We start from the raw sequence: 72,089 nt of genomic DNA on the forward strand, positions 1-72,089 counted from the left end.
CTATATGATATGCTAACTTAATGATTTAAAACCTGGAAACACGAAAAACACCGTAAAACCGGATTTACGCCGTCGTAGTAACACCGCGGGCTGTTTTGGGTTAGTTAATTAAAAACTATGATAAACTTTGATTTAAAAGTTGTTATTCTGAGAAAATGATTTTTATTATGAACATGAAACTATATCCAAAAATTATGGTTAAACTCAAAGTGGAAGTATGCTTTCTAAAATGGTCATCTAGACGTCGTTCTTTCGACTGAAATGACTACCTTTACAAAAACGACTTGTAACTTATTTTTCCGACTAGAAACCTATACTTTTTTTGTTTATATTCATAAAATAGAGTTCAATATGAAACCATAGCAATTTGATTCACTCAAAACGGATTTAAAATGAAGAAGTTATGGGTAAAACAAGATTGGATAATTTTTCTCATTTTAGCTACGTGAAAATTGGTAACAAATCTATTCCAACCATAACTTAATCAACTTGTATTATATATTATGTAATCTTGAGATACCATAGACACGTATACAATGTTTCGACCTATCATGTCGACACATCTATATATATTTCGGAACAACCATAGACACTCTATATGTGAATGTTGGAGTTAGCTATACAGGGTTGAGGTTGATTCCAAAATATATATAGTTTGAGTTGTGATCAATACTGAGATACGTATACACTGGGTCGTGGATTGATTCAAGATAATATTTATCGATTTATTTCTGTACATCTAACTGTGGACAACTAGTTGTAGGTTACTAACGAGGACAGCTGACTTAATAAACTTAAAACATCAAAATATATTAAAAGTGTTGTAAATATATTTTGAACATACTTTGATATATATGTATATATTGTTATAGGTTCGTGAATCAACCAGTGGCCAAGTCTTACTTCCCGACGAAGTAAAAATCTGTGAAAGTGAGTTATAGTCCCACTTTTAAAATCTAATATTTTTGGGATGAGAATACATGCAGGTTTTATAAATGATTTACAAAATAGACACAAGTACGTGAAACTACATTCTATGGTTGAATTATCGAAATCGAATATGCCCCTTTTTATTAAGTCTGGTAATCTAAGAATTAGGGAACAGACACCCTAATTGACGCGAATCCTAAAGATAGATCTATTGGGCCTAACAAACCCCATCCAAAGTACCGGATGCTTTAGTACTTCGAAATTTATATCATATCCGAAGGGTGTCCCGGAATGATGGGGATATTCTTATATATGCATCTTGTTATTGTCGGTTACCAGGTGTTCACCATATGAATGATTTTTATCTCTATGTATGGGATGTGTATTGAAATATGAAATCTTGTGGTCTATTGTTACGATTTGATATATATAGGTTAAACCTATAACTCACCAACATTTTTGTTGACGTTTTAAGCATGTTTATTCTCAGGTGATTATTAAGAGCTTTCGCTGTCGCATACTTAAATAAGGACAAGATTTGGAGTCCATGCTTGTATGATATTGTGTAAAAACTGCATTCAAGAAACTTATTTTGTTGTAACATATTTGTATTGTAAACCATTATGTAATGGTCGTGTGTAAACAGGATATTTTAGATTATCATTATTTGATAATCTACGTAAAGCTTTTTAAACCTTTATTGATGAAATAAAGGTTATGGTTTGTTTAAAAATGAATGCAGTCTTTGAAAAACGTCTCATATAGAGGTCAAAACCTCGCAACGAAATCAATTAATATGGAACGTTTTTAATCAATAAGAACGGGACATTTCAGTTGGTATCCGAGCGTTGGTCTTAGAGAACCAGAAAATTTGCATTAGTGTGTCTTATTGAGTTTGTTAGGATGCATTAGTGAGGCTGGACTTCGACCGTGTTTTCTTTAAAAATGATTGCTTAACATTTTTGTTGGAAACTATATATTTTTAACATATGAATATTATGTGATATATTAATCTCTTAACGTGTTTGATATTATGTGATAGATGTCTACCTCTAGAACAAGTCCCATTGACTCACCTAATAAGAATGAAGAGTCAAATGTAAATTGGAATGATTTGTGGACTGATTCACAAGTTCCCGAAGAGGAACCGGAAGAAGAGTCGGAACCGGAAGAAGAATCGGAACCGGAAGAAGAATCGGAACCGGATGAAGAAATAGAACCGGTGGGGGAAATAATAAAACGGTTAAGTAAAAGAAAATCCTCAACCAACCGACCAAAGTTAATTATGGTCAATGGTGTTTCCGCCAAGGAAGCAAAATATTGGGAGGATTACCAATTCTCCGATGAATCGGATTCCGACGAGAATTCCGATGATGTTATAGAAATTACCCCAACTGAATTTAAAAAGGCAAAAGAAAATAATAAGGGAAAGGGCATAAAAATAGAGAAATCTAATTCCAACCCCGATGAACTTTATATGTATCGTCAACCCCCGAAGTCCTTAAGTTGTAACAATGACCCGGGAACCTCTAAACCACCAGGTTTTTCTAAACCAATGTGGACAACGACGGCTCGTATTAGGGGAACATCATATATCCCTAGAAACTTGGCAAAACGAACCAAAACCGAAGAAGAAGAAACGAGCGAGTCGGAATAAGATAGTTGTATTCGCGTGGTGTAATATATGTAATATAGTGTTCTTATGCTTTATGATATATGTAAAAATTGCTTGTATTAATAAGTATTTTTTTATGAATCTAACTCTTGTCTATTTTACAGTTTAAAAACACAAAATGGATAGACAACCCAATATTTTAAGAGACCTACCCGGAGACATGATTGATGAAATCTTGTCTAGAGTCGGCCAGAATTCTTCGGCACAACTATTTAAGGCGAGATCAGTTTGTAAGACATTCGAAGAACGTTCCAAGAATGTCTTGGTTTATAAGAGACTTTCGTTTGAAAGATGGGGGATATCACATTGGGAAACCCATAAGTTACGATGTGTTTACTTTGACGCATATATTGCGGGGAACCCAAATGCTATTTTACGCAATGGGTTAAGAAATTATTTTGACTCAATATATCCGAATATTGGACTTCGTGATTTAGAAAAAGCGACTAACATGCAACATAAAGAAGCATGTTATGCTTACGGATTAGTAATGTTCGCTTCTCACCAAAGTGAGAACAAGAACATCGGGCTACAACTATTAAACAAAACGTTTCCACAAGTGACGGAGTCGGTAATTGGGGTAAGAAATGAGGTTTTTAGATTATTACGGGACTGTTGGACATTACGTAACCCTCGTCCCTTTGATGACGTTACAACACGCTGTCTTATCAACGGCCATAACGGTTATGTTGCACAAGACCAAGGATGGGAAGTAGTCCTAGTAAAACCAGAATGCATGACTTGTTTCTGGACGTATGAATTACGTGTCTTTATTGCCTTTGCTGAACGACTTGTGTACTAGCTAGAATTGTCTTCACAACTATCTTGTATCAAAGTTATTGTGTGCTATATTTCATGCTTTATGTAAAATAAGCGGTATTGTAAGTTTGTAAAATATTGTATAAAAGTTTGAACGCGAAATATTATTATAATCAGTTTTTCATATAGAATTGTAGTAGTTGAATTGTATATTAGCTACTAAGTATGAACTTAACGGGTAGGTACTACCCGAATTTAAACTTATAAAACGCTAATATGAAGAAAAAGCTTTTATAAATGAGTTCATATTATGCTACGAAATACTATTAACTACTCTTAATATTCTGTATGATTAACTTGTTCCATTTAACTATTTTGAAGGAAATGGCACCGACTACTCGACACACCGTGAATATGAATGAAGAGGAATTCCGTACTTTTCTAGCTTCAAACATAGCCGCAGTACAGGCTGCGCTACATACCAACAATAACCTTGGATCTAGCAGTACAGGAAATCGTGTAGGATGCACCTACAAAGAATTCACTGCCTGCAAACCTTTGGAATTTGATGGAACCGAAGGACCGATCGGATTGAAACGGTGGACAGAGAAGGTTGAATCGGTGTTTGCCATAAGTAAGTGTACTGAAGAGGACAAAGTGAAGTACGCTACGCATACCTTCACAGGTTCTGCGTTAACATGGTGGAATACCTATCTAGAGCAAGTGGGACAAGATGATGTGTACACACTACCGTGGTCAGCATTCAAGCACTTGATGAACGAGAAGTACCGTCCCAGAACCGAGGTCAATAAGCTCAAGACAGAACTTAGAGGGTTACGAACCCAAGGATTTGATATTACCACATATGAAAGACGATTCACAGAATTGAGCCTATTGTGTCCGGGAGCATTCGAAGATGAGGAAGAGAAGATCGACGCGTTTGTGAAAGGATTACCGGAAAGAATCCAAGAAGATATAAGTTCACACGAGCCCGCCTCCATACAACAGGCATGTAGAATGGCTCACAAACTAGTGAACCAGATTGAAGAAAGAATTAAAGAACATACTGCTGAAGAGGCCAATGTGAAGCAAGTCAAAAGAAAGTGGGAGGAAAACGGTGATAAGAATCACCAATACAACAACAACAGCAATTACAACAATAATCGCAACAATTATCCCAACAATCGCAACATCAATCGCAACTACAACAAACGGCCCAACAACAACAACAACAACAACAACAGCAACTACAACAATCATCCCAACAACAATAATAACCGCAACAACAACAACAATCAGAAGCAGCTATGCCAAAGGTGTGAAAAGAATCACTCGGGGTTCTGCACCAAATTTTGCAACAAGTGTAAAAGAAATGGTCATAGCGCGGCGAAGTGTGAGGTCTACGGACCAGGGGTTAATAGAACGAAAGGAACAAATGGTGTCGGAACGAGTAATGGCGGAGCAAGTAGTGTCGGAGCAAGTTATGCCAATGTAGTTTGTTATAAATGTGGAAAACCAGGCCACATTATTAGAAATTGCCCGAACCAGGAGAACACGAATGGACAAGGCCGTGGAAGAGTTTTCAATATTAATGCGGTAGAGGCACAGGAAGACCCGGAGCTTGTTACGGGTACGTTTCTTATTGACAATAAATCTGCTTACGTTTTATTTGATTCGGGTGCGGATAGAAGCTATATGAGTAGAGATTTTTGTGCTAAATTAAGTTGTCCATTGACGCCTTTGGATAGTAAATTTTTACTCGAATTAGCAAATGGTAAATTAATTTCAGCAGATAATATATGTCGGAATCGAGAAATTAAACTGGTTAGCGAAACATTTAAGATTGATTTGATACCAGTAGAGTTAGGGAGTTTTGATGTGATAATCGGTATGGACTGGTTGAAAGAAGTGAAAGCAGAGATCGTTTGTTACAAAAATGCAATTCGCATTATACGAGAAAAAGGAAAACCCTTAATGGTGTACGGAGAAAAGGGCAACACGAAACTACATCTTATTAGTAATTTGAAGGCACAAAAACTAATAAGAAAAGGTTGCTATGCTGTTCTAGCACACGTCGAGAAAGTACAAACTGAAGAAAAGAGCATCAATGATGTTCCCATTGCAAAAGAATTTCCCGATGTATTTCCGAAAGAATTACCGGGATTACCCCCACATCGATCCGTTGAATTTCAAATAGATCTTGTACCAGGAGCTGCACCAATAGCTCGTGCTCCTTACAGACTCGCACCCAGCGAGATGAAAGAACTGCAAAGCCAATTACAAGAACTTTTAGAGCGTGGTTTCATTCGACCAAGCACATCACCGTGGGGAGCTCCTGTTTTGTTTGTCAAGAAGAAAGATGGTACATTCAGGTTGTGTATCGACTACCGAGAGTTGAACAAACTTACCATCAAGAACCGCTACCCACTACCGAGAATCGACGACTTATTTGATCAACTACAAGGCTCGTCTGTTTATTCAAAGATTGACTTACGTTCCGGGTATCATCAAATGCGGGTGAAAGAAGATGATATTCCAAAGACTGCTTTCAGAACACGTTACGGTCATTACGAGTTTATGGTCATGCCATTTGGTTTAACTAATGCACCAGCTGTGTTCATGGACCTTATGAACCGAGTGTGTGGACCATACCTTGACAAGTTTGTCATTGTTTTCATTGATGACATACTTATTTACTCAAAGAATGACCAAGAACACGGTGAACATTTGAGAAAGGTGTTAGAAGTATTGAGGAAGGAAGAATTGTACGCTAAGTTTTCAAAGTGTGCATTTTGGTTGGAAGAAGTTCAATTCCTCGGTCACATAGTGAACAAAGAAGGTATTAAGGTGGATCCGGCAAAGATAGAAACTGTTGAAAAGTGGGAAACCCCGAAAACTCCGAAACACATACGCCAGTTTTTAGGACTAGCTGGTTACTACAGAAGGTTCATCCAAGACTTTTCCAGAATAGCAAAACCCTTGACTGCATTAACGCATAAAGGGAAGAAATTTGAATGGAATGATGAACAAGAGAAAGCGTTTCAGTTATTGAAGAAAAAGCTAACTACGGCACCTATATTGTCATTGCCTGAAGGGAATGATGATTTTGTGATTTATTGTGATGCATCAAAGCAAGGTCTCGGTTGTGTATTAATGCAACGAACGAAGGTGATTGCTTATGCGTCTAGACAATTGAAGATTCACGAACAAAATTATACGACGCATGATTTGGAATTAGGCGCGGTTGTTTTTGCATTAAAGACTTGGAGGCACTACTTATATGGGGTCAAAAGTATTATATATACCGACCACAAAAGTCTTCAACACATATTTAATCAGAAACAACTGAATATGAGGCAGCGTAGGTGGATTGAATTATTGAATGATTACGACTTTGAGATTCGTTACCACCCGGGGAAGGCAAATGTGGTAGCCGATGCCTTGAGCAGGAAGGACAGAGAACCCATTCGAGTAAAATCTATGAATATAATGATTCATAATAACATTACTACTCAAATAAAGGAGGCGCAACAAGGAGTTTTAAAAGAGGGAAATTTAAAGGATGAAATACCCAAAGGATCGGAAAAGCATCTTAATATTCGGGAAGACGGAACCCGGTATAGGGCTGAAAGGATTTGGGTACCAAAATTTGGAGATATGAGAGAAATGGTACTTAGAGAAGCTCATAAAACCATATACTCAATACATCCTGGAACGGGGAAGATGTACAAGGATCTCAAGAAACATTTTTGGTGGCCGGGTATGAAAGCCGATGTTGCTAAATACGTAGGAGAATGTTTGACGTGTTCTAAGGTCAAAGCTGAGCATCAGAAACCATCAGGTCTACTTCAACAACCCGAAATCCCGGAATGGAAATGGGAAAACATTACCATGGATTTCATCACTAAATTGCCAAGGACTGCAAGTGGTTTTGATACTATTTGGGTAATAGTTGATCGTCTCACTAAATCAGCACACTTCCTACCAATAAGAGAAGATGACAAGATGGAGAAGTTAGCACGACTGTATTTGAAGGAAGTCGTCTCCAGACATGGAATACCAATCTCTATTATCTCTGATAGGGATGGCAGATTTATTTCAAGATTCTGGCAGACATTACAGCAAGTATTAGGAACTCGTCTAGACATGAGTACTGCCTATCATCCACAAACTGATGGGCAGAGCGAAAGGACGATACAAACACTTGAAGACATGCTACGAGCATGTGTTATTGATTTCGGAAACAGTTGGGATCGACATCTACCGTTAGCATAATTTTCCTACAACAACAGCTACCATTCAAGCATTGAGATGGCGCCGTTTGAAGCACTTTATGGTAGAAAGTGTAGGTCTCCGATTTGTTGGAGTGAGGTGGGGGATAGACAGATTACGGGTCCGGAGATTATACAAGAAACTACCGAGAAGATCATCCAAATTCAACAACGGTTGAAAACCGCCCAAAGTCGACAAAAGAGCTACGCTGACATTAAAAGAAAAGATATAGAATTTGAAATTGGAGAGATGGTCATGCTTAAAGTTTCACCTTGGAAAGGCGTTGTTCGATTTGGTAAACGAGGGAAATTAAATCCAAGGTATATTGGACCATTCAAGATTATTGATCGTGTCGGACCAGTAGCTTACCGACTTGAGTTACCTCAACAACTCGCGGCTGTACATAACACTTTCCACGTCTCGAATTTGAAGAAATTTTTTGCTAAAGAAGATCTCACTATTCCGTTAGATGAAATCCAAATCAACGAAAAACTTCAATTCATCGAAGAACCCGTCGAAATAATGGATCGTGAGGTTAAAAGACTTAAGCAAAACAAGATACCAATTGTTAAGGTTCGATGGAATGCTCGATGGGACCCGAGTTCACCTGGGAGCATGAAGATCAGATGAAGAAGAAATACCCGCATCTATTTCCAGAAGATTCGTCAACACCTTCAACAGCTTAAAATTTCGGGACGAAATTTATTTAACGGGTAGGTACTGTAGTGACCCGAACTTTTCCATGTTTATATATATTAATTGAGATTGATATTTACATGATTAAATGTTTCCAACATGTTAAGCAATCAAACTTGTTAAGACTTGATTAATTGAAATATGTTTCATATAGACAATTGACCACCCAAGTTGATCGGTGATTCACGAACGTTAAAACTTGTAAAAACTATATGATGACATATATATGGATATATATATATATAGTTAACATGATAATATGATAAGAAAACATATCATAAAGTATATTAACAATGAACTACATATGTAAAAACAAGACTACTAACTTAATGATTTTTAAACGAGACATATATGTAACGATTATCGTTGTAAAGACATTTAATGTATATATATCATATTAAGAGATATTCATACATGATAATATCATGATAATATAATAATTTAAAATCTCATTTGATATTATAAACATTGGGTTAACAACATTTAACAAGATCGTTAACCTAAAGGTTTCAAAACAACACTTTCATGTAACGACTAACGATGACTTAACGACTCAGTTAAAATGTATATACATGTAGTGTTTTAATATGTATTTATACACTTTTGAAAGACTTCAATACACTTATCAAAATACTTCTACTTAACAAAAATGCTTACAATTACATTCTCGTTCAGTTTCATCAACAATTCTACTCGTATGCACCCGTATTCGTACTCGTACAATACACAGCTTTTAGATGTATGTACTATTGGTATATACACTCCAATGATCAGCTCTTAGCAGCCCATGTGAGTCACCTAACACATGTGGGAACCATCATTTGGCAACTAGCATGAAATATCTCATAAGATTACAAAAATATGAGTAATCATTCATGACTTATTTACATGAAAACAAAATTACATATCCTTTATATCTAATCCATACACCAACGACCAAAAACACCTACAAACACTTTCATTCTTCAATTTTATTCATCTAATTGAACTCTCTCAAGTTCTATCTTCAAGTTCTAAGTGTTCTTCATAAATTCCAAAAGTTCTAGTTTCATAAAATCAAGAATACTTTCAAGTTTGCTAGCTCACTTCCAATCTTGTAAGGTGATCATCCAACCTCAAGAAATCTTTGTTTCTTACAGTAGGTTATCATTCTAATACAAGGTAATAATCATATTCAAACTTTGGTTCAATTTCTATAACTATAACAATCTTATTTCAAGTGATGATCTTACTTGAACTTGTTTTCGTGTCATGATTTTGCTTTAAGAACTTTGAGCCATCCAAGGATCCATTGAAGCTAGATCCATTTTTCTCTTTTCCAGTAGGTTCATCCAAGGAACTTAAGGTAGTAATGATGTTCATAACGTCATTCGATTCATACATATAAAGCTATCTTATTCGAAGGTTTAAACTTGTAATCACTAGAACATAGTTTAGTTAATTCTAAACTTGTTCGCAAACAAAAGTTAATCCTTCTAACTTGACTTTTAAAATCAACTAAACACATGTTCTATATCTATATGATATGCTAACTTAATGATTTAAAACCTGGAAACACGAAAAACACCGTAAAACCGGATTTACGCCGTCGTAGTAACACCGCGGGCTGTTTTGGGTTAGTTAATTAAAAACTATGATAAACTTTGATTTAAAAGTTGTTATTCTGAGAAAATGATTTTTATTATGAACATGAAACTATATCCAAAAATTATGGTTAAACTCAAAGTGGAAGTATGCTTTCTAAAATGGTCATCTAGACGTCGTTCTTTCGACTGAAATGACTACCTTTACAAAAACGACTTGTAACTTATTTTTCCGACTAGAAACCTATACTTTTTTTGTTTAGATTCATAAAATAGAGTTCAATATGAAACCATAGCAATTTGATTCACTCAAAACGGATTTAAAATGAAGAAGTTATGGGTAAAACAAGATTGGATAATTTTTCTCATTTTAGCTACGTGAAAATTGGTAACAAATCTATTCCAACCATAACTTAATCAACTTGTATTATATATTATGTAATCTTGAGATACCATAGACACGTATACAATGTTTCGACCTATCATGTCGACACATCTATATATATTTCGGAACAACCATAGACACTCTATATGTGAATGTTGGAGTTAGCTATACAGGGTTGAGGTTGATTCCAAAATATATATAGTTTGAGTTGTGATCAATACTGAGATACGTATACACTGGGTCGTGGATTGATTCAAGATAATATTTATCGATTTATTTCTGTACATCTAACTGTGGACAACTAGTTGTAGGTTACTAACGAGGACAGCTGACTTAATAAACTTAAAACATCAAAATATATTAAAAGTGTTGTAAATATATTTTGAACATACTTTGATATATATGTATATATTGTTATAGGTTCGTGAATCAACCAGTGGCCAAGTCTTACTTCCCGACGAAGTAAAAATCTGTGAAAGTGAGTTATAGTCCCACTTTTAAAATCTAATATTTTTGGGATGAGAATACATGCAGGTTTTATAAATGATTTACAAAATAGACACAAGTACGTGAAACTACATTCTATGGTTGAATTATCGAAATCGAATATGCCCCTTTTTATTAAGTCTGGTAATCTAAGAATTAGGGAACAGACACCCTAATTGACGCGAATCCTAAAGATAGATCTATTGGGCCTAACAAACCCCATCCAAAGTACCGGATGCTTTAGTACTTCGAAATTTATATCATATCCGAAGGGTGTCCCGGAATGATGGGGATATTCTTATATATGCATCTTGTTATTGTCGGTTACCAGGTGTTCACCATATGAATGATTTTTATCTCTATGTATGGGATGTGTATTGAAATATGAAATCTTGTGGTCTATTGTTACGATTTGATATATATAGGTTAAACCTATAACTCACCAACATTTTTGTTGACGTTTTAAGCATGTTTATTCTCAGGTGATTATTAAGAGCTTTCGCTGTCGCATACTTAAATAAGGACAAGATTTGGAGTCCATGCTTGTATGATATTGTGTAAAAACTGCATTCAAGAAACTTATTTTGTTGTAACATATTTGTATTGTAAACCATTATGTAATGGTCGTGTGTAAACAGGATATTTTAGATTATCATTATTTGATAATCTACGTAAAGCTTTTTAAACCTTTATTGATGAAATAAAGGTTATGGTTTGTTTAAAAATGAAAGTCTTTGAAAAACGTCTCATATAGAGGTCAAAACCTCGCAACGAAATCAATTAATATGGAACGTTTTTAATCAATAAGAACGGGACATTTCAGTGAAGAAGGGTGCTTCCGAGGGTTTCGGGCCCACGTGTTATAATTGTAATCAAAGAGGACACATGGCCCGTGATTGCACCAAGGCGTCGACCAAAGTCACTTGCTTTAATTGTGGTAAAGAGGGGCACAAGAGGCCGGAATGTCCCGATTTGAATAATGATAACGTTAAGCGGATAGAGAAAGCGGCGGGTACGGCTAGGGGTCGTAACTATTTGATGATGAATGATGAAGCTAAGCAATCCAACGAAGTTGTCTCAGGTACTTTTATGGTTAACTCTAATCCGGCAAGGATTTTATTTGATAGCGGTGCAAATTTTTCGTTTGTGTCTCCAAAATTTGTGCCTAAACGTGATAGACCGTTAGCTAAGTTAAGTCGTCCGGTAGAAGTCGAAATAGCGGACGGCAAGACGGTGCTAGTGGTTGATGTGTGTAAGAATTGTGATGTTGTTTTTGGTGCCGAAAACTTTAAAATTGATCTCATCCCTATGAATTTGGGAGATTTTGATATCGTTGTTGGTATGGATTGGCTCGATCGAAATAGAGCCGATATTGCATGCCATGAAAAGTTTATACGTGTGAAGACCCCAAGTGGGGGAGAGTTGATTATTCACGGCGAAAGACGAAGAAGGCTTGTGCCGATATGTTCTTTTGCACGGGCACGTCGTTTTCTTGTTAGTGGTGGCTTGGCTTTTCTTGCCTATGTTGTTGATACTCGTGACGAGCCACCACTTATTCGTAAAATTCCGGTGGTTAGGGAATTCGAAGACGTTCTTCCGGACGGGTTACCGGGTGTTCCGGCGAAAAGACAAGTTGAATTTCGCATTGAGTTGGTTCCGGGAGCTACTCCCATTGCTAAAACTCCTTATCGTTTAGCACCGACGAAAATGCAAGATTTGTTAAATCAAACCCAAGAGTTGCTCGAGAAGGTTTTATTCGACCGAGTGCTTCACCATGGGGCGCTTCGGTTTTATTTGTGAAGAAGAAGGATGATAGCATGCGAATGTGCATCGATTACCGGGAGTTGAATAAGGTGACGATCAAGAATCGTTATCCATTGCCTCGGATTGACGATTTGTTTAACCAACTCCATGGTGCGATGTATTTCTCTAAGATCAACCTACGGTCCGGCTATCACCAAATGCGGGTCCGTGAGGAAGATATTGAGAAAACGGCTTTTCGAAAACGTTATGGGCATTTTGAGTTCGTAGTTATGCCTTTTGGTCTTACGAATGCACCAGTGGCATTCATGGATCTTATGAACCGAGTGTGCCAACCTATGTTGGATAAGTCGGTAATTGTGTTCATTGACGACATACTTGTTTATTCAAAGAGTATGAACGAACATGAACGTCATTTGCGTGAAGTATTGAAGACGTTACGAAAGGATAAGTTGTATGCTAAGTTCTCCAAATGTGAATTTTGGCTAAGGAAAGTTCAATTCCTTGGTCATATTGTGAACAAGGAGGGTATTCAAGTGGATCCGGGGAAGATAGAGATGGTGAAGAGTTGGAGACAACCGACTACGCCTACGGAGGTCCGAAGTTTTCTCGGATTGGCCGGTTATTATCGTAGGTTTATCCAAGACTTTTCTAAGATCGCTTCTTCATTGACAAAGTTGATAAGGAAGAACGTGGGATTTAATTGGGAGGACGAGCAAGAAATTGCTTTTCAATTGCTAAAAGAGAAGTTGTGTCAAGCTCCGGTGTTAGTATTACCGGAAGGAGTGGAAGACATGACGGTTTATTGTGATGCTTCGTTAAATGGACTCGGGTGTGTTCTAATGCAAAGAGGTAAAGTCATCGCTTATGCCTCTCGACAATTAAAGGAACACGAGACGAGATATCCGACTCATGATCTTGAGTTGGCAACGGTTGTGCATGCATTGAAGATTTGGCGCCATTACTTGTATGGTGTCAAGTGTACGATTTATTCGGATCATAAGAGTTTGAAACATCTCTTTAATCAACGAAATTTGAATTATCGTCAATGTAGGTGGATGGATGTGGTAACAGACTATGATTGTGAAATACTTTATCATCCGGGCAAAGCAAATGTGGTCGCGGATGCGTTAAGTCGAAAGAGTCATCACCCAGCGTTACGATTAGGATTGCTATGTATGATTATTACTAACAACTTTCTTGAAAAACTCGGCGTGATTCAAATAGAGGCTTACGTTCACAACAAGCATGCGGAGCGAATTGTGGGACAATCAGAGTTCATTACTATGGGCTCGCGGGGTTTGTTGTCTTTTCAAGGAAGAGTGTGGGTGCCTAAGATGGGAGATTATTGACAAGTGCTACTTGATGAAGCACATAAGTCAAAGTATTCCATTCATCCGGGCGCAACGAAAATGTATCTCGATTTAAGGAAAGATTATTGGTGGTCGGGCATGAAACGTGATGTTGTGAAGTATGTTGAGTAATGCGTCACGTGTTTGCAAGTTAAGGCCGAGCACCAAAAGCCGTATGGTAAGTTACAACCGTTAGAAATCCCGAAATGGAAATGGGAGCACATTACCATGGATTTCATCACAAAGTTACCTAAAACGGCGAGAACCCAATTTGATTCGATTTGGGTTATAGTTGATCGACTGACGAAGAGTGCTTTGTTTCTTCCCATTAAGGAAGCGATATCGTCGGAGACCTTGGCTAAGTTGTTTATCAAGGAAGTAATCTCTCGACATGGAGTTCCTATATCTATTATATCGGATCGAGATACTCGTTTTACATCTCGGTTTTGGGAAAAGTTTCATGAAGATATGGGTACGCAATTGAAATTGAGCACGGCGTATCATCCTCAAACGGACGGTCAAACCGAACGTACGAATCAAACTTTGGAAGATATGTTACGAGCGTGCATTATTAATTTTGGTGGTAGTTGGGATGAGCATTTGCCTTTGGTGGAATTCTCGTACAATAATAGTTATCATACTAGTATTGGGATGCCACCTTATGAGATGCTTTATGGGCGTAGGTGTCGAACCCTGATTTGTTGGGGTGAAGTGGGACAAAAGGAAATCGGGAGTACCGATTTGGTTTTAGAGACGAATAGCAAGATTGATGTGATTTGAGAGCATTTGAAAAAGGCTCAAGATAGGCAAAAGTCGTATGCCGACAAACGTAGACGAACGATCGAATTTCAAAAAGGTGACATGGTGATGCTTAAGGTTTCTCCATGGAAAGGTATTATTCGATTCCGAAAATGAGGAAAGTTAGCTCCTCGGTTTATTGGGCCGTTTAAGGTCTTAGCTCGTGTTGATGAAGTCGCGTATCGTTTGGAATTACCTGAAGAGCTTGCGGGGATCCATAATACATTTCATGTTTCTCATCTCCGTAAGTGTCTTGCGGATGATTCATCTTGGGTGCCATTAGACGAGATTGAGCTAAATAATAAGTTAGAGTATATCGAGGAACCGATTGCCATACTCGATGAGAAGGTCAAAAGGTTGAGACATAAAGAGGTTAGGACTTCTAAAGTTCAATGGCGTCGTAGTAAGGGTTCCGAGTTTACTTGGGAGCCCGAAGAGTTTGTGTTGGTTTATCTTCCCTCTTGTCATGCGACTTGGATCGCGAGGACGCGCTCCAATTCAAGTGGGGGAGAGTTGTAATGTCATACCCCGTCCAAAATCTTTCTGAACGAATACAATAACATCTTGTACCATTACGATGAACGGACCTCTATATGCCATGAATGTCTCCCAGTAATGTCTCTTAAATGAGCAAATGCACAGCGGAAGATTTCTTTCATACCTGAGAATAAACATGCTTTAAAGTGTAAACCAAAAGGTTGGTGAGTTCATAGGTTTAGCATAAAACAATAAAATTCATCATTTTGATAGACCACAAGATTTAAATGCTGCATGGTACAAATGGCCTCGAATCCTATACCCACCTGTAATGTACATGCTATATCTTTTAAATACAGTACACATATCTCGTGTACGAAATCAGTTTTTCAAAAATGCTTCATAACCGTACACATATCTCGTGTACAAAATATCATACACATAACCTGTGTATAAAATCATTCTCTCGATACATAACATTCACTTTGCTTTCATAGCTTGGCTTGGTAACCGACCTTAACATATAATGCGCATCAATAATATCCCCAAAAATAGAACATCTCGTCTGTGTAATATATAAAACTCGAAGTACTAAACACCACGCCCACTAGCTCTTCCGTCTAGTGAACATTGTGGGTGGGGGTGTAAAACCCGGTAGCTACCTTTAGGATTCGCGTGAATTAGGCGTGCACTAATTCTCAAAATTAATGATGTTCCCTAATTCTTAGGTTACCAAGCAATAATAATCAGGGAAAAAATATTCATATCAATTGTGGCAATTATCACGTTCACATAATTCAATGGTGGCAATTATCATGTCTACATAATTCATTCGAGGAATGTTTTGCTTGTGTCTATCTCGTCAAACATTTATAAAAGCATTTCATGTATTCGCAGTTCAAAATGTATTTCAAAAGCATTTAATAAAGCAGTTGTAAAAGTAGCGCATGTATTCTCAGTCCCAAAAATGTAAAGAGTAAAAGAGAATCAAATGAACTCACAATACGATATTTTGTAGTAAAAATATGCATACGACGGAACTGAACAATGCAAATTTGGCTTCGGATTCACAAACCTATACCAGTTGCATATATATTAACACATAACCCATTTAATCAACTAAGTTTACTTATATTTTATAATCTATTAAAATTAGTATCTTTAAATATAATTATACTCATAATAAATATATGATATATAATCTAATTTAAGTTTTATCAATATAAATGGTAATATATTAGTTAAAAACATATTAGTATATAATATTAGTTGTCATGTAATATATTTTTATATAGATAACATTTGTTTGCTAAAAAAATAATAATTATAATAATACTAAAAAAATAATAATAGTAATGATAATAATAAAAATGATAATACTTTTAATAATAATGATAATACTAATAATAAAAGGATAAAAATGTTATATGTTAATAATGATAATAATAATAATAAAAGTGATAAAAATAATAGTAATAATAATAATAATGTTAGTAATGATAATAAAAATAATAATACTTATAATGATAATGAAAATGATAATTTTAATAAAAATACTTTTGCTAATAATAATAATTTCAAAAATGATAAATTTAGAGATAATAATAATAATAATAATAATAATAATAATAATAATAATAATAATAATAATAATAATAATAATAATAATAATAATAATAATAATAATAATAATAATAATAAGACTACCTTAGGAGAAAAAGCTCCAAAAAAATAAACTACCAAAGCCCGGGCTCGAACTCGAGACCCTTGCTTAAACACCAACACTCTAGACCATCCCTCTACTTTTGCTTTTCTGTAGATATACGAACCCTATATCTATTTAACCCGTTTATATCAGCTTCCTTTTTCTTCTCCAAAAACTAAACCCAGAACTATTCATCGTCATCATGAATTTTCATTTCGCCATTTCATTGTTCCATGTCTGATCACGATCATCATCTAGATTTGTTTTCATATCTTTAACACCATTTACATCACCATCATTAATCCTCTTCGTCAATCTCATCAACACGATATAAAAAAAATGAACGTCGAGTGGTGGCGGTTTAGGTGACGTGTGACCTGCAACAGGGATGATCGATAGCTACGAATAATAATAGAGGCAACCAGCCGTGGTGTGCTGCAGGGTTAGCGAAGAAGAAAGGAAGAAAAAAAATTATGTCGAGCAGCCTTTTTTATTTATTTATTGGTGATGGTTAAATGGTGGCGGTGTCTCAATGGTAATGGTGGTGCGAAGAAGGCGGTGTAGGTGGTAGTTTGAACATGGTGATGGTGTAGGGTGGCAGACATGGTGCAAGGTGGTGATGGTCTCCGTTAATAACACCCAATGGTGAATTTTTTTTTTTTCTTCATGTAAGGGTGGTGAAGTGGTTGTACATGGTGATTGCAAACGGAAAATGCAAAGATGATGGTGGTTGTCATCGGCCACACCCGAAATGAATAGTATAACAGCACAGAAGTAAAGAGATTAGGCGAGTAGTTGTTTGTGTTGGTGTTCAAAATAAAAGGAAAGAAAAAGATCAAGAAAAGTGGGTCTTGGTGATCATAGGTGATGGAGAGATGAGGGTTGTGGTGAGAGTTATCAAGAATGATTAGAAGTAACATTTGTTATGTGTGTAGTACTCCCTCAACCGAGACATATAGTTGAGGTTATATATATATATATATATATATATATATATATATATATATATATATATATATATATATATATATATATATATATATATATATATATATATATATATATATATATATATATATGTATGTATATATATATATATATATAATTTCATTTATATTATGATATAAATATAGTAAATATAATAATATAATAAATAAATATATCTAAGCTATCAAACAAATGCAAGAGGTCGATTACAGTGCCGTAATTATTTGTTATCTTGCTACAGTACTACATACAGCCAACAAACATGATGGAGTCAGATTAAGAGGGTTACAGTGTAAAAACTATACTTCTTTTGTTTATATGTACATGCAATTATATTACTCAGTCATTTATTTATGTCATCTAAATTGCCATTAAAAAGTCACACGTAAAATTAACATCAATCATCAATCAATATATATCATAAATGTTTCCTTTTGAGTAATAGAATCATGACCCATTTATTTTCTCAACATTTGAAGACAAACTCATCTTATAAAAATGAGTGACCAAAAATAATTATAGCAAAAGTAACCGTAATATTTTATATGAAGTAGTAAATCTTGAATTTTCAGTGTTTAATCATTATCAAGATGAGTGCCATCTTGTGGTTAATTAGTCATCTAAACTAGCATAGAGTAGGTTAAACACCATATAGTCTAGTTTTAACATATGTATGACTTATATTCCAATTTATGTACCAATCTTTTTTTTTTTTTCACTGGTCTAACTTTTCAAACATCTACTCCACCAAATATTATTTTATTATTATTATTATTATTTTTTTATCACACACATTTGACTCCCCATCACGTACTTTTTATAATAAATTGATATAACATAATAATTATAATAATAATATAATAAATATAATAATTATATTAATTATAATAATAAAAAGTTAAAAAAAATAAAAGTAATCAAAACGTGTAGTAGACCAAAAGTAAGTCGCCATTTTATTTTTCTATCTCGTCAGTATATTTTGTTTTTACATTACCCCGGACCAGAATGTTATGCTCAGTACCAATAATTGATGGGTAAAAGTATAATTAAAAATTTCATCTTTTATAAAAATATTCATATTTCTATTTTTGCCTTAAACTTTATAAAACCATCGTAAAAAGAGTTTGTCCGTCCCATGTCCTATGTTCCATTTAAAATATAAGTAATATTATAATATGGTATATAACATTTATTTCGAAGACAAATAAGTTTGTTGTTATAAAATTGTACACGTAATATTTTCTTAATGGGTTTCAAGTTTTTATATACATATATATAAATTCATTTAATAAAAATATTGTTCGCGAATCGTCGAAATGGTCGAGGGTTAAATTGAACTCATGAAACAGTTCAAAATTTTTGAGACTCAACATAACAGACTTTGCTTATCATGTTAGAATTATGAAATCGTATCGTGAGTTCGGTTCAAAATTAGTCAAAAATTTTCGGGTCGTGACAGTACCTACCCGTTAAAGAAATTTTGTCCAGAAATTTGAGTGAGGTCGTCATGGCTAACAATAAAAATGTTTTCATGACGGATATGAGTTGATAAATAGAGTTTTATCATCATTGAGTGATATGGATAAAACAATTCGATTACGCGAAGAGTATAAGTGAAGCTATCACAAATGATTGAAATGAGAAATAAAGATTCGTCTTGACTTTTGACGTAGTCACGGTTGATTTCTGAAATTCAAGGAATTTAAGAAAATCTTCTAATCAGAAAGAAAATGTAATAGCACGATTTATTAGCAAATTGTTGGAATTACGGAAGAACAGAAATATCAAGGAAATATTTCCGTGATATGTTTAGAGATTAAGTAGAATGAAAGAGTCGTGTAACATGGCACATGATGAGGATAAGGTCTGTGAATCATCATCACGTTACATTAGAAATTTAGCATGACTTACTGTAATATAACCACATTGTCCTGACGTCATTATATTATACTAACTCATGCTTCAATTCCCAACACTTCTCTAGGAAATCACTCATAATTTAAATTCGAATTTTACAGAATATAGAAACTAAAACAGTTTCCTTTATGATGTATTATAGATCGCACGAAGAGATAAATGATTTTAGATAAAAATAGTTATGAAAATATCTTCAGAATTATCGAGGATATTTATAATGAAAGATACGATGATATCTTAGAATTTCTAATATCGATGGATGATGAGGAAGATTTGTCCGTAAAAATGTAGAGTTAGGAGCAAGGTATTTGTTAATGACTTCAGCAGATACTGAATCATTTGGATTCTTTGAAGGTAGGTTTAGTCTTTGTGATGTCCACAGCCTCCTTCATGAATTGCTCAATCCATTTTTCAGTTCCAACTTTTCATTTGAGCTTTGCCAACATACTATTCTTTATCATTAAACTTCCGACGGTTAAAGTCATTTACAGTTTTTGCTGCTTCATCAGCATTTTTTTTTTCAAAATTTCGAGAACCGATTCGTAGGCTGGACGTTTTTCAGAATTTCATAATGGAAGATCATAATTCTAAGAGATAATTGTTATATGTATACATATAACTATTGATGTAGAAACGTTGCGAGATTCAAAATAGTGATTGCTAATTCTCGGTAATTGGTATGGTAATTCTCGTTACCAGATGCGGATAAGTACATGATAGGATTTTAATGAACATATATAATGGTTTTTCGGAGAGACTTAAGTCAATGAGTAATGAAGTTGCTGGTAAGTTTACTGCTAATGTGGTGGAATATAAACGGTTCCCCGGTAACAATAAAAGAGCACGCATACATATCAAGGTTATAATAAGGTTGTTTCGAATGAAAAGTCAAAGTTGACTTGCTGGAGCTGTGACAAAATTGACTAATTTGGAAAGAGATTGCAAAGTTATTTTCGATAATAATAACGCTAAAAAAATTAGCACAGCTATGCGTTAAACGTTTACTCAGTTTTTGATAGTTTTCCGGTGCATAACTATACGCATCAATCTTTCTTTCTGTAGATGAAGTGTGGTTGGTTCATCCTCTCGATTGAGGTGTTTTCAAGAATCATGAAAGGTTTGAACACAGATTGTAATCGTCGAAATACAAATGAGGTTTAAGATGAAATCAAGTGGCAACATGAAGAAATGTTTAGTTTCATATGTTATAATCAATATTTTAATTCATTTTAATTGTCCAATGTCCTTAGTCCACAGTAGATAGTCCACAGTTAACAGTCCAATAATTCATATATAATTTAATATATAATATTCGAATTAATTAATACGTATCGTGACCCTTGTACATGTCTCAGACTCGATCACAACTCAAACTATATATATTATTGTAGAATCAACCTCAACCCTGTATAGCTAACTCCAGCATTACTACATATAGAGTGTCTATGGTTATTCCAAATAATATATATAGATGCGTCGATATGATATGTCAAAACCTTGTATACGTGTCCCGATATTTAAAGTGCGTAAAATAAATAACAAACATTAAATGAAGATAAATAAAATTGCGAGAATTAAAATTGCGATAAATAAAATTGCGATAAATAAAATGTAATCAGTTAGCTAGGAACAGTTAGCGTGGATTCTTAACAAAATTTTTCATAGTTAATTTGTTTGTTTCTAACAAATTTAATTTTGTCCAATGTTTTCTTCATTATGCCACTTGTTAGATTCTGATAAGTCAAAATCCAAATATGAAATTGAATGAAAATAGTTATTCTGCGGTGAACAGATTCGTATATCGGTGGGTGTAAGTAGGATAGTAAACGACTGTTGAATCAGCTTCGAAGAATGTACAGTGTAACTTATTAATGTGAAATCTGAATATTCCTCGGGTATTACCTACCCGTTAAAATATTTTCACCATTAACAGTTTGTACAAAAGAATTTTTAATTACAATCTTTATGAAAACATATATACATATATATTTTCTTCATATGTAATCATGGATTTAATGAGTCAATATAATATTAAACTCATCTGATTTACCGTCAGAACTAGAGTACATAATCTCTAAAACATTAGAGGTTACATAACCATCATGTCGAACGAAGATAAATGATGTAGAACATCGTGTAGAACGTCGTGTAGAACGATGATTATTCTCGAGGTACTGAATGAGATGTTGAGGCATAGATTGTTGATGGTACTGGTGCTGTTACTGATGGTACTGTTGGTGCCAGTGTTGTTGCTGAAGCTGGTACATTTTTGCACCATATTCTTCAAATTGATTACTCGAGCGCGAAGTTCGTTGACTTCTTCTATAATTCCGGGATGATTGTCGGTCGGAACGAGCGAGTGAATAAGGTTTTGAATTTGAGATAGTATATAATAATGGCAAGATATTCGAGAAATGAGAGAGAAAGTGGTATTACGAACAGGTTCGCAGGTAAGTGCTTCAGGTTCATCGCCAAGAGGTGAATTCGGTTGGTGGAAAGGATCACCTTCTTCTTGTCTCCATCGGTTAAGTCGACTACGAACTCATCAGATGAATTGGGGATGGATGATTGGTTGATTCATTCTGGTGACACTGCTTTCGGAGTTTAGGTGAAACTCCATATCGGAATAGCTGTCGAAATCCGAGAAATTCGAACTGGTTGAGGGATTCATCTCGTACGATCAGATGAAGGATTTTCGATAAGAAATAGATTATAGGATGTAGATTAGTATCCTGTAATACATAATTTATATATGCATATATAATACTAAAATCTCATACATTACGGAGGAATCTACGGAAGCTGTCAGGCAAAGGTAACAATAACAGATACGCTAAGATATGAATTTATCTATATACTGTCTATGCAATAGAGGCAGTAAGACATGTCTAGACTTTAAGGATGATAAGTAAATAATTTTCGACATTAAATGATAAGCAAAACTTTTGACATGCAGACACGGTCGAAGTCCAGACCCACTAATGCATCTAAACAACTATCAGTTAGACACACTAATGCAAGACCTGGTTCGCTAAGACCACCGCTCTGATACCAACTGTCATACCCCGTCCAAAATCTTTCTGAACGAATATAATAACATCTGGTACCATTACAATGAACGGACCTCTATATGCCATGAATGTCTCCCAGTAATGTCTCTTAAATGAGCAAATGCACAGAGGAAGATTTCTTTCATACCTGAGAATAAACATGCTTTAAAGTGTCAATCAAAAGGTTGGTGAGTTCATAGGTTTAGCATAAAACAATAAAATTCATCATTTTGATAGACCACAAGATTTAAATGCTGCATGGTACAAATGGCCTCGAATCCTATACCCACCTGTAATGTACATGCTATATCTTTTAAATACAGTACACATATCTCGTGTACGAAATCAGTTTTTCAAAAATGCTTCATAACCGTACACATATCTCGTGTACAAAATATCATACACATAACCTGTGTATAAAATCATTCTCTCGATACATAACATTCACTTTGCTTTCATAGCTTGGCTTGGTAACTGACCTTAACATATAATGCGCATCAATAATATCCCCAAAAACAGAACATCTCGTCTGTGTAATATATAAACCTCGAAGTACTAAACACCACGCCCACTAGCTCTTCCGTCTAGTGAACATTGTGGGTGGGGGTGTAAAACCCGGTAGCTACCTTTAGGATTCGCGTGAATTAGGCGTGCACTAATTCTCAAAATTAGTGATGTTCCCTAATTCTTAGGTTACCAAGCAATAATAATCAGGGAAAAAATATTCATATCAATTGTGGCAATTATCACGTCCACATAATTCAATGGTGGCAATTATCATGTCCACATAATTCATTCGAGGAATGTTTTGCTTGTGTCTATCTCGTCAAACATTTATAAAAGCATTTCATGTATTCGCAGTTCAAAATGTATTTCAAAAGCATTTAATAAAGCAGTTGTAAAAGTAGCGCATGTATTCTCAGTCCCAAAAATGTAAAGAGTAAAAGAGAATCAAATGAACTCACAATACGATATTTTGTAGTAAAAATATGCATACGACGGAACTGAACAATGCAAATTTGGCTTCGGATTCACGAACCTATACCAGTTGCATATATATTAACACATAACCCATTTAATTAACTAAGTTTACTTATATTTTATAATTTATTAAAATTAGTATCTTTAAATATAATTATACTTATAATAAATATATGATATATAATCTAATTTAAGTTTTATCAATATAAATGGTAATATATTAGTTAAAAACATATTAGTATATAATATTAGTTGTCATGTAATATATTTTTATATAGATAACATTTGTTTGCTAAAAAAATAATAATTATAATAATACTAAAAAAATAATAATAGTAATGATAATAATAAAAATGATAATACTTTTAATAATAATGATAATACTAATAATAAAAGGATAAAAATGTTATATGTTAATAATGATAATAATAATAATAAAAGTGATAAAAATAATAGTAATAATAATAATAATAATGTTAGTAATGATAATAAAAATAATAATACTTATAATGATAATGAAAATGATAATTTTAATAAAAATACTTTTGCTAATAATAATAATTTCAAAAATGATAAATTTAGAGATAATAATAATAATAATAATAATAATAATAATAATAATAATAATAATAATAATAATAATAATAATAATAATAATAATAATAATAATAATAATAATAATAATAATAATAATAAGACTACCTTAGGAGAAAAAGCTCCAAAAAAATAAACTACCAAAGCCCGGGCTCGAACTCGAGACCCTTGCTTAAACACCAACACTCTAGACCATCCCTCTACTTTTGCTTTTCTGTAGATATACGAACCCTATATCTATTTAACCCGTTTATATCAGCTTCCTTTTTCTTCTCCAAAAACTAAACCCAGAACTATTCATCGTCATCATGAATTTTCATTTCGCCATTTCATTGTTCCATGTCTGATCACGATCATCATCTAGATTTGTTTTCATATCTTTAACACCATTTACATCACCATCATTAATCCTCTTCGTCAATCTCATCAATACGATATAAAAAAAATGAACGTCGAGTAGTGGCGGTTTAGGTGACGTGTGACCTGCAACAGGGACGATCGATAGCTACGAATAATAATAGAGGCAACCAGCCGTGGTGTGCTGCAGGGTTAGCGAAGAAGAAAGGAAGAAAAAAAATTATGTCGAGCAGCCTTTTTTATTTATTTATTGGTGATGGTTAAATGGTGGCGGTGTCTCAATGGTAATGGTGGTGCGAAGAAGGCGGTGTAGGTGGTAGTTTGAACATGGTGATGGTGTAGGGTGGCAGACATGGTGCAAGGTGGTGATGGTCTCCGTTAATAACACCCAATGGTGAAAATTTTTTTTTCTTCATGTAAGGGTGGTGAAGTGGTTGTACATGGTGATTGCAAACGGAAAATGCAAAGATGATGGTGGTTGTCATCGGCCACACCCGAAATGAATAGTATAACAGCACAGAAGTAAACAGATTAGGCGAGTAGTTGTTTGTGTTGGTGTTCAAAATAAAAGGAAAGAAAAAGATCAAGAAAAGTGGGTCTTGGTGATCATAGGTGATGGAGAGATGAGGGTTGTGGTGAGAGTTATCAAGAATGATTAGAAGTAACATTTGTTATGTGTGTAGTACTCCCTCAACCGAGACATATAGTTGAGGTTATATATATATATATATATATATATATATATATATATATATATATATATATATATATATATATATATATATATATATATATATATATATAATTTCATTTATATTATGATATAAATATAGTAAATATAATAATATAATAAATAAATATATCTAAGCGATCAAACAAATGCAAGAGGTCGATTACAGTGCCGTAATTATTTGTTATCTTGCTACAGTACTACATACAGCCAACAAACATGATGGAGTTAGATTAAGAGGGTTACAGTGTAAAAACTATACTTCTTTTGTTTATATGTACATGCAATTATATTACTCAGTCATTTATTTATGTCATCTAAATTGCCATTAAAAAAGTCACACGTAAAATTAACATCAATCATCAATCAATATATATCATAAACGTTTCCTTTTGAGTAATAGAATCATGACCCATTTATTTTCTCCACATTTGAAGACAAACTCATCTTATAAAAATGAGTGACCAAAAATAATTTTAGCAAAAGTAACCGTAATATTTTATATGAAGTAGTAAATCTTGAATTTTCAGTGTTTAATCATTATCAAGATGAGTGCCATCTTGTGGTTAATTAGTCATCTAAACTAGCATAGAGTAGGTTAAACACCATATAGTCTAGTTTTAACATATGTATGACTTATATTCCAATTTATGTACCAATCTTTTTTTTTTCACTGGTCTAACTTTTCAAACATCTACTCCACCATATATTATTTTATTATTATTATTATTATTTTTTTATCACACACATTTGACTCCCCATCACGTACTTTTTATAATAAATTGATATAATATAATAATTATAATTATAATATAATAAATATAATAATTATATTAATTATAATAATAAAAAGTTAAAAAAATAAAAGTAATCAAAACGTGTAGTAGACCAAAAGTAAGTCGCCATTTTATTTTTCTATCTCGTCAGTATATTTTGTTTTTACATTACCCCGGACCAGAATGTTATGCTCAGTACCAATAATTGATAGGTAAAAGTATAATTAAAAATTTTCATCTTTTATAAAAATATTCATATTTCTATTTTTGCCTTAAACTTTATAAAACCATCGTAAAAAGAGTTTGTCCGTCCCATGTCCTCTGTTCCATTTAAAATATAAGTAATATTATAATATGGTATATAACATTTATTTCGAAGACAAATAAGTTTGTTGTTATAAAATTGTACACGTAATATTTTCTTAATGGGTTTCAAGTTTTTATATACATATATATAAATTCATTTAATAAAAATATTGTTCGCGAATCGTCGAAATGGTCGAGGGTTAAATTGAACTCATGAAACAGTTCAAAATTTTTGAGACTCAACATAACAGACTTTGCTTATCATGTTAGAATTATGAAATCGTATCTTGAGTTCGGTTCAAAATTAGTCAAAATGTTTCGGGTCGTGACATGTAACACCCCATTTTTCCCGTACATATTTAAAGGTACAAACTTAATTATTAGCACGATTATATCTTGTTCGTTTATGTGATTAAATGAGTCAAAGTGTTAGTTTATGAGTGGGTGCATGTATGTGAGTGTATATATATATATATGTATATATATATATATATATATATATATATATATATATATATATATATATATATATATTTGAGAATACATATATGGACGTGTATATGTACGAGTCGCGATGGAGTTGAGTCGTGCGGGACTTAAGGTTGAAGCTTAGGCGTGCATAGGAAGAGTGAATGAGGTGTGCTAGTTGTTGGAACCATCGTTTTGTGTTAAATGGTCGAAGTGACCAGGCTCAGGCAAACGCCGCGCCGCGACGGGCGGGACCGCGCCGCGACAAACAAAGCAAACCTGGATCAGAGATTGGGTTAAGAAGGGTCTATTTTCCCTTTATGTGTCGCGCCGCGACGATTAAGGCCGCGCCGCGACAGTTCTGCTGAACTGGTGTCGGACTTAGCTCATTTTAAGGGATTTTAAGGGGCAAAATGGTAAATTGACATATGGATCTGATGGGGGCATTAACTCTCCACCACATATCCATTTAATTCATTTTCCTTTGCTCTTTTCTTCCCATTTTCTCTCCCAAAACACAAAACCCACTTAGTTTAATCTTGAGATTTGAAGGTGAAGATTTGTGAATCAAACCTAGGAGCAAGAATTAAAGTTGTTCCTTGTGTCTCTAGCTACGCATTGATAGTCTCGGTAAGTTCTAACTCTAAGTTTTTGAGTTTTAATTGGTTAATGGCTAAGGTTTTGGTTACTAGAGATTTGTAAGACCCAATTGGTGGTAAAATGGGTGAGTTTGGGTTATGTTGTTGTAATGAAACCCTAATAGCCACAATCTAGGGTTTTGGCCTTGTGATTTGAGGTTGTAAGTGTCAATTGGTGTTGTTAGTCACTAATACACTTTAAGATTTATGAAAGAGGTGTTAATGGATAAGTTTGACTTGATTGTGAGTTTAAGTGATATAAAATGGGTCAAAATATACTAGTTGACCTAATTAGATGAAATGGGTATGGATTACCCTAAGTTTTGTGTAAATTGAAGTTAATAGACTTTAATTCACTAGTCTTAGTGATTAAAGTCGAGTCTTGGCCATTTATGGGCGGTTGTGAGTAGTTGAGTCATTTAATGCAAATTGGGTCATTAAATGCTCAAGTGGGAGTATTGTGGTTAATCCCACTAGTTGTGAAATTGAATGTGCACTTAATGATTTAGGTACATTGCGTTGAAGCTCGGAAGTGCTAAATCATCATCCTTGTGACAAGGTGAGTGGAATAATTATGCGTTCATGTATATGGCGTGTTTATTTGTGAATGTTATGGTATGAACCACGTGCCGGTAGTGCCATAACATGTGTGGGATGGAGTGTGAACCACGAGCCGGTAGCACTATAAACTAAGATGTTAACCACGAGCTGGTAGCATCGAGTGTGAACCACGAGCCGGTAGCATCGAGTGTGAACCACGAGCCGGTAGCACTATACACGAGTATGACTCAAAAGCGTATGGTGTGAACCACGAGCCGGTAGCACCATAGCGTTATTGGTTAACCATATTGAGATTGTTGTTTTGTTTAGCATATAATATATATTGAGTTGAGTATATGCTAATGAAGTGGTGTGATAATGTACGACTTGTTAGTGTTACGGGTATGTTGACATGCTATTTGAGTTACAAGTTCGTATGAGGTATTTGGTATTGTGATTGCAAATGGATGGGTTATATATATGTATGTATAATTGTTGCACTCACTAAGCCTTGCTTACCCTCTCGTTGTCTACCATTTTTATAGGTTCCGGCTTGGACAAGGGTAAGGGCATACGTTTGGACTAGTGGTCTCCCGCTTATGTTGTCGGGGGTATTTTTGGTGTTAGCTTTTGAAGTTGGCCTAACGTTTTGGGTAGTTTAGCCCCAAACCATGCTCGAGGGTCGTTTGGATTATAAACTATCCTTGTAGTGGGTCAAACTTGTATTAAACTTAATTAATGGCTTTCGTGCCTTTTGTAAACATTTAAATTGATGTACGTTTAAATGGAACTTGTGGAATGGTTTACATATTTAATTGGCGCATAAATGTGTATTATATATAAAAAAAATTTATCGTATGGAATACGGGTTGGGTTGTTTCATGATGTTTGATGTTGTGTTTTTGGGTTGAAACCCATATAATTAGCTGTTGCTACTGTTCTTCATCACTCGCACGAGTGAGCCTTCACTCGTACGGTTGAGGTAGTCAATCGTGTGGTGAACCATGTGAGTGAGTGGTGATGGGAACTTATGTTTTGATTGTGATGATATGTACGGTGGAGATCTGACTCGTACGAGTCACTGGTCACTCTTGTAGTGAACCGTACGGTAAGGTGAGTCATTGTTGGATGTTTGGTCATAGACCAAACGTACGAGTGAGTTGTCAACCGCACGGTTGAGTGTTCTCAAACGTGTGTGTGATGGTGTTACTCGTATGGTTGACTGAGCATGAATGATTGTTTTGTTTCTATCTCGTTATTGTGTCTGTCTTGTTGATAGAATATTATCAGGATATAATTACTGACTTTATTTGTATCTTTTTCAGGTGATCAGGAGAAGTGAAGACTCGGAAATATAAGACCTCTGAGTTCTTCTCGTGTTGGTATTTGGTGAGTGGGTTAATCTAGCCGTTAAGGCATATAGTGACATGACCTAGACCGTTGACCTAGTTACTATGATTTGAATTATGTTGTTAAGAGTTGTGGACTGTGGCCTCACGCGTTTTGTTGGACCGACCTTGCTTTTATGTGATATGCTAATGGTAGATTATGTACAAAAACCGGTATTACGTTAATAGTGATTGTACCTGTATGTTTAGCTGTTAGATTAGTCCATTCACTTAGCTTCGTGCTAACCCCTCCACCTTCCCCCTTGCAGGTTGTAGGTTTTTGCTTTTGTGGTCATGGGAGAAGATGGCCGTGTTGGGTTGTGTTCGACAAGTCTAGAACTCTGATGTTGTCTATATGAAATCGAATATTAACGTAATACCGGTTTTTGATAACAATGTATTTATGAATGAAGTTGTAATAATTATGTTTATGTTTGTATGTAAGGGCTTATTTTGTAAACAAGACTTCCGCTGTGTTATTTAAAAAAAAAAAAAAGTACGGTGTTACACATATCGACAAAGTTGACGATTTACTAACCGTCAGGATGAAAGAAACGAAAAAGGACCTCCCAAAACGGGATGAACGGTTGATCTTTCTTGTTGTTTTTTGGTTTTTTATTGTCTAGTTTGGTTGGCGTTAATCTACAATTGTTTGATTGATAACTTTGTATGTTGATCTCTTGGGTTGTTAGTTTAGTTTTAACTATTTTGGTTCGATTGGAGTTATTGTTGGGTTGTGATGTTTTCTTGTTTCAAGCTATTGCGAGTTGTTTTGTCTGTACTTGTTAGTGTCATTCACTATACGATGAAAGTTCCTTTTTAATAGTATCGTTATTTTAGCTTAAAAAATAAATAAATAAATAAATAAAAGGTTATTAGTAGCGGTGTTGTAAAAAACCCGATTACTCGCCGATTAATTTCCGATTAATCATTTTTAAGAGCAATCCGTTCCGATTTTCAAAAATCCGTTTAATTAAACGGTCAACGTCAATTGATGAGTCAAAATCGAATTTGGTAATTAAAGTCGGTCAAAGTAAAAAATGATTAACATTTTAACATGAATTTACACTAAAACGTTATAGTTTTTGAGCAAAATGAATAATTTTAGACAATTATGTTAAAGTTTATTTTTATATTTATGATTTTTTTCTATATTTACACATATAATTCTTGAAATTTAATATTTAAATGTATACCGTACAATCCAATTAATCCTCGAATTACCGATCAATCCTTCAAAATTCCTGACTGATTAATCCCCAAATAACGAATTTTGCAAAGTAGTACGGCCAAGACTAGACTCCCAACTCCTCAACTGTAAAGTGTAAACCCAATCCGCGTTTTATCATTAAAAGTTAAAACTACTCAACAGAAAACTATTACTCTATTAAATTAAAATTAAATTAAAAATACACACATATCTATATATATTGTTTCCATTTTCACGGATTCTTTAACTTTTACAAATGGACGTCGAAAAAAAAGAAGAGCAGCCGCTACGATCAACTCCGGCGACCGACGATCCATCACGCAAACTCAAACGCCGGCGAAGGATAATCATCTGGTCATCGGTAATCGGAACTATACTTACTATCGCTTTAATCATGCTCATATTATCACTAACTGTTTTCAAAGCCAAAAAACCTAAAATGACCGTTGATTCAGTATCAATTAGCGATCTAGATGTAAACGTAAATCCCATACCACTTCAAATTTCATTAAACCTATCATTAGCAATAACGCTTACAGTTAATAACCCTAACAAAGTCGGGGCTAAGTACCAGAACAGCTCTGCTATTCTCCGGTACAGAGGAAAAGACGTCGGCGATGTTCCGATTCCTGCCGGAAAAATTGGTTCCGATGATTCGAAACAGTTGAATTTAACTTTAACTGTTTTTGCGGATCGATTAGCTTCTGATTCGCAATTATATAGTGATATATTGAGCGGTAATATGGTGTTTTCCACTTATGCGAAAATTAAGCTTAAAGTTCGTGTATTATTTATACATATTCATGCTACTTCAACTTCAACTTGTGATGTGAATATTGATATTAAGAATAGAAGAATTGCTAATCAGACTTGTCATTATAAGAATCGTTTGTAGAATTAGGGTTTATACATGAGGATGATTTACCACGGATATTTTTATGTTGATTTTGGTATTGTTGTTTATATTTTAATAAATTCTCCTTGTTTATTGATTATATAATAAATAAAACTATTGTTATTATTTTGTGTCTATACAGTATTATATTGTTTCATGTCCTTTTATTATGTGTATTGTATGTATTGTGTAATCAACTTAACTTGTGTCGAATTTTTATAAATTTTAGTTATGTTTTTCTTTGAAATATGTTTTAAAAAAAGGTTCTAAGGTTTTTTCTCTTCTGCCTGATCTAACCACATACTCTACGCAACACACTAGGGTTACTCCATGGCTATTTTTCTTTGAAATTTGTTGATAATCGAAAAGGCCTGATAAGTGTGAAACAAAATTGATAATACAAAAGTAAAAACGGTCATGTGAACACAAGATCAAAATACATTATGTTTTGCCACGACCCCACACAATTGATTCAAGTCTATTTGGAATTGGTAACATCAGATCTTAAAATACCAGAAATCGCGATGTAATTCCAAATCATACTTTTAACAATATGAAACACAACTCGTGATGTTACCATATTATTTTCTGTTTGTTATTCAAAAATAAACTTTTTGTTCTAACTTCTAAGTTCCCAAAATAAGTACAAGCATAAGTATATCATAATAAATGTATGTTTGGGTTAAAAGCATACTGAGCTTTTTATTCATGTTTGTCCTTCACGGAGATATCATTTCTCTCGTATGTATTACCAGTAATTTCTGTTATTGGATTGTATTTTTTTAAGGTTCTATTATTCTGAGTTTAAATTCTTTAAGATCTGGCTTTGTTAATGAGACGACAAGCGAACAGATTCGGCATGAATATAATTCTTATTGTATTTAACATTGTCGAGTTGCTTCCAGTTTTGCCAACCAAACAGAAGAATGGAATGGAATTTGACTCCAATTCCATCAAATTTAATTACAATATTGGAACCTATCGTCCCCTTATATTATTGAAGATGCATGAGTTCTTGTATAACAGCATATGTTAGTTTCACAACAGTTGGCTGCTTGTTGCCAGTCACATCTGTGATCTGTGATTTTAATTAATATAAAAACACCAAAGTGATTTTTTGTTTGGTAGTAAAAATTTTATGTTGTTTATGGTCCATTTTATTTTGTAATGTACTTTAATTCGGTTTGTAATTATTCATTATTGCGTGTTATAATGTCAATAATAATAATAATAACAAGCTCATCTAGTTGATGAATTTAAAATAGGAATTATGTGAAAATTTTGAAATACGAAATATAGTTTTGTTTTTTAAAGTTCCTGTAAAGGGAAGATATTAAGGAAGACTTTCTCTACCCTTGAGTGGAGAAACGACTCCCTGTATTATAAGGTATCAGAATGATACTCTCACAATGGTTTTCAGGTTCAAACCTCACAAGCAACTAATCTTAGGTGTTTGTTAAAGGATTTTATGGTTTCACATGATAACCCAGTCACGCCACGTACATTGAGTAAAAAATATGCCTGTTCCGAATAACTTGAACAGAAAACCGTGATACATATATGTGTGTTTGGACTAAAAGCATGTTGAACTTTTGTTCATGTTGGTCCTCCACGAAAATATCATTTTTCTCATGTGTACTAGTTTGTGCTATATAATTGTACTTTTTGTGTTTTATTTTTAGAAGTTTAGATTCGTAAATGATCCAAATTTTGTGATTGAGACAACAAACAAACAAGTCGGCATGAATATTATTGTTATAAAATTTAACATAAGAGTTGTTTGGTTGTGATTCTTATATTATTGAAGATACGGGAGTTTTTGGCAGAAAATGTTACTTTCACAAGAGTTGGTTGCTTTATTGCCACATGTATGAGTTTAAACATCTTGTGATGGAAATTTACGTATTTGTATTTGGTTTTCTGTTCGGTGTAATAAACTTATTCTAGTTGTTTATTGTTCTTTCTATTCTAGATCCAATAATACGTTGTATGCTTTAATTCGGTTTGTTTGTACTCTCTTTCTGGATGACGTATTTACAAGCCAATTATTCGTCATTTTTGTGTCAACAATAACGAGCGCATTTAGTTGAAGAGTTCAAACACGGAAGCATGTGTAAAATAATTAAATAAATTGAGAAGTATGCGAAATTTAATATTTGTCTTGTCAATTGGATACTCATTTTGACATGTGAAAGTGTAAAAACACTTGGGAGTATTTCATGTTCCAGAAGAACCCTATAACTTTGTTTATCTAGAATTCACAGCATCCCACATCGTATTACCCCTATAAACTAAATGTCATGGGTTTGGATTTTTTTGTCGTTTCAGTTATAACACGATGTGGTTTTGAGTTTGCGTTTACACTACAAAGAGCCCCCCAACTTTCGCACAAGTTACACATCGCCCCCTCAACTTTACACTTTTTTAGGGGTAAAAAATGTAAATATATAATTTTATTAAAATAAAAAAAACTTAACCCACCCAAATTTATAACGGACCCCATCTTCTTACTCGGTGCGAGTTAAATTTTTCCAAGGCCACCGTTCAACTCGAAAAAATCTCACGAACCCAACGGGACTAACTATATGCGAAACGGACATCGTTAAAAAATACTAAATAACGGGCCCTATATTCACGCTCAGTTTCGAGACCACCTTTCAACTCGAATTAATTTTACGAACACAACGTGACTAACTATACGCGAAACGGATATCGTTAAAAAAATTAAATATTTCGGGCTAAATTACATACATATACATACACGTCCAACAAACAACCCAACCTATTAGATATATTATGTACCAAACAAGGTATATTCAAATTCGACCGCGCGCCGAATAAAACCGCAGCAACGCGCGGTCAAATTTTTTCTAGTGTATATTCATTTAGAGAAAACCGGCTGCTACTGTTCAACTCACGCGCGTTTTTAATAAGCTATATATATTTTTAGTTGTTCAGTTGAAGTAAAAAAAAACATTCGTTAGTGGATTAGATCCCTGTATAACGCAGCTGGGAGAGCGCATAATATTACCTTTTCCTCATACTGAGAAACAATAATTGAAATTATTATTTTTTTTTTTTGAAAGGCGATTACAGTAACCATATAAGTAAGAACTAATGTATGTAAAATGAAAATACCTCAAATTAGAATTGGATGATGACATGAAATAAAAGACCTTTTCTAGTTAATCATCATAAATATACAAGAGTTTATGCTACTCATTAGTCATATATATATATATATATATATATATATATATATATATATATATATATATATATATATATATATATGGGCAGGATCAATGGGGAAGTAACCAATCGGGAAAAGCGGAGAGAAGTAAAAAAAAAAAATTCGATTTTTTTGGAATTTGTTTTTTCAGGCATCAAGATCACACGAAAATATGAACATTTAAAAAAGACACTTCGTGATGAATGTTACTATTTAGGCGGGAAAATGATCGACAAAAATAACATTCAAGATAATATTGATCGTGAAGAATATTAACGTTTTTTTCTTCTTCATGTTTTGTGAAGTAAAATTTAGCCCGATTTAGAGTTTAGGGTTTAGGGTTTAGGGTTTGGAGTTTTGGGTACTCAATCTAAATCCTAAATCTAAACCCTAAATCTAAACCCTAAACCCTAAATTTCTAAACTCTAATATCTAAACCCTATAAACCCTGATATCTAAACCATAATATCTAAAACCTCAACATACGCTCGAAAAATACGATAATTGTTATATATTACTTCTTCAAGCGTTTTTCCCGCCAAAATAAAAACATTTATCACAAAGTGTCTTTATTAAATGTTCATTTTTTCATCCAATCTATAATGTTCGTGAACAAAGTTTTTTCAAAAAACAAAAAAAAAAAGTTTTTGCTTCCCCCCGCTTTTAGTCGATAGTGGTAGGATCAAGGGGGAAGTAACCAATCGGGGGGAAGCAAAAACTTTTTTTTTTCGTTTTTTGAAAAAACCTTGTTCACGAACATTATAGATGTGATGAAAATATCAGCATTTAGTAGAGACACTTTATGATAAATGTTTTTTTTTTTTGCGGGAAAACGCTCGAAGAAGTAATATATAACAATTATCGTGTTTTTCGAGCGTATGTTGAGGTTTTAGCTATTGGGGTTTAGATATTAGGGTTTATAGGGTTTAGATATTAGGGTTTAGAAATTTAGGGTTTAGGGTTTAGATTTAGGGTTTAGATTTTGGATTTAGATTGAGTTTTTAACACGAACGGTTTAGAGTTTAGGGTTTAGGGTTTACGGTTTGGTGTTTTGGGTTTATGGAATAAACCCAAAACACCAAACCCTAAACCCTAAACTCTAAATCGGGCTAAATTTTACTTCACAAAACATGAAGAAAAAAAAACGTTCATATTCTTCACGAACAATATTATCTTGAATGTTATTTTTGTCGATCGTTTTCCCGCCTAAATAATAATTATCATCACGAATTGTCTCTTCTAAATGTTCATATTTTCGTGTGATCTTAATGCCGGAAAAAAAATCCAAAAAAAACGAGGAAATTTTTTTTTTTTTTTGCTTCCCCCGCTTCCCTCCGATTGGTTACTTCTCTATTGATAGGGGTGTTCATCGGTTCGGTTTTCGGTTTGTTCGGTTTATTCGGTTCGGTGTATTCGGTTTTGAAATTTTTTTGCGCAAAATCGAAAATCGAACCGAAAACCGAATTCAAAGTTAAAACCGAACCGAAAACCGAATTCAAATTCGGATTCGGTTAGGTTTTCAGTTAAAACCGAATATTATGAAAAAACTGAGAACGATGGTAGTTTAATTGTGACGTTACTGGTGTCTTAGTTATTTATATCCTAAAACAATGGCGTACTATTAAATTATCAAGATTTCGATGATTTATTAATATTTACAGTTTAATTATGACGTTTACCACTTCTGTTATTAAGAAGAAGAGCATAATAATTTGAGTAACTTAATTATAATGTAAGTTACCAAATCGTTATATGGGTGAGAACATATTTTATTGATTGGGTCCCAAATTATAATGATATTAAAACATAAATATACAAATTAAATATATAAAAATTTTGAATTCGGTTCCGAACCGAAAACCGAATTCAAATTCGGTTTCGGTTTGACTCGATCCGAAAACCGTTTTTCAAATTCGGTTTGGTTTTTTTCCGGTTTGGTTTTCGGGTTCCACGGTTTCAAACCAAATACCGACCACTCCTACCTATTGATCCTACCCCTATATATATATATATATAACAAAACCACGATTCTATAACAAAGATTTGTAATCACACGCATAGCAGAAATATGTTAGATCCATTCCATTCTAGTTTGATAACAACTTACTACGCACACATAGCAGAAACATTAAAATTTATGTTTGATAAAACACACAAACTGGATCACACAGTACAATCACCAAGGTGATGATGCCATCTTTCAAACAAATCACAAGTGAAGATGCTTCAGAATTGGGATTTGTCAAGGCTATCAAAATAAGGATGATCCATGGCAGCCTTGGCTGAAATCCTATCAGCCGGGTCATATTTTAGCATTTTCTGAAACAACAGATTATGAATTAGTCATATTAGTAGTTCACACACATCTTACATATTGAGCGAATTATGCTTAGAAAAAATACCGAAAGAAGGTCAACGCCATCAGGGCCCAATGATGGAACAGATCGAGCCAAGTTCTGAGCTTCCCACTTCGGGTAGTCATGCCAGTCCTTCAGACGTGTCACCCCGGGCCACTGCTGATCGGTTGGAGTCCCAAGCAGCCTGTGAGTTAAATATGGAGCACAAATGACAAATTTCGAGCACAGATGACACAATGGTCATAAACTATAGGTCAATCTTGTCATCAGCATTGCATAATAGAGGTTGAAAGATAGGTAACAGCTCATATTTATGAATAGATCAAACACTAAAAACAAGTCAGGTCAGATTGGGTTGAGTCGCAAACACAACTTTTGTCCTTTTTATCTAAATAAAGTTGCTAATCGTGATTACAAAAGCAATTGCAATGTCAAAAAAAAAAATCGTAGGAGGTTTTTATGTGTTAATACTGAATGCCATCCGGCCTTCAACCCATTTTGACTGCCCATTTGGCCACTTCCCTTCTTAAACAAAATTACTCCATGTGACCTGTTTGTGAGAACACGCGACCAGCACTACTGCATCCAATATTAAGAAGACTGATGCATATGTGTATGATCCAGGTGGACTCAGCCCAAGCCCAAATAATGTTGCTGATTCTTATTTGTTAACTTGATTGCTTATTGAGTCAAGAAAGACACATTGGGCCATGAAAGGTTGTGTGGGCCGTTTGAAATGGAATTGGAGGACAATTTGAGTGGACATGGACTTACGTATGGAGCAAGCTATTAAATGGCATTGTAGTCTATTTTAGATTAGATTAGTTGTTCTTATCTTAGTTTTAATTTTAAGCCTATATAATTAATGTATACCTAGTTCAAAGAGTCAGTTTTGTTGTTACTTTTTTTGTTCGTAAATAACTAAACAGCCGTATTAGGCTTTTGGTATTTTCGCTTTATTGTTTAGCCAGGTCCCAATCCATTAAAGACTGGTTAAAAAAACAACTCCCAATCCGTTAGGATTTGATTGCTTATATGGTAAGGTTCCAATTATCACATGGTCAGTTGGTATAGTTTCTTGACTCATGGAACTTTTGATTAACCCCTATTGGCTATTGCTATTGCTACTAAAAGGTCAGTACGAAAAAATACGTAAGAAGCCACTCGCATGTTGTCAGATTGGATACGACATAAAAAACTATCTCATTTCATATATCATATAGAGTTGGAGAAAAACCTGAATATGTGCAGAAGTTGTTGAAACTCAGAGTCGCCAGGAAACAATGCCTGTCTTCTTGCCATCTCAGCTGTGCAAAATTACAACAAACGTATGTCACTCAATGGCCTAATCTTAAGAAACATTTCAAGCGCGTTAAGTTACCAACAAGTGCAAAACTAATAAATATATATAAATTTTCAGTTATATGAATACCTAAGCAAGCATTGAGACTAAAGAATGCTAACCGAATGAAAACAATTGATCACAAATTTTAAACATAGACTTGAATATAGAAAAAAACAAAATTTAATAGAAAGTGTAGATATATACCAAAAATACATCCAACAGACCACATATCAACGCCAGTTGAATAATGTGGTGATCCCAGTAGAACCTCTGGTGCCCTGTACCATAGTGTCACAATCTGCATACCACAAAATCCACCATTTTTCAAATTTCCAAAACTAACCTAATTCAACATCACTCCATACAAAAAGAAATACCTCATGAGTATAACTTTTTAGAGGAACGGTAAATGCCCTTCCAAGCCCTAGATCTGCAATCTTCAATATCCCCTTTTCTTTGTCAACAAGCAAGTTTTGTGGCTTCAAATCTCTACATTGTTTCAAATAATAATATAATCAAATTAAACTAATTAATTGCTATTCCTATATACATATAAATAATTAATTAAACTAATTTTTTTTTTTAAAATACCTGTGAAGAACACCATGACCATGGCAATGAGCAACGCCTTTACACAACTGAAACAAGAAACTCTGAATCTGCGAGGTCGGAAGCGGAGACGGATTCGGACCTTTTCGATGAAAATCAATAAATTTCTTCAGATCCGTATCAAGATACTCAAACACAAGGTAAAGTAAAGGTTTTCCGTTATGATGAATATGTTGAACACAAATCAACCGAACGATGTAAATCGAATTCGATAACATTTGAAGTAAAGAGATTTCTCGTAACGCAGTTGGAGGTATTCCTTCTTCGTCCATTTCAAGCCGAGTTTTTTTTAGGGCTACGAGTTGACCAGTTATTTTGTCTTTTGCTTTGTAGACTTTTCCGTACGTTCCTTCCCCTACTTTTTCGAGTTTTTCGTATTTGTCATCCATCGTGAATTGATTGTTTTTAGTTGTTGATGAATTGAAATTGAATTTTGATTGATAGAATTTGAAACTGAAATGTTAACTGGCAGTCAAATTGGGGAAAGTGCTTTCCCTCTCGGTTGTGATTTGAATTTATTTGGGTTTGGGTTTGTGTTGGGCCCCTTTTGTAAAAGTTTATATGCGGCCAATGAATTGGGCCTGATATAAAAATTTGAAAGTACTATATAATTGGTAAATTGGTGTATATGACTCCATTTTCGGATGTTTTTAATAATATGCCCTAAAAAGATTGGAAATTGCAACATATGCCCCTTTTCCATGCATCACACATCATGCGTGGATGCTCATGCGTGATGCGTGTACACCGAGCACTTGGGTCAACTAGCACTTTTATAGCAAACTAGCACGTTGTTAGTAGATACGCACTACTTAACCCCTAACATGCACGATGTGTGTTGCCTTTATAAATAGGCCGACCATTTCAATTGGAAACTTCTACACGCACCAATAACCGTATAAGCACGCACTTAAGACGATTTTTTAGATATCGATCATTTTTATCAATTTTTTACTTGTCACTCAGTCGGTTTTTGTGACGATCGCTCCAAATCCATATGAACGAACACGTCATTCATCGATTTCATTGCGAGGTATTTGACCTCTATATGATACGTTTTGTAAACATTGCATTCTTTTGAAAAGGCACACCATAAATGAATATTTAAATCAAAGGTTTTCGACATCTGATGATTTCTACATATAGACAATCACCGTAAATAATAGTTTACAATAGTACTTTCATTGACAATGCAGTCAAAATAAGATACATGGTGATGATTTGGTGAATGCAACGTTTCCTTGATAAATATGCCATGTAAGACTCCATGCACATAGCTTGTCTAACATATAAGCAAACAGCGGAAGACTTCTAGGAACCTGAGAATAAACATGCTAACAAGTGTCAACACAAAGGTTGGTGAGTTCATAGTTTTAGTGTTTCGCATAATCTGTATATAAAGGTGGATCACAAGATTTCAGTTGTTTAATCCAGAAACGTTTATCAAAATATTCTACGAAATTGAGCACCCTGGTAACTAAACTTAATGTATATATAATTTGTACCCTTTGTATAATCATCTTAATAATACACGCAAACCAACGTGTACGCTTCTCAAATAGCATACGTCTGTTAAAAGGCTAGTGCTCTAGCTCGGACGGGGATATCAAGCCCTATGGATCCATATACAATTATTTGCGCCCACCAGTCCATATCATATGTACTGGCAGCTACTAGTTACCAAAGCTAAGGGATTTTCGGTTTAACTCAGTGTAGAATTTAGTATGTACTTGTGTCTTATTGCGTTTAAAATAAATTGCATGTATTCTCAGCCCAAAAATATTTAAAGTATTTAAAAAGGGATCTATAACTCACGCATATAAATCTAGTATTTTCAGTATTTATAAACAGTCGCATGTATTCTCAGCCCAAAAATATATTGAGTAAAAGGGATCATATGAAACTCACTTTAGCCGCATAAAAAGTCGTTCATCAAAATGTGACCGAAACTCGGATTACCAAATAACCGTAGATCTCAACCTAGAGAACATATGTTGGTCAATAATTGTTTATCAAGCTAGGTCAGGTCATAGTGTATCACAATCCTAATGCTCGAGATCGACATACAATAGTTATCAAAAGTTATTTCAAAAAGTCAATCTGACTCCATACAATAGTTGAATGATCATGGCAATCGAATCATTTTAATATTTCACATAGTTTTCCAATTCTTGTAAAATTAAACTATAGTTTTTATAAGGCTTTAAAATATGATAAAACAATCAGTTTTGACAATTGTTCAATAAAACGAGACGTGCCTTATATAAGATTTCAGTTACTCGGTTGGTAATATTTAAAAATCCATTTTATCAATCTCGTAAACAAGTTGTTTATATCTTAATTGCAGATTCAAAAGCAATTTCAATTAATGTCAATCATAATTCAGTTGATCATATCTTTTAATCCGTTCATCGAAGCTATTCGATATCTAAATGAAAAGTTATTGATTTTTCGCCAGCTTTCCAAAAACATGTATATCATATACCTTTTACCAGTAATATATGTATTTAATTCGTGATTCATTATAACTGTTTAACTACGAAATTTAGCGTACAAGCATGTATAAATATATATACTCGAGCACTGGACATGGATACACAATTAATATATAAAAGATAAAATATGAGTGCTTACGTATCAATATTGAGATTCAATATTGTAGGAAAGTACGTAAACGTAACGGAGATGATAAACACTAGGTTTGACTTTACGAGCATAATCCCGAAATCATACCCATAACCTCCATATCTATAACTCATAATTTCCTTAGCTCTATCCCGCTCGAAAAACCATTTTGAAAGTGACAAGCTCATGACCTCGTCGTAGTATTTTATGTATAATATTACTAAAAATATTAAGATTAATAATAATAATAATAATAATAATAATAATCTTAATAATAATAATATAATAATAATAATAATAATAATAATAATAATAATAATAATAATAATAATAATAATAATAATAATTAATATAAATAATAAATAATAATAATATTACACATGGAGTAATATATGTGTAAGAACTCGAGCAGAAACTGGACTTTTATAGGCAACTTTTTGAAATCTGATGCTCATGCAATCGCATGGGGTTTAGTGTATTTGCCATGCGATCGCATGGCCGCCTGATCCAGCTCAAAATGTTTTTATTTTCTTGTTTGTCGACATATTATTATATAATATATATAATATATATAATTTAAATAATTAATTATATATTATATTAAATTCATGTGCATAGTTGACTTGTAATTTTCGTTCCGATGACCCGTACGTTGTCACTCGACTTATGTCCCGGTTTCGGTTTCTCGAACGCATTTTTGTACGCTTAGAAAACTCGCAATTTACGTTTTGTGACTCGTACCTTTGTCAAAATATAGTCTTAAATTATCAATAAACTATATCATTCAAAGTGTATCTTAAACTTTCGAGTGTTTTGGTCATTTACTTCTATAAATCATTGTCTCGCTATTTGTTGATATATATATATATAATAACAAATCGTTTTATGACCAAGTTAATATATATTTTCAACATTCATAAACACGTTTTAAATATACGTCGCAAGTTATTCATACAATTAATATTCCAACTTATCATATATATTCAAATAAATATTTAAACCAATAAGTTTAATGTACGGTATTAAACAATTAAAACTTTATTACGTTTTCAAGTTATAGTATATATATGTATCTATTTATATGTAATGGTTCGCGAATCGTTGAGAACAACCGAAGGGTACTTGAATAGTTCAAAAATTTTAAGATTCGGTTTTACAGACTTTGCTTATCGTGTCGGAAACGTTAAATCATTTAAAGATAAAGTTTAAATTTGGTCAGAAATTTCTGGGTCATCACAGTACCTACCCGTTAAAGAAATTTCGTCCCGAAATTTGAGTGAGGTTGTCATGGCTAACAATAAAAATATTTTTATGACGAATATGAGTCGATAAATAGAGTTTTATCACCGTTGAATAATATGGATAAAACAATCCAATTACTTGAAGCGTATGAGAGAAGCCGTCGTAATAAAGTGAATGGAGAATAGAGATTCATCTTAACTTTTGACGTATTAACGATTGATTTCCGGAATTTAAGGAATAGAAAATCTTCATAATCTATATAAGATTTGATTCTTCGGAATTTGTAGAAATTAGGATGTTCTTTGATTAAATGCGTAATCTGCATCGATTGCTATGTCTGATATTTCGCTATAAATTGACCTCTTCCGTTTCATTTCTTTCACCACTCCTACATCTTCTTTCTTATTTCATACATCCCAATAGATTGTGAAAATACTTAATCCAGTTCTGATTCTTGATATTTTCTTGGCTATCGTATCCTTCATTCTTCTTTTTCATCTGCCACCAGAGGAGGTTATTTTCTTCTACTATTACCTGGGGGTTATAGTGTTTTTCATTCTCCCGTGTCTTTATATTGCTATACGCATTGATATACACGGTTTGTAATTTCATGTTTGTTATCGGGCTTTATATCTCCCCTTATATTTCAATGTCCCTACTTCTGTCTTCTATAATCATTGTCATTCACGGTTAATACTCCCTCTTATTTGCTGCGATTTATACTCCAATTTCTATTTCGGAGCTTTGTCCCTTCGTTTCTTCTTCTTGCGATTAGGCATCTCTTGTAATGGTCCAGAATTCGTAGTTATGGAGTTTTGGATAAACATAGTTAATGTTATAAGAAAGAAACGGTAATGGCACAATCTGACTTGTCAAATTACCAGAATATCCGGAAAAGACCGAATCATCAAGAAATATATTTTCTTGATATATTTAGAGATTATATGGAATGAAAGAGTTATGTAACATGGTTTATGATGAGGATGGGATCTGTGAACCTTTATCAAGTTCCATTAGAAACTCAGCATGACTTACTGTAATATAATCACGTTGATCAAGTGTCATTATATTATACTAACTCATGCTTCAATTCCCAACATTACTTTAAAACATCTATTTTTCGAATTTTTTAGATTTTAGAAACTAAAATAGTTTCTTTTATGATGTAACAAAGATAGCGCGAAGAGATGAATGATTTCAGATAAGAATGGTTATAAAAAAAATATCTTCAGAAATATGGAGGATATTTATAATGGAAGATACGATGATATCTTAGAATATTTAAGATAAGATGATGATGAAGAATATTGTTCGCAAAGGTTTTAGAGTAAGGAGCAAGGTATTTGCGAAGGATTTCAGCAGACACTGAATCATTTGTATTCTTTGAAGGTAGATTTCGTTTTTGTGATTTGTCCACAGCCTCCTTCATGGTCTGCTCAATCCGTTTTCCAGTTCCAAACCTTCTCTTTTCTCAGCTTTACCACCATACTATTCTTTATCATCAAACTTTTGACTGTTAAGGTCGTTTACAGTTTTTGCTGCTTCATCAGCATTTTTCCAAAATAAGGAGAACTAGTTTCGTAGTTTGGGGTGTTTTTCAGAAACTTCACATTCGAAGTATGTAAGTCTAGAAGACAGATGTTATCTATATATAACTGTTGTCGTAGAAAATGCTGCGAGATTCAAAATACTGATTGCTAATTCTCGGTGGTTGGTATGGCATTTATTGTTACAAGATGTGGATGAGTACATGATAGGGTTTCAATGAGTATAAGGATTTTTCGAAAGGTCAAGGATTAATAAAGTTGCTGATAAATTTACTGCTAATGTGGTGGAACATGAAAGGTTCCCCGGTAACAAGAACGTATATGTCAAGGTTATAATAAGGCTAATCTAAAAAGTCGAAGTTGACTAGTTGGAAGTGTGATAAAACTGGATACTTTGAAAAGGGATTGCAAGATTATTTTCGGTAAAAACAACGCTAAAGGATCTTGCAAAGTTTTGAAGTCAAAGTATAGCTTTGAAAGATGTAGAGATCTAAGAATGATGTTACTAGTTCAGAGTTATGACTTGGATTCTGTTCTGTCAGAATATGTAATCAAATTTGGATGAGGATGGTTGCTTTGATTTTTATAAAAGAATATATATTGTTGTGAAAGTAGTGAGTATAGTTGATGATTTGTTGAATCAGAATCGAAGAATGTAACATATTAATTGTGAATTTATATATCTCTCGGGTATTACCAACCCGTTAAAATATTCTCACCATTAACAGTTTGTATAAAAGAATTTTCTTAATTACAATCTTCATGAAAATATACCTACATATATATTTTCCTTAGATGTAATCATGGATTTAATGAGTTAACATAATATTAATCTCATCTGGTTTTTGACTAGGACTAGAATATGTAATCTCTAAAACTTTTAGAAACTACATATTCTCTGCAAAATATTTTTTCGATGAAGTTATGAATCAATACTTCATCGTTTGTTGTTGTTGTTGGTATTCCTTGGTATCTATGGTGCGTATGACGTTGATGTTCAAGGTACATATTGTGATGTTGAGGCTTGCGGTGCGGATGTTGTTGGTGGTGGTAATGGTACTGTTGGTGTTGTTGTCGGTGGTATTGTTGATGCCGGTGATTCTGCTGGTGCTTATAACCTTTGCACCATATTCTCCAAAACCACTACCCGAGTGCGAAGCTCGTTGACTTCTTCTACTACACCGGGATGATTGTCGGTTCAGACGATCGGATGAATAAGATTCAGAATTTGAGATAGTATATTATCGTGACGAGATACTCTGGAAATGAGAGAGAAAATAGTGCCTCGAACAGGTTCGCCAGTAAGTGCTTCAGGTTCTTCGCCAAGAGGGAAATGTGGTGAATGGATGGGATCACCTTCTTCTTGTCTCCAATGACTAAGCAGGCTACGAACCCATCCCCAATTCATCCAGAATAGGTGATGGCTGATTGGTTGATCCATTCCGGTTACACTGTCTTCGGAATTCAGGTGAATATCCATATCGGAATAGCTGTCAAAGTTTAAGGAATTTGAACTAGATACGGGATCCATCTTGTATAATTAGGGAGATGATTTTTGATATGAATTATATTATAGAATTTAGTTTGGTATTCTTCAATACATAATTTACATATGTATATATAATACCAAATTCCATAAATCACGGAGAAATTTTCGGAAGATGTCAGGAAAAGTTTACAGTAACAGATACGCTAAGATATGAATTTTTGTCTATACACTATTTATGCAATAAATGCAGGAAAATGTATCTAGACTTAAGAATGATAAGCATGTAATATCCGACAAGAAATGATAAGCAAAACTTTTAACATGCAGACACGGTCGAAGTCCAGACTTACTAATGCATCCTAACAACTATCAGTTAGACACACTCGTGCAAGACCTGGTTCACTAGGACCAACGCTCTGATACCAACTGTGACGATCGCTCCAAATCTATATGAACGAACACGTCATTCATCGATTTCATTGCGAGGTATTTGACCTCTATATGATACGTTTTGTAAACATTGCATTCTTTTGAAAAGGCACACCATAAATGAATATTTAAATCAAAGGTTTTCGACATCTGATGATTTATACATATAGACAATCACCGTAAATAATAGTTTACAATAGTACTTTCATTGACAATGCAGTCAAAATAAGATACATGGTGATGATTTGGTGAATGCAACGTTTCCTTGATAAATATGCCATGTAAGACTCCATGTACATAGCTTGTCTAACATATAAGCAAACAGCGGAAGACTTCTAGGAACCTGAGAATAAACATGCTAACAAGTGTCAACACAAAGGTTGGTGAGTTCATAGTTTTAGTGTTTCGCATAATCTGTATATAAAGGTGGATCACAAGATTTCAGTTGTTTAATCCAGAAACGTTTATCAAAATATTCTACGAAATTGAGCACCCTGGTAACTAAACTTAATGTATATATAATTTGTACCCTTTGTATAATCATCTTAATAATACACGCAAACCAACGTGTACGCTTCTCAAATAGCATACGTCCGTTAAAAGGCTAGTGCTCTAGCTCGGACGGGGATATCAAGCCCTATGGATCCATATACAATTATTCGCGCCTACCAGTCCATATCATATGTACTGGCAGCTACTAGTTACCAAAGCTAAGGGATTTTCGGTTTAACTCAGTGTAGAATTTAGTATGTATTTGTGTCTTATTGCGTTTAAAATAAATTGCATGTATTCTCAGCCCAAAAATATTTAAAGTATCTAAAAAGGGATCTATAACTCACGCATATAAATCTAGTATTTTCAGTATTTATAAACAGTCGCATGTATTCTCAGCCCAAAAATATATTGAGTAAAAGGGATCATATGAAACTCACCTTAGCCGCATAAAAAGTCGTTCACCAAAATGTGACCGAAACTCGGATTACCAAATAACCGTAGATCTCAACCTAGAGAACATATGTTGGTCAATAATTGTTTATCAAGCTAGGTCAGGTCATAGTGTATCACAATCCTAATGCTCGAGATCGACATACAATAGTTATCAAAAGTTATTTCAAAAAGTCAATCTGACTCCATACAATAGTTGAATGATCATGGCAATCGAATCATTTTAATATTTCACATAGTTTTCCAATTCTTGTAAAATTAAACTATAGTTTTTATAAGGCTTTAAAATATGATAAAACAATCAGTTTTGACAATTGTTCAATAAAACGAGACGTGCCTTATATAAGATTTCAGTTACTCGGTTGGTGATATTTAAAAATCCATTTTATCAATCTCGTAAACAAGTTGTTTATATCTTAATTGCAGATTCAAAAGCAATTTCAATTAACGTCAATCATAATTCAGTTGATCATATCTTTTAATCCGTTCATCGAAGCTATTCGATATCTAAATGAAAAGTTATTGATTTTTCGCCAGCTTTCTAAAAACATGTATATCATATACCTTTTACCAGTAATATATGTATTTAATTCGTGATTCATTATAACTGTTTAACGACGAAATTTAGCATACAAGCATGTATAAATATATATACTCGAGCACTGGACATGGATACACAATTAATATATAAAAGATAAAATATGAGTGCTTACGTATCAATATTGAGATTCAATATTGTAGGAAAGTACGTAAACGTAACGGAGATGATAAACACTAGGTTTGACTTTACGAGCATAATCCCCAAATCATACCCATAACCTCCATAGCTATAACTCATAATTTCCTTAGCTCTATCCCGCTCGAAAAACCATTTTGAAAGTGACAAGCTCATGACCTCGTCGTAGTATTTTATGTATAATATTACTAAAAATATTAAGATTAATAATAATAATAATAATAATCTTAATAATAATAATAATAATAATAATAATAATAATAATAATAATACTAATAATAATAATAATAATAATAATTAATATAAATAATAAATAATAATAATATTACACATGGAGTAATATATGTGTAAGAACTCGAGCAGAAACTGGACTTTTATAGGCAACTTTTTAAAATCTGATGCTCATGCGATCGCATGGGGTTTTAGTGTATTTGCCATGCGATCGCATGGCCGCCTGATCCAGCTCAAAATGTTTTTGTTTTCTTGTTTGTCGACATATTATTATATAATATATATAATATATATAATTTAAATAATTAATTATATATTATATTAAATTCATGTGCATAGTTGACTTGTAATTTTCGTTCCGATGACCCGTACGTTGTCACTCGACTTATGTCCCGGTTTCGGTTTCTCGAACGCATTTTTGTACGCTTAGAAAACTCGCAATTTACGTTTTGTGACTCGTACCTTTGTCAAAATATAGTCTTAAATTATCAATAAACTATATCATTCAAAGTGTATCTTAAACTTTCGAGTGTTTTGGTCATTTACTTCTATAAATCATTGTCTCGCTATTTGTTGATATATATATATATAATAACAAATCGTTTTATGACCAAGTTAATATATATTTTCAACATTCATAAACACGTTTTAAATATACGTCGCAAGTTATTCATACAATTAATATTTCAACTTATCATATATATTCAAATAAATATTTAAACCAATAAGTTTAATGTACGGTATTAAACAATTAAACTTTATTACGTTTTCAAGTTATAGTATATATATGTATCTATTTATATGTAATGGTTCGCGAATCGTTGAGAACAACCGAAGGGTACTTGAATAGTTCAAAAATTTTAAGATTCGGTTTTACAGACTTTGCTTATCGTGTCGGAAACGTTAAATCATTTAAAGATAAAGTTTAAATTTGGTCAGAAATTTCTGGGTCATCACAGTTTTCGATAAACTTCAACCTACGATCGAGATTATACCAACATCATACACAGAATCAACCATCAAAAAACACACGATCATTTTTAAAGTTGTCGAACGAGGGAAAATCCATCAAATTCGACTTATTAAAGTGTTTGATCATGACACTGGACATTGACACATCAACCACAATGTCAAAGAAACAGGTTAAATCGATATTACATTGGTTATATTCGCTTTTGTTGCATACATTTTGTAGAACACTTGGTATGCGTTTAAGTTACCCATCAATTGGTTGCTGTTAAATTGTGTTTTATGTTGTTTATACTTAGCATAGTTCTGATATAGTGTAAAAGAAACAAAAAACTCATTTTTAGGTGGTTAACGTATCAACAGACAAAAAAAAAAAAAAAACATGTACGCACCACGCACAGAGTATTCTGCAACATAGGGCATATGATCGCTGACACGCATCACGCACGAGAATTCACGCATGATGCGTGGTACGTGAATACGTGATGCGTGAACAGGGGGTATATGTTGCAATTTTTATTTTTTAGGGTATATTGTTAATGACATTCGGAAATGAAGGCATTTTTACCAATTTTCCTATATATTATTTTTATATCTATAATAATAGCGTTGAAGATTGAAATACGTTCATTACCCTCGAGTAGATAATTGGCTATTTTGTTTTACGAAAGGGATGTTTGAGAAAATTAGTTTGTACTTGGTAACTTTATTGTTATATATATATATATATATATATATATATATATATATATATATATATATATATATATATATATATATATATATATAAGGACCAATCCATGGATAAGCACTAAATGGGGCACAAACTGGATAAGTAAAATTTCAAAATTTTTTTTTTAAAAAAAACGATCCTTTAATATGCAAATAGAAGAAAACGAAAAAATTTTAAAAAGTTTTTGAACAAAATCATTCGAAAATCGATGATGAATGGTAAACATCGATGATGAATGGTAAAAATTGATGATGAATGGTAAAATTAACCATTCATCTGGTTAATTTATCATTCATTTTTGTTCGCGATGAATGATAAAATTAATCAATGCTAAAAAAAGTAGATGAATGGTTAATTTAACCATTCATCTGTTTATGATGAATGATAAAAAAACAGATGAATGGTTAATTTAACAATTCATCTGGTTTTTTTTAGCATTGATTAATTTTATCATTAATCGTAAACAAGATGAATGATAAATTAACCCGATGAATGGTTAATTTTACCATTCATCATCGATTTTTGAAAGATTTTGAACTTTTTTTTTTATGAAAAAATTGATTAGAGGTGCATTTTAATGCAGATTTATGAATGTAAAAAAAAATAAAAAAATAAAAAAAATTTTATTTTGCTTATCCGGTTTGTACTCCTTTTAAGCTTATCCATGGATCGTGCCCCTGGACCAATCCATGGATAAGCACTAAATGGGGCACAAACTGGATAAGTAAAATTTCAAAATTTTTTTTTTAAAAAAAAACGATCCTTTAATATGCAAATAGAAGAAAACGAAAAAAATTTAAAAAGTTTTTGAATAAAATCGTTCGAAAATCGATGATGAATGGTAAACATCGATGATGAATGGTAAACATCGATGATGAATGGTAAAATTAACCATTCATCTGGTTAATTTATCATTCATTTTTGTTCGCGATGAATGATAAAATTAATCAATGCTAAAAAAAGCAGATGAATGGTTAATTTAACCATTCATCTGTTTATGATGAATGATAAAAAAACAGATGAATGGTTAATTTAACCATTCATGTGATTTTTTTTAGTATTGATTAATTTTATCATTAATCGTAAACAAGATGAATGATAAATTAACCCGATGAATGGTTAATTTTACCATTCATCATCGATTTTTAAAAGATTTTGAATTTTTTTTTTTATGAAAAAAATTGATTAGATGTGCATTTTAATGCAGATTTATGAATGTAAAAAAAAATTCAAAAAAAAAAAATTTATTTTACTTATCCGGTTTGTACTCCTTTAAGCTTATACATGGATCGTGCCCCTATATATATATATATATATATATATATATATATATATATATATATATATATATAACAATAATATGGTTTGTGAAACTCTTCGCATATCCTCTCCCTTCCGCTCGAGCTAGATTTTATTCCTCTATCTAGACCAACATTCATTCTAAGACTTTCATCAGCAAGGGCTGAAAAAGAAGAGCAGGGGTGGTAGGATTAATAGGGCTCGAACCTAACTTTGGTCGACTTAATGAAACATTGTCGCTTCTTCTAATTCTACTCTTATATATATAATTTGATAATAAAACTTACAAAAACATTTACTATTAGTAATAAAACATCAAAGTGCATATAAAGATCTTTTTGGATTAAATAATTATTACTGACATAATAATATATGATCTTTCACGACTTCTAGTTATGCCCAAAAACTTAAGTTACAAATGTGTGTTTACATTGTAACCACCATACATAACATTATAACTCAACTGTATGCCATCTCATTATTATAAAAAAATATATATAACCAAATAAAATAGTCGGAAAAATATTAAACTTCCAACACCCTGAGAAAATTTCAGTATACAAAGAGGAAGCCAACTAACATAAATTGTTTGGCATGTACACTCAATTATTTGAAACCCTAAAAAAAACTCCACCTCAAAATGTTGAATGTTTCAATGAAACCTCAACCTCATCAATGAGATGAAATCGGATCATAAAATAGGCCAATAGACATGACCAGCCATTATTATTATTATGTTTAATTAATCAACTTCAATAAGAGTTGTCTCGTAGTCATCAGGAGCCACAAACCCATGCAGATTCATCACCGTTGCGGCTACATTTGCTAGCCCACCATTCGGTACATCCTTACGGAACTTCACACCTCCAGCTAATCCAGGACCTCCAATTGCAACAGGCACCTGATTCCACATATTCCAATTTATATAAAAATACATTGATTTGAGTTATGTTTTATCTCTAACCAAACAAATAGCTTAAATAGGAGTAGGAAATACTTGACCAAAAGAGGAAGCTGATCAAACAGATAAAAAGACATACGACAGTGCCGGATATCGGAAGGTGTGCACTTGCACAAGACCTATAATTCATATTGGACCTCGAACTTACGATATCTTTTCAGCATTATTGAACATATCTTTATATATAAGCAAAACTTTTGTATACAAAAGGCCTACATTTTACTTATTGAATAGGGCACATAAAAATTACATTTATAGTCACGGGCTAATATAGAGCTCATGGTGTGAGGTCCTATGACACACTAGTGTGAAAAAAAGTTATACAATGTACCATTCAAATTGTATAAGACGTCACAAAATTTAACTATAGGATTCTATATATTTTTAAAATTTATGTTTTTTTGAGGTAAATAACCACTAAAGTACTCTTGAAATATAATTTAGCTTTGAAGATTTTATTGGGACACCAGATTTAAAAAAAAAAAAAAAAAAAAAAAAAAAAATCCTGAATTTGCTAATTTTTAATGTTTACAGCCCATAAAAGGACAGCCCTGATGCCCGAAATGTACTCATAGATGCATAAAACCTAACAAATCATCTTCTTTTGAAATCACAGACTATATACACTGTAAAGTACTTCCATAAGCCAGACCCATTTTGACCCTTACTAAAACCCTGCTCGTTTGCTTTTCAACTAACCAAAAAACCTTCTTGTTTGACTCAACTAATTTGACCGGTTACCTAACTTGCCAGATCCACCATTTTTCCAAATTTATCCACTATGAGATATTAAAAAGCACATATATATTTTTATTCCAAAAGGTGGTGGTACTAAGTAGTAACAACAAACCATCATATAGTTGCTTACCGGTTGAAGAGTGTGCGACGTTTGGATCTGAACTTTGCCATCCTTGCCAACAAGAGGCTCTCCTTTCTTGTTTCTCTTCACCATGTCCTCTGCGTTACCATGATCCGCAGTCACCACGTATATTCCACCCACTTCGTTTATTGCGTCAAGAATCATCTGTGACCACATAGTAAACCATTATATTATGTACCGTAATTGAAATTTACCAAACGGGCTGCTACTGAAAAGTTTTGGGTTGATGATTTACTACCTTAACAGCTTGATCAGCAGCCTTGCAGGCCACAATCGTAGCCTCAATGTCTCCAGTGTGCCCAACCATGTCACCATTTGGTATATTCACCCTTACCTACAACCACAATAATACAGATTTAGAGGTGGCAAGTTCGACCCACTAATTTATAAAACAGGTTCACACGGAAATGTTTTATCTGTAACAGTTAAAATTGAATGAATGAATATAAAAATAAACAGAACAGAAAATGGGTCTAAACGGGTCAAAGGGCACCAAAAATGTATATTCCTAAATCTTTTTTCAAGATACTAGATTTTTATTAATATAACAAATATTCCTGATGATATTTGACAGTGTTTAATTAAAGGAAGTCAAAAACAGTTATGAGAAGAGGTGTTTTGACCTGGTCAAATTTGCGACTGAGGATGGCATCACGGGCCTTCTCACCAATCTCCAAAGCCTTCATCTTTGGTTGCACATTAAACGTAATTCCACTATCACTTGGAATTTCTACATATTCTTCCAACTGCGAATTAAAACATCCAGATCGGTTCCCATTCCAGAAAAACGTCACATGACCAAATTTGACAGTCTCGCTGTAAAAAAAAGGTAACGCCTTATAAAAATTGAGAATGACAAGTAACTAATTAATTATACACGAACATAAGCTTTTGCTATAAATAAGCATAATTGTACCTGCAAGCAAACGTACGGATACCATTATTCACAAGATATTCACCAGAAGTCCTCTCAATTAACGGAGGAGAAACTAAATAGTGACTTGGAAGCTTCAACTCCCCATCATATTGAAGCATACCGGCGTATCGGATTTTGGGTACCCGAACTCGGTCGAATTTATCGAAATTCTCATACTCAAGAGCTTGTGCAAGCATCGTCATGCGATCTGCTCGGAAGTTGAATGTGACAACAGCATCACCATCTATTATGGGGCCCACAGGCTTCCCATTCTCATCAACAATGACAAATGGTGGTAAGTATTGGTCATTAGAATCGGGAGCTTCCCTTAGCTTCTTGATAGCCTCGACAACATTTGTGAATTTGTGTGGGGCCTCACCGAGAACCTGAGCATCCCAACCACGTTTCACAACTTCCCAATCATTCTGCAGAAGTAAAGGTATCAGTTCAAAGATTCAAATTGGAATACTACTAGGGTAGCAAAGGTCCTTTTCAGCCCATTTACCCTTGAATAAGTCGATTGGGTTACTATGTATCTCTAAGGGTTTATTGTTAATTACTTCCCTTAATATTGTTGGAAGTGTACGTTCAAACTTTCTATTTTATGTATCGAACTTATGAATTCCGTCTATTGTGTGTACACTTTCCTTTTTTGGCATTCTATTGTATGTTTCTCCAAACATACAATAGACCGAATGGAAGTACGTGTCATAAAATTGTAAAATGGGCAAAATATAATACAGTTTGAAACAATAAACCTTACCAACGGGTCAAATAAATAAATATAAATATATAAATTAAGTTAAAAGCAAAACAGGTCAAAAATGTTGAACTGGTGAGAGAACCCAAAGAGTATTTTGATGAAAAAATAAACTAAAAAAAGCATCCTAAACCATTTTTATTAATGGGGTTAATTATTATTGAAAAGTAATATTATTTTTATAGTTAAAGCTAGCACAAAAATTATATATCAATAATAGTAAAAAATTTGATCAAGAAAAACAAGCGAAAACAATGTAGCCCATTTCGACCGATACAAAAAGCCATCCGTTTTTTACTCTTTACACAAAGTGTCCGACCCACCCATTTTCCCACACGCTACTACATTCAGATCAGTGGTAAGTAATGTGATGCATGCATTACCTCATAACGATCCATGGTGACATACATACGGCCTCCACCAGAAGCAACCTGTGCATCAATGCCTTTGCCGCGTAGATCTGCAAGGTCCTTTTCAAGTGTTTCAGCAAAGCGTACACTTGTACCATCCACAACATCACGCCCATCCGTAAGTATGTGAACACGAATCTTTTTGGCACCACGTTCACTAGCTCCTTTCAGCAACAACTGCAACCAATAAAATATATAAATGATGATCTGTCACTAAATATATAATAAATTAATACTCCGTCCCAAAATACGTGTCTTGTTGGACTTTTCTTGATCTTTCTTTTATAACTTTGAGTTCAAATAATGTTATATGTGTTATATAATATTTGATAAAATTTATATCAATGAAAACACATTTTAAAATCGAATCTATTCATATACGGAGTAATTTTCATCAAACATTATATAATATAAATAAAAATATTTAAAGTCAAAATATCAAAAGATTGACCTTGAAAAGTGAAACAGGACACTTATTTTGGGACGAAGGGAGTAGCATTTTATCGTCAATTTAACTATTTGTAGCTACATACCTGTAACTGATCAAGACGAGAGTGCACACCACCATCACTTAATAATCCAATAAGATGCAACGTGTTGTTAGCGAATGATTCCTTGATGAAATTAAAACCTTCATCTTCATATATCTTTCCAGAGGCAAGAGCCAGATCCACAAGTTTTGCACTATACACACAAAATCAAGCTTAGTAAGTAACAGCTAATATAAAAAGTAAATAAAAGTGTTCAACATATATGGACCAAACAGTATCAGAATAAGAATAACATTATTTCTTATTCTCATTTTTTAAGTTCCAGTACAACTTCGAGTTTCTCACGTCCTTCAAAAAAAAAAAAAAAAAGCTAACAGTTAATTATTTAAAAAGTATTTATTCTGAAATTACTTCAACTATCTTCATTAGTATGAACCAACGATAAGAATTGATTTCGGACTAAATGATTCAGTAAGTTGTGTATCATTCACAAGAGTACTTCGAAAGAATCCTCACGGCTAAAGTACTTTTCATAACATGATCAAGTGTTGCAATTCTAAATTTTAAAAATCAGGGCTTTTAGTTGTGCTTTGAAGAAAGCAACAAAAATGTACCACTTTAGCCATAACGTACTCCGCAGGAATTGTAAATTCTTTAAAATTTACAACGAAAGTTAGACCAATCGATTAACATGTATGTAATCTCCCAATGCTAGAAAACTGCATGTAATATTGTCAACAACTTGTCGAAAAAACAGAACAATGATGAAAAGTAGAAATAGAAACATCACCCTTGAGCATATATCCGTCCAGCACCAAGAGCATTGTGTCCGACTTCACTGTTTCCCATATCATCATCTGTGGGCAACCCTACAGCAGTACCATGAGCCCTCACCAATCTCCACCTATCAGGAGCACCCTGTACACAACACATACCAAATCAGTTTCTACTTTATTACATAACACACCACAGGGGCGGCCCCACATAGAAGCTAGAGGTAGCCTTCGCTACCGCTCCGTTTGGCATGCTAGGTGTAAATGTTTTCAAATTTATTAACAATACTACACTCTGGCCAAGTCCAGACAAATCGTGCTACCAGTAGAATAAATGACTTGAGTTTTCTATGTTCCTATAATTAAAAACTACTAATACCATTTTAACGCACGCACACACACGCGCACATACACACACATAGGGGAGAGATTAAGGGATAAACAGTAAGAGATAAGCAAAATTGTTTTTTTTATATCTTTAAAATTAGAGATTAGATTTTAGATTTTTTGGTTTCTGCGGTTAGTGTTCATTGTTTAGATTCAGACAAAGCATAAAACTTTTTTTCTTTCCAAAAAGTTAACATACATCAGATGTATGTTAACAAGTATTATACATCTGATGTGTTGTATGATAACACAAAAGGTTAACATACATCAGATGTATGATAACAAGATGTAGGATAACGAGCTGGTTAAAAATATATTTTTTTCTGAATACTAATCCCAGAATTTTTAACTTTTTTTTTTTTATAATCTGCATTCTAATTTTAAAGATATATAAAAACCAAATTATCCCCTTATCCAAAAAGTGTTTAGTGCTGGATCTTTCCACTACTATTTAATACATGTTCAAACAAAACTTACTTTCACCATTTTATTAATCGTATGTAGATGGATGTTGAAACTATGCCCATCTGTTAGTTATTAGTTATTGGGACCAAACGACAAACATTTGCAAACCTTGAGACCAACCATATTGAAAATAGAGTTTAGTCCCTACCATGCATTTTTGAGTAAAGTTCTAGGACCAACTGTGTAATTTTGTCTTGTATGTAACATGATGTTTAGTAATGTAACATGTAATTTTGTCTTTCATATTTTGCCCAAAATCCTACCCAATAGCCATGACCCGAAATGTGAAAAAAATTCGCCCCCAGTTAAAAAAAATTTCACCTCCAGATTAAAAAAGTTTTCGCCCCAGTGAAAAAGATTTCTGGTCCGCCACTGTGTAAGCATGACACTTAAACAAAATTTTTTACATGATCCCTCCACATTGTATGTGTGTGAAAAATAATGTAACATACCATCATTGTTGTCATTATATGGAATGATCTGACACTTTTTATTTTATTTACATTTAATATGCTTACATATTACATATTATGCAATTTTTAGTGAGCCAGAAAATATGTATTATAAAAATGCTAGTTTGTATAATTTTGCCATTTTGATGAATATTAACCCTACAATAAATACAATAATTGGTTTATCTACGATCTAATTTTATTTACATGCAAATTAGAAGAACGAATTAAATCAACAAATTTTTATAATAAACATAAACATGAATATGAAATGAAATGGTTACGAGGATAATAATAATAAACGATAATAATAAATAACGATAAAGAAAAAAAAAAAAAAAAAAAAAAGAGATGGATAGATGTGTTACGGTTTTTAATGAATCCATGATTGGTGTTTCAGCGACATGGATACAATTATATTGGTCCGGATTGGCTTCACCCCAACCATCCAAAACGACGACGGATATGATCTTTCCTTTTGGTAATTTTGGGTGATCTGCTAATTTCCATGTTGTTCCGCTGCTTCCCATTTTTCTTTTTTTGTTTGTTTTCCGTGTGAGAAATGAGAAACCAAAAAGATGAGCATGGAAGCCTCTAGTAATCTTACGTGTTCCTTTGAATTTTGTTATAAACTCCCTCAACTATTAACCACTTTACAAAAGGAGCCTTACTGTAAGAACGTATGATTAGCGTAAGGCCCAAAGCTGTTCAACAATATAAAGAAACCCGGCGTCGGCATCCACATTTTCTGCAGGCGACGGTCGGATGACACCGACCCAGCGTCGGAGGTCCCGACATCGTCTGCTCGACGTTGGCTGAAGTGAAGAAGGTGGGACCCAAATTTAAATATTTGAACGTTTGATGATGCCGTTGGATTTTTTTCTTTTATTTAACACATTTCTCTATCTCTACATAAATAAACACCCACAATCTCATTTTACACACATTTTATACACAAAATTCTCTCTTTTTCATTATTTTTATACACATTCACAACTAAAAAAATAGCCAATTGTTGCTTGATCAACCTCGACGTCCATCACGACGGTGAGCTCTCCGATAACCGCCAGTATTAGTACGACGGGTTCACAAAATCGTTCGAAGCTCTAGACGTTACCGGGTTCGACGCAGCACGAGTAGTAAGCTTTATACGCGAGAGGGTAGATTTTGAAGCCGCCGACGTTTGGTACTGTGACGAGGTCAAGGAATTTTTCAAAGAATTTCGATTCGAAGCCGTGTGAGAACGAATGGTCGGAAAGGTCAAACTGAGGAACAAATGTATCACGTTGTACTGTAGGAACGTGTGGAACCTTCTCACTTCAAACAGTCGCGATGATGATACGTCTTCGCATGAATCGGGATCTCCGACTCGCTATGGTCGTTAAATTGTTGTTATTTTTAATAAGTAATTTTTAGGATTTAATTTTAGGTTTTTAATTGTAAACGTTTTAGGACTTTTTTTTATTAATAAAAGTATATTTTAAGACTTTTAATGTATTTTTTAATTTAATATTTGTTCGTATTTTTATTAATTATATTTAATAATGTGTTAAAAATATATAAGAAAATATATAGTTAAAAAATTGGTGGACCCTATCTTCTCTCTCCAAGACACTGAACTAACAATCTTCCCAATTCTCCTGTTTTTTCACCAATGTCAGTTTACAATGTCAGTCCAGTCAGCGTCCAGTTATCAGCAAGACAATGAACTAACACTGAACTGACGCGTCACGACACCCTGTGCTCTTAATTATTATTAATCATAATTATTAATTAAATTAAATTGAAATTTACCTTACATACTAAAAGACATGCGGATTTGTGTCCTCTGACTACCAAAAAACGACATCTCCTTCTAGGGTTTTTTCATCTTTAACCTACTTCCATTCTTCTTCAATCAATATACATGACCCACCTCTCAAACCCTAATATGTACCTACTTTCCTCTTCTCCATTCATTCTTCTGTAATTATTTAATCCTTCTTAACATCTATTCTTCTTATCCCTTTTAAGTCTATTGCCAATTTGGGGGTGTGCTTAGGGTTTTAAGTGATTCAACTCAAATCGTCGCCATCAATGTTTCGCTAACGGGTTATTTAATCATTTTCGGCTGGTATTCGTAATTATATGTTCTTCCTCTTTTCTCTATTTTCAGATCGATTGGCAATTTGGGTTATATTAATTATTACTGTAATTAAATTAAATTGAAATTTAGTGTAAAGCCCAACAGGATTCTCATTAACTAAAGTTTATTCAATCTCTTATATATTACCTATATTTCTTAAAAACAAAGTTTTCATTAGCTAATAAATAAATCTAAACCCCCCTTCCAACTATTAGATAAAATAAAAAACCTCTTAATACCCTTATATACTCTTTGATCTAATGACCTAAATTACTTCCATAAAACTATTAGCTAATAAATCAACTTTTTATATTATCTTCCCAAATTACACTCACAATAATTTTAATTCAATCACAGGGGTTACGAATGGTACAATCATTACTTTTTTTTTTTGAAAACCATTTTTATGATATGCATATCGAATTGTATCAAAAAAGGTCATTTTTCCATAATTTGTGGAAGTTCCGTCTAAAAGTTAACTGGCATAACGGTCCAGGAACAAAAACCTTTTCCCGGTCATACTCAAGCAAACCGATCAGAAGATTATTCAGACACATATCCGGGAAGAGAATGTCCCGGATAAATGCTGGCTGTGACTTTACACAAGCCCATCCTACCCGGACAAGAATGTCGGACACCGGCACTGCTTACCCGGGTAGGAAGAACCATATTTCCACATCGAGGTCTACTTGGCCAAACATACTGGTCACCCGATAACCTCTACAAGAATATTATGAACAAACATGTAAACCAGCTATAACCTTACCGGAAAAGGGAGGTACCGCGAAGAAACACTTGAATAAATATTGGGCAATATTCATATGCGAGATCCTTCACCGAACCAAATGTATGCCGCCCATCCATCACACTATAAACGGATTCAGCACACCATTCCGGAACAACCACGCTATTCCGAAACAATCACACAGTCCCTGAACAAAGCGTGGTCCCCAAAAAAATACATTGTCCCGGAACAAACACATAAATGAATCGTGTGGCCATGTCAGCCCACCCTAGGAAAGTTTGTTAGGATTTGTTTATTACAACAAAGAAAGGGACAGGTGCCACGTCAGCACACGAATATGGTAAAAGTTTGTTACAGTTATGAAAGGGACACGTGCCACATCATCATTCCCTCAGAATATCTATAAATACACCCTATGAGTCATTCATTACAACACACTGAACACATATTGTTACTCTGCTGAAATCATATTGTAACGTTGTTCAATAGAAAAATACAACTCTGATTGAGATTCCGATCGATATCGGAGTTCATCAACACTTAAGATATTAACTCATTCGATCTAATCGAGTGAGGTTGATCTAATCATTTGTTTTACGTCATTGGAATCCAGATTTCAAACGGGGTTTGCACAGTTATTGGATTTAAAACAATCGATTAATACTTTTTTCCCAAATTTAGCACTTTAGCCTAAATCGAAATTCCCAAGATAGATTTAGGCGTGATCAAATGGTGATTTCTAACGGTACGAAAATAACCGCTCTCTACCTTAACGAGCTAGACGTAGAAAAAACAAATAAAGGCAACACGACGAAAGATGATTTATACATGATTCATTCATGGGCTGCTGAGCAAAGATGGAAGGCAGGAGCATTAGATGAATGGAAACACGAACCTATCATCTTCCCATCATTATTTAATGTTAACCCTCATGCAAACCAGTTATCATCAAAGTACACATTTCAAACTGCCAAATCGGTCGAATTTACACTGTGACATCCCAGGTAACACGTTCCCCGTAGCATGATATTGTCGGCTTTGCCCGTAGGAGCACGGATTTTTCTTGGCAACCATGCACGACGAGCACTTTCCCAGGAGGTCACCCATCCTGATAGTGCCCTCGCATGAGCACGCTTAATTGCAGAGTTCTCATGGGATCTGCTGCGCTTGTGGTCCCAAAACAAGTCATGCTAGGAAAGGTCTCCAGACCTTTATAAGGCATGCTTCATTCCCCTCTCCAACCGATGTGGTACGGATGTAACACGGATGTTACAATCTTCCCCCTAATGGGATACATCGTCCTCGCTATGCACGTTTGGTCCGGGGCCTGACTCTGATACCATCTGTGACATCTCAGGTAACACGTTCCACGTAGCATGATATTGTCCGCTTTACCCGTAGGCGCACAGATTTTTCTTGGCAAACACACACGACGAGCACTTTCCCAGGAGGTCACCCATCCTGATAGTGCCCTCGCATGAGCACGCTTAACTGCAGAGTTCTCATGTGATCTGCTGCGCTTGTGGTCCCAAAATGCGTCATGCTAGGAAAGGTCTCCACACCCTTATAAGGCATGCTTCGTTCTCCTCTCCAACCGATGTGGGACGGATGTAACATGGATGTTACATACACAGACACCAGTGCAGGGGCAGAAGTCATGTTTAAACATTGCTTCTTGCAGCTAACGGAAGACATCTGTAAGCTTAAAAGAGTCGCAAATTCGCAATTGGAAGGATTCAACAGTACGGCAACTTGGCCAGTAGGTTCCATCACACTGGAAGTCGTTCTAGGGAAGATACCTTTTCAAAGAGCCGTCGAAATCGAGTTCTCTATCGTCAAAACCGATTCTCAGTATAACGTCATACTCCAACGAAATGCATGCAGAAATTCGAAGCGGTCACAACAACTGTACACGTCATGTTGAAATTTCTGACCCAGCCGGTATAGCAACAATCCGAACACAGGAGTTAGAACCAGTTGAATGTTTGCAAATATTCAAAGGTACTGAAAACGTAATTATGCATGATGACGGATCTATCTCTCCGAATCCCAAACATCCGGAATAGAGAATTTAGCTCGGCACTGGTCTAAGTACTAACGCCAAGGACACACTCTGCAAACTTTTGGCAGCGAATATTGACGTTTTTGTGTGGGAACCATCCGATATAGCACAACACCGATTGAACATAAACCCAAATATCACACCAGTCGTCCGGAAGAAACGGGCAATGACTTTTGAGCGAAGCAAATTCCTGGACGAGTAGGTACAAAAATGGGTTGACGCAGGGATAATGAAGGAAGTAAAATACCAAACATGGCTGGCCAACTCGGTCATGGTGAAAAAGGCAGACGGCTCATGGCGCATGTGTGTCGATTACGAAGACATCAACAAGGGATGACCAAAAGATAACTATACCTTGCCAGAAATCGATTGGAAGGTTGAGTCGCTCGCAGGTTTCAGATACAAGTGTTTCCTGGACGCATACAAGGGTTATCACCAAATCCCGATGGCAGCAGCCGACGAAGACAAAACTGCGTTCTTCACAAACAAGGGCATTTTTTGTTACACAAAAATTCCATTTAGCTTAAAGAACGCAGGGGCAACATACCAGAACGTGATCAACTGAGCATTCCAGGACCAGATTGGACAGAATTTTGAGGAATATGTCGAGATATTGTAATCAAAAGTGATTCCGATGAGCAAATGATCCTGGATATCATTGAAACCTTCGAGTTGCTACGAAAAATTAACATGAAACTTAACCCGTCCAAGTGTTCCTTTGGGGTGGAGGAATGCCGATTACTAGGATTCACGATCAGCCCGAGAGGAATTAAAGCCAACCCAAAAAAGATCCAGGCAATCGAAAACATGCAATCCCCAAAAAGCAAAAAAGACGTGCAGAGCCTGAACGGCAGGCTGGCGGTGTTAATGCGATTTTTATCCTGGGCCGCCGACAGATCCTTGCCTTTCTTTCAGACCCTAAAAGGGTGCTTGAACAAAAAGATTTCGTCTGGATAAGGGAAGTCGAGAAGGCTTTCCAGGAAATGAAGACATTCTTGAAAGAGTTACCCACACTCACGACCCCAATTCAGGGAGAGACTCTGACGGTCTACCTAGCGGCATATTCTGAGGTAATCAGCTCGGTAATAATAGCCGATAGGGATAAGGTCCAAATGCCAGTGTACTTCGTCAGCAAGATCTTGCAAAACGAAAAAGTAAACTACCCGACAATGGAGTAATTAATCTATGCGCTGGTACACACAGCGAGACACCTCCTGAGATATTTTCAGGCACACCCAATCTACGTCCTCACGGACCAGCCGATCAAACACATCCTGACCAGGATGGAAATCTCTGGTCGGTTGGGAAAGTGGGCAATCGAGCTCGGAGAGCACGATATCAACTTCCTCCTGAGGAATTCCGTCAAAGGGTAGGTGATGGAAGACTTTCTGGTCGAAATCCCATATGAAATAATAAAGTGTGGCGAAATCCCCGTAACCAGGAGTGAAAAAGACAAAATTTGGGAATTATACACTGATGGTGCATCCAGTGAAGAGGGTGCCGGGATAGGTTTGTTTTTAGTAACTCTAGACAGAGAAGAAATCACTTACACCATACAAATGAAGTTCGATGCGTCAAATAACGAGGCCGTGTATGAAGCCCTGTTAGCAGGTTTGCGTTTGGCAAAAATCATAGAAGTCAAACGACTCACAACCTACGTCGACTCACAACTGGTAGCAAGCCAACTAAAAGGCAGCTTTGAAGCTCGAGACACATCAATGCAAAAATACCTGGAACTAGCAAAAATGCTAATCAAATATTTCGTAACATTCGAAATTAAGCAAATACCGCGTAAGCGTAACAAAAAAGCAGACGCTTTAAGCAAACTGGTGTCCCTATTGTACGATCACTTTAAAAAAAAGGTCATGGTCTAAGTCTTAGAAAGGAAATCTACCAATGAAGATACCCTTATGGCGACCATCACATAAGAAGGAGACTGTTGGATGACCCCGTTCATACAATATCTCACTGAAGGTATTCTCCCGGAAGACAAAGTACAAGCCCTGAAGATTCGGATGCAGGCAATGATGTATCACTTCCAAGACAGTACATTATACCAGAAGTCATTCACAGAACCATATTTAAGATGTGTCATACCGACACAGGCTAAAGAGATCGTACAGGAAATGCACGAAGGAGCCTGCTTGACACACTCTGGCTACAGAACAGTGGTTAGCAGAATCAAAAGAGTGGGTTATTTTTGGCCGCAAATGTACCGAGACACGTATGAGGTATGCCAACTACATGCCCCCGTTAACAGGTCTCCTCGACATAATATGATCTCGGTTCATGTGGCCTGGCCATTTTGTAAATGGGGAATTTATATCGTAGGCCCATTTTCTAAAGGGTGTCAGAAACGTCAAATTCCTATTCGTAGCAATCAACTACTTCACCAAATGGGTCGAAGAAAAACCACTAAGCACGATTACCAGGAGAAAAATTCTCACCTTTATGTGGGAAAACATAGTTTTCCGCTTCGGCTTGCCTCGAGAGATAGTCAGTGTTAACGACACTCAATTTGCGCATAACACGTTTAGAGATTGGTGCATTGACATGGACATCAAACAATCATTCACCTCTGTGGCGTACCCACAAGCCAAAAGGCAAGTTAAGGTCACCAATAGAGATATTGTAGCAAGAATCAAGGCCAGACAGGGAAAACACTGACAAGGATGGGTAGATAAACTTCCACACGTATTATGGGCCCACCAAACAACTTTGAAGGAAAGTAAAAATGAAACACCTTTCAGGCTGATATACGGCATAGAAGCAGTCATCCCGGCTAAAGTAATTGTCCCGACCGCACGCATATACGAATTTGACGAACATGAGAATGACGGCGCATTAAGGGAAAACTTGGACACCCTTGAAGAACTTAGGACCATAGCATCCATCTGACAGGCAGAAAAGAAACAAAAATTGCAAACCATTACAATAAGAAAGTCAAACCATTATATTTTCAACTCAATGACTTGGTACGAAGTAATGAAACCAGTCGACAATAAGACGTCGGAAAATTAGGTGCCCGATGGGAAGTGATATGACCGAAGCGGACGATTTTATTTAGGCGGTGTCGTTATTCTGCAAGGCGTCAGAATCAGCTTAATCAAGAGGGAGAGCGGTGGTTTATTATTTATATTTTGCAGGGCCTAAATTTACTTTTAACTTTCTAAGGTAGAAGGTGTAAGTTAACCTAAGGTCGTGCTTTTGAATGGTTTAACGAATTGAAGATCAAGTGGATAATTGTCTGTAGTAACCCGAACTAATCCATCAGGACGAAGTCCATATTGATTATAAACGAATTACAATAGTTGATAACATCGCGAGGTACTTGACCTCTATATGATACATTTTACAAACGTTGCATTTATTCTTAGAAAGCAATCTATCATTACATCGAAAATTGACATGTTCGCCTAACATTTCATAATATTCAAAGGACCTAATCTGCCATTTACTTAATAATAATCTCTAATGAACTTCAATGACTCGAATGCAACGTCTTTTGATATATGACATGAATGGTCCCAAATGATATCCTTAGTATGAGCTAATGCACAGCGGAAGACTTAATTCGTACCTGAGAATAACATGCTTTAAAACGTCAACATAAAGTTGGTGAGATATATAGGTTTGATGCTAGCAGTGTTATAATTATGGATCACAAGATTTCATGTTTATACATAATACACTCCTCGTGTATGGAAAAGCAGTTGAGCACTTGGTAACCATACTTAACTAAAAGCAATCGCAGCATATTCTTAAATAACCACTACACCGTACCAAGTGTAGTATACGAGAACGAAGTACTGTGCAACCGTTGAATGCTGGTCGTCCAGCCCGGTTGGGGATGTCAGCCCGATAGATCTATCAACAGGATTCGCGTTTACGCTCCTCACGTAAATATTAGTTACCAAGTATAAAGAGATATGCCATGGTACAACTCAACAAAGTTTATTTCTGATCACTTGTGTCCATAACGTAATTCATAAAATGCATGTATTCTCATCCCAAAATATTTAGAGTTTAAAAAGGGACTATATACTCACCTAATGTATTTTGTAGTAAAAATACATATGACGACATTTAACAAGTGTAGGGTTGGCCTCGGATTCGCGAACCTATATCATGTATATATATATTAACACATATAATCACATAATTCATTCTATATAATATTTATATATATTTTAAATGTTGTAGTTATATACATATATATACTTTATATCTTCAGTTATATTTTACGTATAGTTATTTTGTAAAATAATTCATATTCATACATATAAATATAGTTATGTTAGGTGTAGTAAATATAGTTTTATATATCTAATAGTCATTTGATAAAATAATATTGATAATACTAATAAATAAAAGTTATTTTATTTTTACAATAATAATTATAATAATAATAATAATAATAGTTATTATGATAATAATATTGATAATATATAAAAAAAATAATAATATTAAGATCAAAATAATAATAATGATAGTAATAATAATAATTTTGATAAAAATGATAATTTCTCCAATAATGATAGTAATAATAGTAAAATGATACTTTTAATATAAATGATAGTTTTTACTAAAAATGATACTAATCATAATAATAATAATAATAATAATAATAATAATAATAATAATAATAATAATAATAATAATAATAATAATAATAATAATAAAACTAGAATTAAAAATAAAAACAAGAGAGTATACCCTTGAAAATTTTCTCTAAAAAGAATTGCCCAAGATGGGGCTCGAACACATAACCTCTCATTTAACCCAACAACACACATAACCATTCATCTGTCTCTCTTAATTCGATTAATTCACCAATTAAACATATATATACTCGTTTGGCTCAGCTTCTTTCAGCCCAACAGAAAAACTAAACAGGCTCTCGGCCCAACAGGAAACAAATATTCGGCCCACCTCCTTTTAATTGAAAAGTACACGTTCTAAAAGCCCAATCAGAAAACTGAAATTTACGGCTCAGTTAGTGTAATATCCTAAGCCTGTTAAGGGTATTGATTCCTTAAAGAAATTGCAGCCGACAGTTATAACAAGAGGGATTATACGCGTCCCTTTACAGCTCAACACTCCATTTAATATACTCAATTTAATACTCACTAGTTTAATATCAATCATCATATAATCATAGTTACCACGTACTAGTTCATCATTTCCCCTTCATTCTTCACGTATATCGTTCTTTCATTCATATATCATAATCATAAAACAGATATATGAACCGCTGCTGTCTTGAGGGTTTGAAACTAATCAGGATGAACGGAAAGATTGCAATAGGTGATGTGTTGATCGACTGAGTTTTGCAATCGGGTTGATAACAGAAGAGGGTTACATGGTGATTTAATGGTGGTAATGGTTGATCGAAGAAAATGGAAACAAGTATGTTTGAGTTGTGGTTCAACTTTAATTGAAAACTGAAAGTAAAACAATTTATAAAGGCGATGGTTGAGTGGTGGAATATAATAGTAAGCGAGGATGGTGATATGGGTGATAGCCAATTATTCAATGAAAAAGGTGTGGGTTTATACGAGCAACACAACTCGATAGTGAAGGTGTTTTGCTGTTTTCCCGTCAAGAAGACAAGAGAGAGAGAAGAGAGAGAGTAGTGGCGGTGTAGGGTGGTGATTTTGGTATTTTACGGCTGTTTCTGGTTGACAACGAACCAAAAAAAAAATATAGAAAAGCTAGCAACTGTAGCTGCAGCGAATTGCAGTGGTTTTAGGTGATTGATAGAAGATGTTGTTGTGGCTCAAATGAAAACGTAATTAGAATATTAGCCGGGTTTAATGGTAGCGGTTATGGTGGTTCTTTATTTAAGAGAGAGTGATGAGAGAGAGATGGTGAGAGGATGCTGTGGTAGTGGTGGCAGCCGGTGATGGGTTCAAGAATCAAAAGCTGAAACGAATTAGTGATGATGGTTGTTTGTAATGGTGTTGATGGTTTTTGAATACAAAACATGAAGATAGAGAAGTTTGCAGGTGGGTTTTCGATGAACAGAAACAAGTAGATGTAGCAGCAACGAGTAGTGAACAAATAAGTTGTGGTTGTTCTTTAAGGAGGTTGGTGATGATTTTGCAGGCGTAAAGGAAGGGAAAAGAAATTAAGGTGATGTCGTGATTTGCAGAAATTAGAGAGAGGAGAGAAAGACGAGATAGAGAGGGTGTTTGTGCTCGATCTCGATAAGTGATGGTGGTGATTCATATATCATGTATATAATACATTTATATATACATAGTAATGATAAAAAAAAACAAGAAACAACTATGCACACAGTAACTTTAAATAGTAATCTCAATGATATTTTTTTTAATAGTAAAGCAGCCATTTGATTTGGATTTATATACCGACAGTTTTCACGGGATGTGTCCATTGCTAAACAGTGACGTTTAAAGTTCTCAGAAAAATCCCAAATTTTTGCATAAAATATGAATATTCATACTGCTCATTACTTTAGAAAACCAGTTGTAAAAAGGGTTATTTGATAGATATTGTCGGTAACAAATAATGTATACGGAGTACAAAAACTTAGACTGAAAAGGTGAAAAAAATATTTATCAAAACTATTATCTTTTTAATCAAATTTTGGAACATCTTTTATTTTAAGACTTCATATATATATATATATATATATATATATATATATATATATATATATATATATATATATATATATATATATATATATATATATATATATATTAGACCTGTTTTAAAAATAATTAAACGTCAACCAAAAGTTACAGACATTTACAATTTAAGTTCAAAATTAATTATATTTATTATACACTATGTATATATATAAATGGTTTTTAAATAACAAAATTTACTACTCAAATAAATATATATTAATACTTAAATAAAACATTAATATATATATATACAAGAAATATTCATATAAAATAATAGTTTTTTTTATTACAACGTATTTTATTTTACATAATTACTTATAACAATAAATGTACAAAATAGTTTATTAATGTATATGTTATATACATATTTATATATACACATATTTATATATATCCACATATTTACAAACAATGGTTCGTGAATCATCGGGAATAGTCAAGGTCAAATGATTTCATGAAACAGTTCAAAATTTTGGAGACTCAACCTATCAGACTTAGCTTATCGTGTCAAAAATATTAAATCGTATTGTGAGTTTGGTTTAAAATTAGTCGGAATTTTCCGGGTCGTGACAGTACCTACCCGTTAAATAAATTTCGTCCCGAAATTTGAGTGAGGTAGTCATGGATAACAATAAAAATGTTTTCATGATGAATATGAGTTGATAAATAGAGTTTTATCATTATTGGGTAATATAGATAAAAGGATTCGATTATGTGAAGCGTACGAGTGAAGCTATCACAAAAGAGTAAAATGAAGTGATTAGAGGTTCGTCTTAACTTCTGACATAGTCAAGGTTGATTTTCAGAATTCAAGGAATTTAAAGAAATCTTCTAATCAGAAGAAAATGAAATAACACTATTTATTAGCAAACTTTTGGAATTACGGAAGAACAGAAATATCAAGGAAATATTTCCGTGATATGCTTAGAAATGAAAGAGTCGTGTGACATGGCACATGATGGGGGTAAGGTCTGTGAATTATCACGTTCCATTAGAAGTTCAGCATGACTTACTGTAATATAATCACGTTGGCCAAGCGCATTATATTATACTAACTCATACTTCAGTTCCCAACACTTCTCCAGAATTCATTCCTAATTTATACTTAAGTTTTACAGAAGTTTCCAATATAATGGAATACAGAAAACACGAAGAGATAGATAATTTTGGACAAGAATATTTATGAAAATATCCTCAGAAATATCGAAGATATTTATGATGATATTTTGGAATTTCTAAGTTCGAATGTTGATGAAGAAAAATTTTCCGCAAGATTTTAACATGACTTCGGAGCAAGATATTCTCTAAAGATTTCATCGGACATTGAATCATTTGGATTCTTTGAAGACAAGTTTAGTCTTTGTGATTTGTCCACGGCTTCCTTCATAGTTTCGTATAATCCGCTTTTTCGATACTAAATTCTATTGAACGTTTCCAACACTCCCTTCTTTATCGTCAAACTTTTGGCCGTTTAGGCCATCTACAATTTTTTTTTTCCTCTGCATTTAATGCTAAGATATCTGAATCATCGGTTATCAATCCGAGGTGGTTTCAAGAGAATTGTGTTTTTAGATGATTAAACGTTGATGGTAATATGGTGGAATATAAAAGGTTCTCCGGCAACGATGAGGAAAGCCAATCGTATATATCAAAGTTATAATAAGACTTATTCGAATGAAAGGTCGAAGTTGCTCTGCTGGAGCTGTGACAAAACTGGCTACTTTGGAAAGAGATTGTAAAGTGATTTTCGGTAATAACATCGCCAAAGGAGCTAGCGCAGATACGTGTTTATCGTTTACTCAAGTTCTGAATGTTTTCAGGTGCATAACTATATGCATCGATCTTTTCTTCCGTAGATGAAGTGTGTTTGGTTCATCCTCTCGATTGAGGTGTTTTCAAGTACCATGAAAGGTTTGAACGCAGATTGTAATCGTCAGGATACAAATGAGGTTTAAAATGAAATCAAGTGGCAAACTTGAAGAGTTGTTTAGTTTCATATGTTATAATTAATATTTTAATTCATTTTAATTGTCCAATGTTGGTAGTCCTCTGTTGATAGTCCACAGTTAGCAATTCAATAATTCATATATAGTTTAATATATAACATTCCAATTAATTAATACGTATCGTGACCCGTGTACATGTCTCAGACTCGATCACAACTCAAAGTATATATATTATTTGAGAATCAACCTCAACCCTGTATAGCTAACTCCCGCATTACTGCATATAGAGTGTCTATGGTTATTCCAAATAATATATATAGATGCGTCGATATGATATGTCAAAACCTTGTATACGTGTCCCGATACTTAAAGTGCATAAATTAAATAACAGAAATTAAATGACGATAAATTAAATGCGTAAAGTAAATAACAGAAATTAAATGACGATAAATAAAATTGCGATAATTAAATTGCGATAAATAAACTGCGATAAATAAAATGTAATCAGTTAGCTAAGAACAGTTAGCTGGAACAGTTAGCGTGGATTCTTAAC

The 72,089-nt window shown here is 34.0% G+C and overlaps 3 protein-coding genes across 3 annotated transcripts; 1 reads left to right on the forward strand and 2 right to left on the reverse strand.

Annotated features, from left to right (window-relative positions):
• The first annotated feature begins 31,077 nt into the window (after positions 1-31,077).
• Positions 31,078-31,716, forward strand: LOC139841670 (uncharacterized). Its single transcript, XM_071831876.1, has one exon. The coding sequence runs from the start codon at positions 31,078-31,080 to the stop codon at positions 31,714-31,716; it is 639 nt and encodes a 212-aa protein (XP_071687977.1).
• Positions 31,717-37,024: 5,308 nt separating this feature from the next.
• On the reverse strand, positions 37,025-39,665 carry LOC139843604 (cyclin-dependent kinase B1-1-like). Its single transcript, XM_071833716.1, has 6 exons — positions 39,242-39,665; positions 39,028-39,139; positions 38,855-38,948; positions 38,543-38,612; positions 37,351-37,489; positions 37,025-37,267 (listed from the first exon to the last, which is right to left on the reverse strand). The coding sequence occupies exons 1-6, from the start codon at positions 39,646-39,648 to the stop codon at positions 37,175-37,177; spliced, it is 915 nt and encodes a 304-aa protein (XP_071689817.1). The 5' UTR covers positions 39,649-39,665; the 3' UTR covers positions 37,025-37,174.
• A 12,287-nt stretch (positions 39,666-51,952) lies between these two features.
• LOC139843605 (2,3-bisphosphoglycerate-independent phosphoglycerate mutase-like) lies at positions 51,953-58,547 on the reverse strand. The gene is made up of 9 exons (XM_071833717.1): positions 58,368-58,547; positions 56,713-56,840; positions 55,965-56,115; positions 55,405-55,608; positions 54,262-54,686; positions 53,969-54,161; positions 53,584-53,679; positions 53,334-53,489; positions 51,953-52,405 (listed from the first exon to the last, which is right to left on the reverse strand). Exons 1-9 carry the CDS (start codon positions 58,527-58,529, stop codon positions 52,247-52,249), a joined length of 1,674 nt encoding a protein of 557 aa, XP_071689818.1. The 5' UTR covers positions 58,530-58,547; the 3' UTR covers positions 51,953-52,246.
• Between the last annotated feature and the right edge of the window lie 13,542 nt (positions 58,548-72,089).

Source organism: Rutidosis leptorrhynchoides, chromosome 4, assembly GCF_046630445.1.
Source record: "Rutidosis leptorrhynchoides isolate AG116_Rl617_1_P2 chromosome 4, CSIRO_AGI_Rlap_v1, whole genome shotgun sequence".
Taxonomy (NCBI): domain Eukaryota; kingdom Viridiplantae; phylum Streptophyta; class Magnoliopsida; order Asterales; family Asteraceae; genus Rutidosis; species Rutidosis leptorrhynchoides.

Bases quoted from the DNA above. Each gene is read 5' to 3' on its own strand.
- LOC139843604 (XM_071833716.1), bottom strand. From the start codon at position 39,648: ATGGATGACAAATACGAAAAACTCGAAAAAGTAGGGGAAGGAACGTAC. The intron at 39,140-39,241 runs GTATTTTAAAAA...GAAACAATGTAG, and splicing joins GGTCATGGTGTTCTTCACAG to AGATTTGAAGCCACAAAACT. The intron at 37,490-38,542 runs GTTTTTCTCCAA...TTTAACTCACAG, and splicing joins CAACTTCTGCACATATTCAG to GCTGCTTGGGACTCCAACCG.
- LOC139841670 (XM_071831876.1), top strand. From the start codon at position 31,078: ATGGACGTCGAAAAAAAAGAAGAGCAGCCGCTACGATCAACTCCGGCG.
- LOC139843605 (XM_071833717.1), bottom strand. From the start codon at position 58,529: ATGGGAAGCAGCGGAACAACATGGAAATTAGCAGATCACCCAAAATTA. The intron at 56,841-58,367 runs GTAACACATCTA...TGTTGTGTACAG, and splicing joins TCATGGATTCATTAAAAACC to GGTGCTCCTGATAGGTGGAG. The intron at 53,490-53,583 runs GTAGTAAATCAT...ATGTGGTCACAG, and splicing joins CTGCTGATCAAGCTGTTAAG to ATGATTCTTGACGCAATAAA.